The sequence below is a fragment of the Arachis ipaensis genome, chromosome B7 (assembly GCF_059453495.1).
Source record: "Arachis ipaensis isolate K30076 ecotype BB chromosome B7, ASM5945349v1, whole genome shotgun sequence".
Lineage (NCBI taxonomy): Eukaryota > Viridiplantae > Streptophyta > Magnoliopsida > Fabales > Fabaceae > Arachis > Arachis ipaensis.
The window spans coordinates 30,817,428-30,889,516 of NC_142442.1; the positions used below are offsets into that span (position 1 = coordinate 30,817,428).

The following is a 72,089-nucleotide window of genomic DNA, read 5'->3' on the forward strand; positions in this document are numbered from 1 at the left end:
AATGGACAATGATCTGAACTTATCACTGAGAGGGCTTCTAAAATAGCATGTTAAAACTTTTCCCTCTATTGCCAATTTGCTAGGGATCGATCAAGTCTTTTTCTAGTTATGAACCCATTTCTTGGGTTACTAAACCAAGTAAATTTTGTTTCCTTTAAGTTCCAAATCCATGAGCCTATTTTCATTTACAAACTTCCTGAACTCTTCATCTTGCTCTCTAGGCTTTGGGTGTAAACCAACCTTTTTCTCTTGTGTTAGAACATCATTAAAGTCTCCAATGTATATTTGTGCTTCTTCTTAATCCCAATTATTGGCTGTTAAATTTCTCCATAACTTCTTCCTGTTCCTGAAAATTGGATTACGATACACAAACACACATTTTCAATATTCACCATTGTTTATACTTATCCGAGTGTTTATAAAATTATCACACCACGACAAAATATTAATGTTCACATTTGATTTTCACAAAATACACAGACCTCCAGACAAGCCCCGAAGTTCTACACAAAAAGGATTTATCAAAACATAATTTTCTTCTAATAGAATTAATTTTACCTTCCTTAGCTCTAGTTTCTATAAAAAAAACTACTAACGGCTTGCTAAATTTGTAAATATTTTTTAATTCAGCCATTGTCGAGGATGCCACCACTCCTCGACAATTCCAATTTAAAAGATTCATGGCTGAATTTAAGGCATGCTTAGGCTCGCCTCCTCAGTCTTGTTGTTGTTACCTGCATTCCAGTCCACTGTTCCTTCTTCAGTTCCATCCCATTCTGCTACCCCTTCCTCATAATTCCTGATTCTCTTGCTGATCTGCATTGGATCTTTCTGATTATCGTCCTCTCAGGCTGCTCCAGCTATCTATAATATGCGTCTATTCTCTCTCTTCCTTTTAAGTTTCAAACTTTGTTGCATACAATTAGCTAGTTCAATTTCCCATCCTGATGACCCTATGTTATTCTCCAATATCTTCTCTCATTCCTCTTCGTCATCGCTTGCTAATTCAACATAATACATGTCTCCACTTTCTGCTTTATACTCTTATTTGTATATCTCTTTCTTGCTTTCTTTCTTGTTCTCACTCATCTTCTCCTTGTTGTTCCTATAACTCCAGCGTGAGTGTATCAGGTCAGAATTATTATATAATGCTGGAGTTGTATTTTGAGCCTGCACTTCTCTATTACTGTCATTTGTCTGGTTGTTGCGAAGCAGCACTTCATCTTCAGTTATCCTTGGGATGTGGGCTTCATAGGTTGATTCAAATCTGTGAAGTTTCTTTTGATCTAGACTCTTTCTTTCTCTTTGGGTTAACTCTTTCCTGATCAAATTAGTTGGACTTTTAATGTTGGGCTCCCTTCCAGCCTGCTTGCTTAGTTGAACATGAGTTATTTCTCTATTGGGCCTTTTGTCTATATTTAGCCGAAATCTTTCTTCAGCTTCTTCTTGTTGGCTTGGTCTTTCTTTTTCTATATTATTTTTCTTGATCTCTCTTGCTGAACTATCCATTACATAGACTGCCTTTAATTCCTCTAGGTCAGTATTCATTCCCTGAAAATCTGGGATATTCTGAGTTTTTTTTACCTACCCCTTTGCTCTTTCTCTCTCATTCTCTTCCACAAATTGATTTTTCAAGAAATCTTCTTCTTTTAATTCATGCTGCAAATTCTGCTCATTTCTGATCATACTTTCTTCAGTATCTTATCTGTCCTCACTCCCATTTCCCATGCTTTGTTATCCACGCGCTGTTTCTTTCACAACTTGCTCTTTCCATCTTTCTTGTCTTAAGCTACCACCACCCATGGATGTAGTAGATCGAACCTGGCTAACTCCTAAACCTGCTAAGTATCTAGGCTTTGTTGGATCCCAAACCGTCATTGCTGTTGGATTTTTGCAACTTTTCTTTTCATGTCCAATGATGCCACATTTGTAGCAGTACACTCCAGTAGCCTTTCATATTGAAAATATACCCAAAGGTTTGACGATTTTTCTCTTGCTAACCAAAATCCTGTTGGAAGAGCCTTCGTTATATTAATGCCTACTCTGATTCTCAAGAAGGATCTCCTAAGAACTCCATCCACCTTTAGATTTTCTACTTCAGCAACAACTCCTAACATGTTCCCAATATGAATGGCTATTTCCTTGCTCATGTAGTCAACAGGAATACCATAAACTTGAACCCAAAATTCCATAAAATCATGATTAACTTCAAACACAGATTCACCTTCTGTCAAAAGTTGAAGATTAATCAGATTGCTTCTCACATTTCACGGTCCATTCTGAAGTATTTGTAACCCTTTTTTCCTGTCTTTAAAGTTGAAAAGTATCTTCTTTAATCTTATCTCAGTGACTGCTACATCTGGTGGATTGCCCCACATTTCCAATAAAGCATTTCTGCATGCCTTGTAACTTATCACTTTATCAGAGATAATTTTTTCCACTATGTTGAGACACTTAACCATCTCTAATTTAATGATTACCTCCTAATTATTTAATCTCAACAAAGCAACAAAATAGAAGTAATGGAGTCACTTCACAAATTTCGTATTGACATCTATCTTCAGCTCCACGCGTCACCATCTAACCATGACACCACATATAAGCATGTAATGCTTACAACCACCATTAACACCATAAAATTCTCTTATTTTAAAAATATTTAAAATTTTTTCTATAATATGTTCCACTTTCTGATCCCACGTGAGCTTTCTTAGAGTATGTAGGCTCAATATGGTCTACTTTTATAATGCATGCCTCACATTGGTGTAATAGAAGTAAAATTGGGCCATGGTTTTAACTTTTAAAATTGTGGTCCACAATAGAATCCCCTTACAATTGGTGTGTTGCACTTCTTTACATGAATTTGTTGTGCATTAGACTGCATTTGATAAGGTTAAAACATGCCAACATTCTCATTTTGTAAGAGTTAAAATGAAATATTTGATAATAAAAACAAGGGTAAAAAACGCATATAAGCCAAGGACAGATTTTAATTGCGCAATTCAGCCAAACCAGATTCTCATTCATCAATCAACCAAAACACACTATAATGTAATTCGAAGCAACAAAATTCGAATTAGATTTCTTCATAATTCGAATCAACTTAGCTCGAATTATGACCAACCATTGCGCACAAATAGTTCGAATCAAGTTGTCACGAATTACACAACCATAATTCGAATTTAGTCAATTCGAATTACATGCATTTCGTGATCAGCTTCTCAATCCTTCATCTTCAACACTTTTAAGTCTCTCTCTCTCCTCCGCCAGTGGCACACATGCAAAAAAGAGTAATTCAAATTGATACCATTCGAACTTCTCCTATGTCACGAAATGCATGTAATTCGAATTGACTAAATTCGAATTATGGTTGTGTAATTCGTGGCAACTTGATTCGAACTATTTGTGCGCAATGGTTGGTCGTAATTCGAGCTAAGTTGATTCGAATTATGAAGAAATCTAATTCAAATTTTGTTGCTTCGAATTACATTATAGTGTGTTTTGGTTGATTGATGAATGAGAATCTGGTTTGGCTGAATTGCGTAATTAAAATCTGTCCTTGGCTTATATGCGTTTTTTACCCTAAAAAAATTAGTTAAAAAGAGATAAAATTTACTTTATTTAATATTTATTAATTGTTATAATAATTAATAAAAATTAAATAAGGTTAGTTCTGATTCTTTTGTTTTTTTTTGTCTTCCTCGTATTACCAGAGTTAAAAATACTTAAAATTGCCACAATTACAAATTTGATCATATTTATAACCGCAACTATAATTTAAACAATTCCGCTAGATGAACAATAAGAGATGCAAAAAACGTGAACAACGGGCCACATTTCAGGTCCACTAACCATTCAATTTCACTTTCATCCTAAACCCACCATTTTTACTAATTTCACTTTGACCTAATTATACCCCATTCTAACCCAAACCTCCTTTTCACCGCAGCCAGCCGTCCGTCACCTATCCCAACATGTAGTCTCCCTTGCCGGCAAGAAAGCTCCCAAGTACCGCCGTCTGCCGCCATCACCAACCCCAAGTGCAGGTGAGCCGTCCGTATTAAGAACAAACATCTCATTTGCATGAAAAACAAACATTTTATTTGCATTAAGAACACACATCCCATTTGCATGAAAAATAAACATCTGCATGCTCAATAGAGGACGAAGCTGGACTGCGTGCAGCGACACAATAGAGGTGAGGGGCAAAGACAGTTGCCACGGCGCGATGGAAGATGAAGCTGGACTGCCTGCAGCGGTGCGATAAAAGTGCGACGAAGTTGGGCTGCGTGCGGTGGTTGGGAAGGTGCGCCGAAGCACGGATGCATGCGGTGGTTTCGGAGGCATGAGGAACCCAAAACGTATGCGATGGTTCGCGAGAGACGCTGGGGATTGTTGGGAGTAGGGATGGGGCGCAGTGCGGATGTGAGAAGAAAGGTTTATAGTTATTGAAAGTCATATTCAAAATAAAAATTATATCTAATCAATTTATAATTTAATTTTTAAAATTAATTAACGTTTTTTTTTAATTTATTATTTACGTTGTTCATGATTTTTTTTTTAACTTGATCATAGGTTCCATTATTAAGAGTCAAATTGATGATTGCAATGAACATGTGACAGGGCAAATGGGTATGAGCCACTATCATTACTAACACGACTTATTACTAACACAACTTATTTTGCGGATAATTTGATATTAAGATTATATCATTAAGATTAATCTTAAAATTTATGAAGCTCATCATGCGATTGTGAACCGTGAAGAAATCGAAGAGATCATGTATTCATGTGAAGACAAAATGTTATTGCTATAATTTTGCACAAAAAAAAAATTGTTTGTGTCGACTTAATTTAAAAATTTGTTAATTCAGTAGCGGATTTTTTAACTAAGAGAGACGTGCGTAATTCGGCGAATTTATGGAAATTGATTATACTAGATAATGATTTATTGTAAGATTTCTTTTTGATACTCCTGTTTAGCTTTTGAAACAGATTTTCTTTATTTCTATTTTCTACAAAAATTTAGACACTAATTATATATTTAGTAAATCCAATTTAATCTGATTTATTTCAAATTAATTCCAAACTGGATTTGATCTTTTGAAGTATATCCGATAAAAAATTACAGTCGGATTCGTATTAAATTAAATCTAACTTGATTCTATTTATATATATTCTTAGGCTTGGTTTAGTAAATCTTTTATATTTTAAAAGTAATTTATAAAAATTAATTTTTAAAAGATAACTTAAACCTCATTTTGATTCTTGAGATTGGCAAGTTGAACTAATTTAGTCGTTGACCTTTTAATTATTACAATTTGGTTTCTAAATTTAAAAAAGTGCACCAATGGACTCAAATTTTGCCATGCTGAACATATTAAAACGATATCGTATGCGTTTTGACGCTAAAGAAGACATTAAACTACGACGCTTGAGATAAAATAAAAGTAATAAACTATTATGTGCCGTCAGAGGCTAACTATGCTCTGCTAGGATTTTTGACCTAAAAGAGCTTCGGTGCCGTCAGGTCAACGTGTTCTACCATAACCACTGTGAGTCATAGACTCTCACCACAGTCACATTGTCACATAGAAAATATGGATTACGTAGAGCCATGCAAAGCGTAGTACAAGGGAGCGATGAGGAGAACGAGGGGGTGATACAATTGGAAGAGGAAGACATCAGGGAAGGGATACAAGCATGCTTTAATAGTCTTATTGGAAGACTTTTTGAGGATAAATCTTTTTCAGCTGGAACTATGGAGAATGCTCTGCGGGTGATATGGGGACGCCCAGATGGGTTTCGCGTCAATGCGATTAGTCACAACCAATTTCAATTCTTCTTTGCAAAGGAGATATATGCTATGAGAATTGAAAAGGGAGCTCCTTGGTTATTTAAAGATTTTGCGCTTCATGTTCAACAATGGAAGGAGGAGGTAAAGATAGAAGATCAGGTGCTCACAAGTCTGCTGGTATGGATCCAATTCTGGGGCTTGCCAGAAAGCTACAAAACTAGGGAAGTGGCCCGAAAATTAGGTGAAGGGATAGGTAAGGTGAAGGAGGTAGGATTCTTTGATGTACGGGGAAGAGAATCAAGGATTATAAAAGCAAGAGTGGAGGTCGACACAACTCGAAGGGTGAAAGACATTTTGCAGGTGGCTGGTCCAGATAAAAAAATTCTGGAGGTGGTTATTCGATATGAAAGGCTGGGAGTTGTGTGCACCTATTGTGCAAAAATAGGGCATGATCATAAAACTTGCTTACAATTCATGGAGGATTCGAAGTTGAACATTATAAAGGAGGATAGGATTGGTGAATGGTTGAAAGCCGATCAAATTGGTGTAAGGGTGGAAGAGAAAGAGAGCGGTGGAAACTCGGGAGGGGAAGGAAGCCAGCAAGGCAGCAACTGCCGGAGGAAGAAACCTACACCTGATTGCTTAATCGAAAGCTTTATGAGACTTAAAGTGGAAGGAAAAGCTAAAGGAAGCGATCCTGGGAGGGGCTCTAAAATGAATGATGATTGGAGTGTAAAAGAAAATGTCCCGCTTGAAAAAAATTCTCTTGTCCTCTTTGACACCCAAAGGAGCCCAAGTTCCCAAAACCGAAATGATGGGAAGGCTGAAAGGATTACTGGTTTATTGTCAGAAACATGGTCGAACAACACCGTAATAGTAGAGTCGTCTGGACGGTTCAAAAAACTCAAAAGCATGGCTAGAAAAGGGTCTGATGGAGTCGGAACTATTAGTGGGGTTAAAAGAAGAGCGATAGAAGGAGTTGCGGATGAAGAGCATCAGAATTTGCATGAAAAGAAGACTAACCTGGACTTGAAGATGGTGGAGGGTGCCAGCCGAACATTGGCACCCAAATCACCATGAGAATTCTCACGTGGAACTGTCGGGGTTTGGGGAGACCCCCGACAGTTCACAACTTGAAAGGGATTTGTCAATCCCACTCCCCCGATGTAATTTTTCTATATGAAACGAAAAATCAGCCTCGATTGGTAGAAAGGAAGATCAGGTCATGTGGGTACAGCAATTAAAAAACGGTAGATCCATCTGGGCTAGCTGGAGGAATAGTTTTGGCATGGAAGGAACACATGGAGGTGAGAATTGAAGCACATAATGAATACTTTGTTGAGGCAGTTGTTAAGAATAACAGTCGCAACCTAGAATGGAGATTGTTTGGGGTGTATCTTAGCACAAACGAAGCAATAAGAGTGGGGCAGTTTCAGGAATTAACTTCACTTATTCAACACTGTGATGGAAGAGTGATAATTTTAGGAGATTTTAATGCTATTAGAAATCAGGGAAAAAAAGATGGTGGGAATCCTCGATCTGAGGTCTCAATGGAAAACTTCAACTCTTTTATTGATGATAATATGCTAATTGATTTAGGGATGTTAGGCAGTCCCACATGGACTAATAGAAGAGGAGGAAATGAACTGATTAGAGAGAGGTTGGATCGTGTGATGGTCGGTATGCAATGGAGGGAACAATACGGGTTGGCTGTAGTGCGAAGACTATATGAGAATGGTTCTGATCATTCTCCCCTTTTGTTGGATTCTAACCCACCCACATGGAAAAGTAAAAGGCGGTTTAAATTTCAGGAGCGTTGGTGTAGAAATGATGAGGTTAGACGGCTGATTTTGGAGGTTTAGGAGACAGAAATCCAGGGATCACCCATGTTTATATTGGCCCAAAAATTCAAATTATGCAGACACAAATTGGTAACTTGGCAGCAGCAACATAAGTCAAATTCTAAAAAGGAAATTGAGGAGCTAACTCTCAAACTAGAGGCGCAGAGAACTGAGGGTACCCATGGGGTTCTGAAATAATGTATTGGAAAATAGATTGGAAGAAGCTTACAAAGCAGAGGAAAGCTACTGGAGAGAGAAGTCGAGATGCACTTAGCTTAAGAGTGGGGATCGTAATACAAAATTCTTTCACCAAGAGTTCCAAACTAGAAACCGGAAGAATAAAATCTGGGGACTAGTTGGAGCGGATGGTACTCTTGCCACTACTCCGGAAAATATTGCCAAGGTAGCTGAGGACTATTTTAAACAGCTTTTTTCATCGGCACAAAGTACTAATCCGAGTATGAATTTTGAGGATTTCAATCCTTCGGTTACAGCTCACATGAACCGAAGGTTGCTGAGATCGGTTACTTTTGAAGAAATCAAGAGGGCAACATTCAGTGTTTATGCACAAAGCGCCCCAAGGAGCTATGGATTCATGGCAAAGTTCTTCCAATTCTATTGGGATATTGTGGGCAGAGATGTATTTAAGGCAGTTTGCAGTTTCTTTGGCGGAGGAAGAATCCTGAAATGTTTTAACCACACCCAAATTTGCCTAATCCCTAAGATTCCAGATGCCAGAGATATGACACAGGTTAGACCTATTAGTCTTTCATCAGTTTTTTATAAGATTATTTCTAAAATACTGGTGCATAGACTATAGCCATTCATGAATAATATAGTAAGTGTGAATCAAAGTGCATTTTTAAAGGGCAGGCTCATTTCTGATAATATACTAATAGCTCATGAATGCATGCATTACCTAAAAACTAAAAGGAGTGGTTTGGAGAATGAAATGGCAATTAAATTATATATGAGTAAAGCCTATGATCGATTTGAATGGAGTTTCTTATGGTTTATTATGACGAAGATGGGTTTTGATGAGAGATGGATTTCTTGGATTCGGGAGGTGGTCACAACTGTTTCTTACTCGGTTCTTGTGGAAGGTCAACCTTTTGGTTATTTTAAACCAACAAGGGGTATCTGCCAAGGAGACTCTTTATTACCCTACCTATTTCTTTTTTGCATAGAAGGACTCTCCTTCTTGCTACACAAGGCTGAGCAAAACAGGGTTATACAAGGCATTAGGATCCATAAAAGGTGTCCATCTATTAATCATCTTCTCTTTGCAGACGACTCTATTTTATTCAGTAAGGCATCTCTAGAATCATGCAATGCTATTTTAGGACTCCTAGAAACATATGAAAGAATAAGTGGGCAAAAAATCAATCTCAGCAAGTCAGCAATTTTTTCAGCCAAAACACAGCAGACTCTCTACGACTACAACTAGCTAACAGGCTTGGTATCCAGCATATAGGGATGCAAGATAAGTATCTAGGTCTCCCATCTATCGTTCAACGATCCAAAAAGGCTACCTTTGGAGCTATTAAAGATAAAGTTCAAAAGAAATTACAAGCCTGGAAGAGGAATTTATTGTCAGCAGGAGGAAGATATGTACTTATTAAGGCAGTGGGGAAGCAATTCCTGTGTATACCTTATCATGTTTCAAACTCCCAGAAATGCTTCTAGATGAAATACATAGGATGTTTACACAGTTTTGGTGGGGTCAACGAGGAACAGAGAAGAAGATGGCATGGATCAGCTGGGACAAAATGACTAGACAAAAGAGAAAGGGTGGTCTTGGCCTCAAAGATCTGAAAGCTCAGAATTTGGCACTGCTAGGTAAGCAGTTTTGGCGGATTAATACTAATCCTAATTTCTTACTGGCTCGCATCCTAAAGGCTGAGTATTTTTGGTATACATCGGCATTAACAGCAGAAAAATGCGTTAATTCTTCTTGGAGCTGGCAGAGTTTATTAGAAGGAAGGAAGGTAGTGGAGAAGGGGCTTAGATGGAGTATAGGAACTGGTGAATCAGTACGTATTTGGCAAGACCCTTGGCTGCCCCCTCCATACCCCTTTTATATTAATCCTACCAATAATCCAGCAGTAACAATTTACAGAGTTATAGATCTATTGAGAAATGCTAGAAGTTGGAACCTGGAGCTGATAAACACACTTTTTTCCCCTGACACAGCTGCTCGAATTTGCGCCGTAAGTTTGAATGAAGATGGAATTGACAAGATCACTTGGGCATGGAATAAGAATGGAAAATATGATGTGGCCTCTGGATATCAAATTACATATGCTTTCTCTCATGCCCCAATAGAGCAATTTCCACAGGCAGTGCAAAACCCAGCAATTTGGAGAAGACTATGGAGCCTGAAAATGCCACACAAGATTCAATTATTTATATGGAAGTCTATCCATGAAAAACTTCCTGTTCTTAAATTACTACATTAACGATTTCCAAGAGACCATTTGTCACTGTCTCCTACGTTGCAAGGCTGCGAAAGAAATTTGGGGTTTGTCTATATCAGCAGCGATAGCACTGAACCAACCCATGAGTACCTTTGAAGAGTGGTGGAAACAGTTGACGATTTCAATTGGAACCGGAAGAGAAGGTGACAGAAAACTGACCTTGTATGCTATTCTGTGCTGGAGTCTATGGAAATCAAGGAATCAAGAGATATTCGAGGGAACAAAGACAGCGCCTTGGGAGACCTTCAACCTTGCAATGAAACTGCAGCAAGAGCTTTGGCCAAACTAGAAGAACTATCGTTACCTTCCGCATCCTTATTAAATGATTTTGTGTTTTTTCTCTTAAGTAATTTCTTTCCTTTCAATAGTCCAGGGCTATATTTTTTGGGAGAACCCCACCTCTTAATTTTTGTCTCAATTTGGACCATGTATTTCCTATTCTTATATGAAGTACAATAACAATAACTTTGGTAAAAAAAAAAACTACGTCGCTTGAGGGTTATGACAAAAAACTTAGTTATGAGTTATGACAAAATTGTTCAAACACAAAATAAGGAAAAGCACAAACTATCATCTCAAAAAGTTTTACCACATCAAACTTAAATGTAGTGGTTGTTGCTGCTGGGATGGAAATAGGCCAGACAGTCTATCAGGAGCCTGCTGGCCTGATATAAAATAGGCATGGACTTAGACTCTTGTAAAAATTTTAATATAGGTCTAAGTTTACTAATTAGCTTTATTGATCTGTCAGGTCTGTTTGAAATTTTTTTTTTACCAAAGATAGGGAGACTCGAACCTGCGGATAATGCTAGGTAGTCAAAAAATAATTACAATATAGAAATATTACATAAAAATTCTCATTCTCTTGATAAGCAAGTGACATACACCTCCTTATCACTTATCCTCCTTATCACCAACTATTTTACTACATGTTTGGAGTCATTAATGTTCTTTCCAAAATCAATTTCAGTTTCTCCCAAATCAAATCCAACATCTCTCAATTACATTATTATCCATTAAAATGCATTAATTCTCTGCATAAATTATAAAAATTAAATTAAAATTTTTTAACAATTTCTACTATACAACTTATATTTTACATATAGACTATTAAAAAATAAAACATAAAATATAAACAAAAATTAAAAAATAAATTTTTAAAAATAATTATTAACTCGTTATATTAAAATCAATAAATAAGCATATATATAAATATTAAATAAAAATATTAAAATAATTAAAATCATGACCTATTAGTACACATATGAGATAATTTGAAAAATACAATAAGACGTATAGTTTAAAATTTGAAAATATTAATTATAAAAAATTATTAATTATAAACATCATATAGGTATGAAATTATGAATATTATGAGTACAAATTATGGATGTTGTTAACATGAAATAATGGATGTTATGTGTATGAATCTATAGATGTTATGAGTAAATTTATCAATTGAATAAATTAATTTAAGAATTTGATATTTTTTTAAATTCAATTATGATAAAATTTAAAAACATCTGTGTTAACTTTATAGTTACTTATGCAATAACTAAAAAATGATATATATATATATATATATATATATATATATATATATATATATATATATATAGGGACGTAATATCTAACAAACATGAATTTAATTTTTAGATGTTAGTTGTATATAATTATGGATGTTATGTATATGAACGTATGAATGTTATGCGTATGAATTTAGTTAGTACAATATAATTATAAATGCACATAAAAGCACAAAAAAAAAAATTAAATCAGTTTATTATCATACCTCATCAAAGTTAGTGTGTTTTTCATATTCTCGAAAATTGGTTGACTGACAACAACCTCGTCGGGTGAGTCCGTCTGTTGTTCAAATTCTTCATCAGCACCTTCTACCATAGGTACCGTATTAAGGTTGAATTCAAATGTCATACTATTTGTAATGATAAATGTGATTTCTTGTAAAATTTCTTGGCTTATACACTATTGTGCTTGCAATGGTATTAGAGTCATGATTTTTGAATGATCATAATTGAATTAATGGAAGTATATATTACAAAGAATCAAGTGCAATTAAAATACCTTAACGAAAATAAAGAATTAATAATTTTTTTGTATCTCCATTGATTGATATTAAATGCCTTAAGGAAAACAAAGAGCTTGTTTGAACGTCATTTTTAAAAAAGATATTTTTTCTAATGATTTTTTTTAAAGATCTTTTATAAAAGTAAAGGTGATTTTATGTTTGGATATCTCATGTAAAAATATCTTTTTATCTATCAATTATGTTTTGATAAAATAAGATAAAAGTACTTTTTTGTTCATTTATAATGTAAAAAATATCTTTTTTTAAAAGAAAAAAGATCTTTTAAAAAAGGATGTAAATTGTAGCTTCTCAAAAAAGATGTTTTTTTTTTATTTTTCTAATGCTTTTACTTTTACTATTAGAAATTTGCCAAACACACTAAAAAATAAAAAAAGATCTTTTTTCATTAAAAAAAGATTTTATTTTATTGATTTAATGGTGCCCAAACAAGCACAAAGAATCAAGTGCAATTAACTCAATTAATATATATTATCATTACCGTCCATTCTTATTATTATTAATATTTAATGTATTATTAAATATAAAAATTAAATTATAAAAAAGAATATTAAGTATTGATTACAAGAATACCTAATAGTAAGGGATATGATATTATAATTAATATGATTAATAAGTGGAGTTGATAAGAATATGATAAGTGGAATGATAAGAGAGTGGAATAAAAAATAAAACTGTTATTAAGTGATGTAAATGAAGTAAATTATGGAAAGTTTTGGCTAATTATGGCTGAAAATTTTTTGTTACCAAACTTTTTTCCGAACCTGCCACCTCTTAGGTGAGTATGAAAAAATTATGCCATTTGAACTATAATTCATTGACCTGTCTAAATCGGTCAAAACGTAATTAAATATATAAATAATTTTTTATTATTAATAAAATTATTATATATTTTAAATTTATTATATTTTATTATAAATATTAAATATGATATATTATACATAAATATTTTATTAAAAAATAGTTTTTTTAATAATATTTTTAAATATTTTTATTTTTATAAAAAATTTTATCAAATCTATTATATATCTCTAATTTTAGAGTTAAAATGTGCCACATGTCACTTTTTCATTATAATTGGAATCAAAATTTTTCCTCCAAAATTAAGGAATTCTCATCTCTTTCTTACTAATTCTATAACTAAAATGTGCCACATGTCACTCTTTTATTGTAATTGAAATTAAATCCTTCCCTCCAAAATTGAAGAATTTTTTCTTCCTCCTTACTAATTTTACAACTAAAATGTGCCACATGTCACACCTTCATTGCAATTGAAATCAAATCTTTCCTTCCAAAATTAAAGAGTTCTCCCGTCCTCCTTCTTTCTTTCTCTATTTTTCTCATTTCTTCAACCACTCTATCTGTTTTATATATCATTATCAATATCAATGATTAATTACTATTTTGACAATCAAAATGTGTAACATAACATTCTTTAATTGCATTAAATTAAAATTAAAATATTAAAATTGAAATTGAAATATACCTATATTATGTATCATATATTACTATCTAATTTAATAATCAAATGTGTCATATGACACTCTCTTATTAAAATTGAGAAAAAATATTTTGTTCAAATTAATAAACTCCCTTCCTAAATTTTCTCATCTACTTCTCTCCATTTTTCTATTGCTCTCTACTTTTTTTACTCTATATATAATTTATATTTTATATTAGTAATTTGACAAATCAAAATATGTCAATTGATATTTTTTTACAATTAAAATAAAAAAATTCTTTCAAAATTAACAAACTCTCACTCTCACTTTCACTTTCATTCTTCATCTTTATCTTTCTCTCTCTTTTCTCTCATTCTCTATTTTTCTATCTTTCTCTTCTACAGAAAACAAAATTAACAAAATAATATAATTTAAATAAAAATATTATTATTATTATTATTATTGTTATTATATACATACTTTTTTAGTTTTTTATTTAGTTTTAAATTTTTACTACTTATCTTTTTAATCTATATTTTTTTTTCAAATATTTATTACATATAATTTTGAGAGAATACTAATATTATAATTAAAAGTTAGAAGTAAGATTCAATTATTTTAAAAAATTAATTTTGAGTTAATTTTATAACCATCAGTATAATTTTTGTATGCTAATATCTAATTATATTTTTATATACATAGAGAGAAAAAATATTATTTTTAAATAACAAGTATAAAAATTAATTATTTTTATTTGTGAAACAGACTTAACAGTTAACACCTAATTAAATGTAAAAGTATACATGTTAAATTGTTTTAAATTTTAGATAACGAATGTTAAAATTAATTATTAATAAAAAATTAGACTTTTTCATATAAAAATAATAACTAAAAATTTTATTGTTTAACTTTTTATCTACAGATACCTTGATTTTTTTAGTTAGAGAATTTTATCAATCTATAATTTTTTTTTGTCAAAATACTTTAATTTTATAAATTTTTTATGTCATACATAATTTATACTCTCAGAATAAAGTAGACCATAATTTTATTAAATTTATATTCCCGTAATATTATTACGAATAAAAATACTAGTCTTTTAATAAATTTTAGGCCAAATCAAATATAATACTTGAAAAAAAATCTATAACAACATATTACAAATCATATTTAAACCAATTAACTACAGACCTGACATGTTAAAATTTAAACGCAAAGCCTGGGCCACCTTGGATGCTACAGGTACGTGTGCAAATGCAATACTCTCCTCTTATGTGGCTATCTTGTTTTTTGAGTCCTGGGTGTGGGTGTAATTGGCTAGGTCAACCCCACCAAAAATCTACCCGAAGCCCACCCACCCGGATCCATCACTTAGAGATTCGTGATCTATCGTCCAATAAAAAAGGAGATATGGTTTTCATATGGCTACCTTTTTTATTTTTTTTTTGGTCATATAAACACACTCACACATACTAACTGTTCATATCCTGGGTCGAAATGATCGAGCCGGGATGTTCATAGCAAAGCGACCGACCTCTTTAGGTCAAGCGGACCGACTTCTTTACGAAGAAGACGGCCAAAGCGACAGGAAAAGCCCAAAGAAGGGCCCAACTCAAAGAATACGACCCAAATCCAAAGGCAGCCCAAGCCGATGGAGACAAGGACGATTCCATGGAAGATAAGCTGACCTCAACAAAAGATAAGATAAGATAACTAACTTATCTTATCCAAAGAAGGTCACATCTCACTACTATAAATACACTCGACCTCCAGTTTCAGGTAACCCTCGGAACATTGGCGCTGTTGCCGGAAAACTTGGAAGTCATCCCAACACCATGGCAGACGACCATGACAACGACCACGATTCAGATCTAGAAGATAGAACGCCGCACAAAAACGCGGACACTACACTGAAAGATACCCCGGAATCCAACGGGGACAAAGACTCACCAAATCCGGGAGCAATAGAAGCGCTTCAAGATCGCTTAAAGCAACTCAAAAAAGAAACCCAACAACAACGAGAGATCAGAAAAGATCTACAAAGAGAGGTACGACGACGTCGGGAATTGGAAGAAAAACTACAGCAATTGGAAGCCGATCTCAAGTTGAAAGCTCCTCAGACCAATCCTGAAGAAAATTCGCGTAAAGAGCAAGACCCGTTCACCAGGAAAATCATGAAAACCAAAATTCCAAAAGACTTCAAACTCCTGGATATGACCTTGTATGATGGCACCACGGACCCCAACCACCATCTCAGCAATTTCAGAAGCAGAATGTACCTCACTAACGCCCCAGATGCTGTTCGTTGTAAAGCCTTTCCAACAACTCTCACGAAGACAGCAATCAGATGGTTCGACAACCTACCTCCCAAGTCCATCTCAAACTTTAACGACCTAGCCAAAAAATTCCTAGCCAGATTCTCCATCCAAAAAGATAAGGCCAAGCACGCCCCCAGTTTACTAGGGATCAAGCAAGGAGATCGGGAGAGCCTCCGCAACTACATGGAGAGATTCAACAAAACATGCATGGACATACAAAGTTTACCAACAGAGGCCGCCATCATGGGACTCATCAATGGCCTATGAGAGGGACCTTTTAGCCAGTCTATATCAAAAAAGTACCCGACCTCCTTAGACGAAGTACAGGAACGAGCAAAAAAATATATCAACATGGAAGAAAACGCTCGGTTAGGAGAAACCTCAAAATCTGGGGCCCCCTACCGAGATAAAGACAAGGAATCCAAAAGGAAAGAAGATCGACAAGGGGAGAAAATAAAAAAATACCATAATTACACTCCTCTCAGGGCATCCCTGGTCGACCTATACAAAGAAGTCTGCCACACAGAGAAAATTCCCCTAGCACGGCCACTCAAAGGCAAAAGGGGAGGAGGAAACCGAAAGGAATATTGTGAATACCATCGAGTCCGAGGGCACTCCACCAACGAGTGCTTCGACTTAAAAAATATCGTAGAAAAATTGGTGAGAGAAGGAAAATTAGATCGATTTCTGGCCACCCGAGACGATGATCAAAGAAAGAGATGAAGAGATGAAGATGCCGAATGAACTGAACGATCACCTCGGACATCAGAGAGACACGTCCACATGATACACGGCGGATTCGTAGGAGGTGGGATCTCCAAATCATCTCGCAAAAGATATCTCAAAGAAGTATACCATGTCGAAGGAAAGGAGGAAGCTTGAGTTAAACACCAAAGTGGTCCCTGAGATTCGCAAAATGCACCGATTTAGTCCCTGACTTCCCAATTGCACTAATTTAGTCCTCCAGATTCGAAAAAATGCATCAAAGTGGTCCCCCTCATATTTTCCAGTCAGATTCCTTACCGGCGGGAGTGACGTGGCGAACGAGTGCCACGCTGGAGTGTCCAACAGTTGGATGATGTGGCAAATGAAACTTTATGCACCAATTTTGTCCCTGATCCCTTTTTAAACCCTAACTCACAAATGGCGCAGCACATCATCGTCTTCTTCTCTTCTTCGTCTTCTTCTTCTTCTTCTTCTTCTTCTTCTTCTTCTTCTTCTTCTTCTTCTTCTTCTTCTTCTTCTTCTTCTTCTTCTTCTTCGTCTTCTTCCCTATTCATTCTCGTACCCATTGCTTTGCTGGTTGGAGGATGGTTGGACGTGCAGATGAAGGAGAGGAAAGTTCTATGCGATCAAGCACAAGGAGGCCAAGTCAGAGTAGAGGCACGCGAGTACCAGAGCGGTGTGGGTGTGGGAAACGTCCTATGCTCCGATGGTCTGGAACGGAAACCCACCCAAATAAGCCTTCTTTGGATGCCCGAATTACAACGTGAGTGTTTTCTGAAGATTTGTTGTTGACTATTTTGATGGTAACAGTTAAATTTGATGTTCACAGAGTAGTGGAAGAAAATGGTGTGGCTTCTTTCGATGGGCAGACACTGTAGAAGATGATAAAGAAAATTTGGAAGACACTGCTGCATACAACAATGAAGAAGTGAGCATCAGTCTTGCTTTGAGGATTGGCAATTTGGAGGCTGAGTTAAGGACCCAGAAATATATGATACAAATGTTTGCTGTTTTTTTCTATGTTAGTTGTTGTTTTAGTTGTGATGTTAAAAATGTAAGAACTTGTTTTAGCTGTGATAGGAAAAAGTGTAAGAACTGTGTTTGAAAGCATCTGTTAATGAATGTATGGGATTAGTTTAACTTATTGGTGTGTTATTTGTAGATAGATTTTACAAAAATAATAGAAACCAAAATGAATGAATAGAAGATGTAAATTGATAATAGTAGTTGTAGATTATAAACAAGACATTGTCAATGTAACATAGTTGCAGCTGACCACATAAGGATAAACATACTGAAACAGCTACCTTCGAGCATAAACTCTGTTAAATTATCTACTACCAAAAAATTAAAATAAACCATACAGTCTAGATAAGAGGCATTGCTTTAGAGAAATAACAAAAAATCCAAAATATCAACGAATGCCCAAATCCCATATATATTGTTAAATCAGCTGCTAGAACATCCCAATCAAGGGTTTTTCTTCCTTAGTGCCTTGAACTGTGGTGTTGGAACCATCTTCATGAACCTTGCCAACCTTGAAGATGTGGCTGCACTTGCTCCTTGCATGGGATCGACAGTAGTAGTTACTGGTTGTTGTGAGGTCTTCCGTTTGGTTGGTAATTTAGGTGGCCTTGTTGTTGGTGGTGGTGGTGCCTGCGTGAAGTGTAATAAGTTTTATGAGTTAGTGTGAAAAGGCAAGTTAAATATAGGATTATAAACAAGAAATCATTTGGGACCTTTTATACCTCATCTTGTGTTCCACCATAGCTTGGTTGGGATAATTCAACCTCTTCAGCTTGCGGTCCAGACACTGGTGGTGGAATGTCAACTGCCGGTGTTGCCGGATTGGTAGTGTTGCTTGCTTTAGGTGCAGGTGTACTCCCAGTAGGATTAGCTTTGGCCTTGGAAGCTGCCACAGCTGCTGCTACAGCCGCAAGAGCAGCAGCAAGCTCATCAGCTCTCTTCTGTTTGCATCCCCTCTTGGTATGGCCCTTTACACCACAATATGTGCATGTGAATGGCTTGAGCTGTCTCTTTAGAGTAACAGTCTGCTTAGCTTTCTTGTTTACACTAGGACCCTCATCAGCGTCCTTTCTTCTTTTGGTTGTGAGCTTTCCTGGTTTCCGTTTGATGTTAGGAGCCTGGGGCTTACTGTATGCTGATTTTTCCCACATGGATTGACCCGGGAGAGGATTGATGTAATGTTCATACGTCTTCCTGTATGAATCCATTGTGACCAAGGGGTGGCAGAAATCCTCTGGTCTCTTGTTCACCCGTGCAAGAGCAGCACAGGCATGGACACAGGGAATGCCTACAGCACACAAAACAGGATTCAATTCAAGTTCAGACCATGTCAGCATAATAGCTCAGGTAAAAATTACACTAAAATGAATCTAATGATAATTCAAATGAAAATAAATAGAATGAAATAGAATTAGATGTAAATGTAACAAAAATTACCTATTAACATCCAGAATTGGCAGGTGCAAAGTCTTTTGCCTAGATCGACAACCATGTTTGTTGGTTGTCCATGGAACTCAAACTTCTCATAGGCTTCATCCCCAGTCCATATAGGAACCCAGTTCTTTGACTCTTTCCTTACCTTTTCTAACCGACTCTGAATAACTGGAGGAAGTTTTCCGATGTGGTTGTTCAACTTTATCTTGTTCTTTGCAATGGACCTCATAACGAACATCCTTACCTCTTCAAGCAGTGTGATGATTGGCTTGCTCCTAGCCTCTTTGATCCTTGCATTGAAGACCTCACACGCGTTATTGCATATATTATCCAGCTTTGGCCTGTGGCTAAATTGAGACTTCGTCCATGAATGCCTAGGCCACTTGTTAAGGTATGTCCATGCTTCTTCACTGACTCTTTTGATCTTGTCCATGTTGCCAATAAAATCTTGAAAGGTGGTTGACCTTGCAGCATCCCAAAGGAGTCTCCGCAGCTCAAGATCCTTCCACTGTTTGTTAAAGTTTCGCCACAGGTGCCATACACAGAAACGATGGTGGACCTGTGGCATGACCTCTTCCACAGCCGAAAACAACCCCTGCAATTGATGGAAAGATATAGCAGACACCAAACACCCAATATAACCAATCATCAATAATCAATTAGCTTAAGTAATCAATAAACAATCACCCTAAATAATCATTAACCAATCAGCCTACATAAGGAAACCACCTAACAGTTCAAACTACTTAATTAACCAAATACCCTGAATATTCACACAAACTACAAGTGATTTCAGCAATTTGCAATTATCCATACCAAATAAAACATAGAATCAAATATTTTATACAATAAACTAATATACATTTTGCTTACAATATAAACTGTCTAACCTTCTGCATATCAGAAATGAAACACCACCCGTTAGCCTTATAGTCTCCTAAATCATCGTGGAGTAACTCCAAAAACTATTTCCAGTTCTCCTTATTTTCAATGTTGACTATAGCCCAAGCAACCACATAAATGTGGTGATTTGCATCTTGTGCGACAGCTGATAATATTTGTCCACCAATCTGCGTCTTCAGAAATGCACCGTCGAGGCCGATTAAAGGTCGACAACCAGCTTTAAACCCGTTCTTGCAACCACTCAGGCAGATATACATTTTATCAAACATTACTTGGCCGTCAGGCAGTAGAGTAACCCCAATCTTTACAGTGGATCCCGGATTGGTCTTTAGCAGCGTTTCAGCATAATCCCTTAACAAGGCATACTGTGCCTTTTCATCCCCGTAGACAATATTTCTTGCATCAGCCAAGGCTCGAGCTAATGAATTCTTATGAAGTATGAGATCACACTTAGACCTAAAGTATGTTGCAGCCTCACATTGCTTGAAGTTGGGGTACTTTCTAACCTTCTTGACCAACTTACTTGCCAGCCAAGCTCTGTTTGCAGCCGTATTAGAATTCTCTCTTGGACATGCATGATCGTCATAAAAGGTCTTGATTTGCCAACAAGAGTCCTCATGATCCCTTGAGGCATAAACAACCCATGAGCACTCTTCCACCTGGCACACTGCCCTACACCTCACATTGCCATTCTTTACAAACTTAATCCTTCTACCCTCCTGAATGGTAAACTCTCACACAGCATCCCTGAAGTCTTGTTTAGTATTAAACTTCATTCCCACTTGCAGTTGCAACTCACCAAATCTCTGTCCCTCTTGGAAGATTGAAAATTCATCTGATTCTCCATCAGATTCCAATTTATCTTCAGAATTAGGAGGAGTCTTCATCTCCTCTGAGTGCCAAGAGTTGGCACCATCAGATTCTGCACCCGGGTCAAGAGCATCATACATAAATGCGTCTCCTGGACTTCCTAAAAAACCAAGGTCCACCTCTACATCAGATAAGTCTGCCACAATTGCATCATTATCTTGCATAATAGTGTCCTTATACATCTTTTCCTTTCCTTTGGCCATGGCTGAGGCCTTCTAAACCTTCTTCACCTCTTTCCTAATTGGTTGTGTAACCAATTTATCATCACTACTAGAGCTGGCCTCCTGCACAGGGGCATAAGAGTCATCCTCTGAACTCCCTTCATCACTACTTGATCTGTTTCCAGTTAAATCCACATGAAAAGTTTGCTTCCCTTTGTTAGCACTCTACTGTCCCCTTCCCTGAGATCTTGTGATTCTTTTAGGTGGGTTAAATTTGGGCTTGGTTTTGGAAGTAAACTTGGGCTTGGGCTTTGGTTGAGTTTTCTTGGGCTTCTAGTTCTGCTTGGATTTTGGATTCTGCTTGACAATTGGGGTTGTATTGGGCTTTGTAGTGGGTTTTGGGTTGGGTATATGATGGAGTTTGGGGTTCTCATGATCAACCATGGACTTGGTGTCATCATGGATAGGTTTTGTGATGGGAGTGTTAGCAGGAACTGGGATTGCAGTTGGACTATTTGGAATGGGGATTGGGGTAGGAGGAACTGGGTCAGGATCATCTTTGTCATGTGGCATTTCATTTAAGGTATCCTCAGGGGTGTTCTTCTTGTTTAAGTCACCACCATGCTCCTCTTCTTGAATATAATCCAGACACAACACAGCTTCTTTCCCCTCCATCAATTCAGGTGTCGAAACTCCATGTTCGAAATAAACATCGACTACTCCATCATTCCTCTGTGCATGGAAGCACATCTCCCTTAATTCATCATCAGTGGTCAGAGCTCTCAATCTAACCTCCAAGCTCCTATCTGGAACCAGCCACCAACACTCAACTACCTTGTCATATCCCAACTCCTTGAAATAGTTCCTGATGAAGAAGACATCAAGTGTATCCTCATCTAAATCACCTAAGCAAGCTCTATTGTCAGGTGAGTAAACCAACTTTCCATCAGCATTCTTCTTAAATGTTCCACCATGATGGAACATTATATCCAGCAACTTCTCCATCTATATCGAAAAAAAATATACAACATTTTTACTAAAATATAGAATCAGCAAACAACAACAGATCATATTCCAAAATTCCTGACTAACAACTAATTCAGTCAATATGCCATTATAGAAATGCCCATATTTAAGCTTTGAAAACAGAGCATTCCGATTACCCCTACCCGCACCACCCAATGCAAAAACCCTATCTACTAACATAGCATCCATGGTTTCCCATCAATCTATACCAAATCCCCAAGTAAAATCCATAAAGAACGATACCTTACCACTACGTTGAACAGAAAAATACTATGTAATATTCTGCATGCCTACCTCTGTCACAGGGGATTCGACGCAGAATCTTTGCTCCTTCCTTCACCGATCTTCAGCCAACAATGAAGAGGTTCCTCTGAACTCCAGATTGTTTCACTTCGAAAAGCAATGCCAGGAGTGTAGAATGCCAGGGTTTGATGCTTTCAGTTTACAGGAGATGAAGAAGACGAAGTGATCTTTGAATATTGGGGTTTGAAAGTTTTGTTGATGCTGAGATGAAACGGTGTCGTCTATTAATGGGTTTAGCACCAAAACCCAATACGACGTCGTTTTCGATCCTCCAGCGTGGCACTCGTTCGCCACGTCACTCCCGCCGATAAGGAATCTGACCGAAAAATATGAGGGGGACCACTTTGATGCATTTTTTCGAATCTGGAGGACTAAATTAGTGCAATTGGGAAGTCAGGGACTAAATCGGTGCATTTTGCGAATCTCAAGGACCACTTTGGTGTTTAACTCGAGGAAGCACCCAACATCCCAGCCATAACGTTCACTAAAGAGGACGCATCCGGCATCATCTCGGGACACGACGATCCCATGGTCATCACTATCATACTGGCAAACGCCAATCTACACCGCACATTAATAGACCAAGGGAGTTCTGCCGACATCTTATTCAAAACAGCCTTCGACAAACTCGGCTTAGAAGAAAAAAGAACTTAAAGCATATCCGAACAGTCTGTTTGGACTAGGAGACACCCCGGTTCAGCCACTGGGATACGTATTACTACATACAACCTTTGGGAGAGGGAACCAATCCAGGACCCTCAGAATAGACTACATCGTGGTCAATGTAAGTTCAGCCTATAATGCTCTCATAGGTCGGACAACACTCAATCAACTCAGTGTAATAGTCTCGACTCCACATCTATGTATGAAATTCCCAACTACGGAGGGGATAGCCACAATAAAAGCAGATCAAAAGATGGCACGTCGCTGTTATAACGAAAGTCTAAACCTCATAGGCGGAGGAGAAGAGTTTCATACAATCGAGCTTGGCGGAGTTCAGCGACGAGAAAAACTCCGTCCGCAGCCAGAAGGCAAGATAGAGAAGATTCAGATTGGAGACACCTCGGACAAAATGACTAATGTCGGCACGATCCTAAGAGGAGACTCAAAAGAACTACTGATACAATTCTTACGAGATAATGTCGACCTTTTCGCATGGAAAGCTGCAGATATGCCAGGTATAGACCCCAAGCTAATGAGCCACAAGTTGGCGGTCTATCCAGGGTGCAGCAGAGACGAAGAAAACTTGGGCCAGAGCGATCCCAAGCTATGGAAGCACAAGTACAAGCACTACTGGAGGCATGATTCATAAGAGAAGTCAAGTATCCACTATGGCTAGCGAACGTCGTCTTGGTGAAAAAATCAAATGGGAAGTGGCGAATGTGTACTGATTACACTGATCTCAACAAAGCCTGCCCAAAAGATCCTTACCCACTCCCAAGTATCGACGCCCTGGTAGATGCTTCCTCCGGATATAGATACCTCTCGTTTATGGATGCATACTCGGGATACAACCAAATCCCCATGTATCCACCAGATCAAGAAAAGACCTCGTTTTTAACACCAAAAGCGAACTACTACTACATCGTGATGCCTTTCGGTCTCAAGAATGCGGGAGCTACTTATCAAAGGCTAATGAATAAAGTCTTCTCAGATCACATCGGGAAAATTATGGAAGTATATGTGGACAACATGTTGATAAAGACACAAAGTGAAGAAACATTATTATCCGACCTGGCTAAAGTGTTTGACACTATAAGGAAACTGATGAGCGGATAATTTATACGCTTTTTGACATTGTTTTTAGTATGTTTTTAGTAGGATCTAGTTACTTTTAGGGATGTTTTCATTAGTTTTTATGTTAAATTCACATTTCTGGACTTTACTATGAGTTTGTGTATTTTTCTGTGATTTCAGGTATTTTCTGGCTGAAATTGAGGGACTTGAGCAAAAATCAGATTCAGAGGTTGAAGAAGGATTGCTGATGCTGTTGGATTTTGACCTCCCTGCACTCAAAGTGGATTTTCTGGAGCTACAGAACTCGAAATGGCGCGCTTCCAATTGTGTTAGGAAAGTAGACATCCAGGGCTTTCCAGCAATGTATAATAGTCCATACTTTGCTCAAGTTTAGATGACACAAACTGGCGTTCAACGCCAGCTCTCTGCCCAATTCTGGCGTCCAGCGCCAGAAACAAGCTGCAAAGTGGAGTTCAACGCCCAAAATGGCACAAAAGCTGGCGTTCAACTCCAAGAATGATCTCTACACGTGCAACACTCAAGCTCAGCCCAAGCACACACCAAGTGGGCCCCGGAAGTGGATTTATGCATCAATTACTTACTTCTGTAAACCCTAGTAGCTAGTTTATTATAAATAGGACTTCTTACTATTGTATTAGACATCCTGGATTGTATTTTGATCCTGTGATCTCGTTTTGGGGGCTGGCCATCTCGGCCATGCCTGGACCTTTCACTTATGTATTTTTAACGGTAGAGTTTCTACACTCCATAGATTAAGGTGTGGAGCTCTGCTGTTCTTCAAAGATTAATGCAAAGTTCTACTGTTTTCTATTCAATTCATCTTATTTTGCTTCTAAGATATTCATTCGCACTTCAACCTGAATGTGATGAACGTGACAATCATCATCATTCCCTGCGAACGCGTGCCTGACAACTACTCCTGTTCTACCTTCGATTGAACGAGTATCTCTTAGATTACTAATACAGGGGACCGAGTCCGAGATATTGGGATCTTCGTGGTGTAAGCTAGAATGATGGCGGCATTCAAGAGAATCCGGAAAGTCTAAACCTTGTCTGTGGTATTCCGAGTAGGATTCAATAATTGAATGACTGTGACGAGCTTCAAACTCGCGATTGCTGGGCGTAGTGACAGACGCAAAAGGATAGTAAATCCTATTCCAGCATGATCGAGAACCGACAAATGAATAGCCGTGCCGTGACAGGGTGCGTTGACCATTTTCACTGAGAGGATAGGATGTAACCATTGACAAGGGTGATGCCTCCAGATGATTAGCCGTGCCGTGACAGGGCATTTGGATCATTTTCCCGAGAGAAGACCGAAAGTAGCCATTGACAATGGTGATGCATCACATAAAGCCAGTCATGGAAAGGAGTAAGACTGATTGGATGAAGATAGCAGGAAAGCAGAGGTTCAGAGGAACGAAAGCATCTCTATTCGCGTATCTGAAATTCTCACCAATGATTTACATAAGTATTTCTATCCCTATCTTATTAATTATTTTCGAAAACTCCATTACTATTTTATATCCGCCTGACTGAGATTTACAAGGTGACCATAGCTTGCTTCATACCAACAATCTCCGTGGGATTCGACCCTTACTCACATAAGGTATTACTTGGACGACCCAGTGCACTTGCTGGTTAGTTGTGCGAAGTTGTGAACCATGGTATTGGCATCATGTTTTTGGCGCCATTACCAGGGAAAGAAAGAGCGATGAATTTTACATAATCAAAGTGTAATCACAATTTCTGCGCACCAAGTTTTTGGCGCCGTTGCCGGGGATTGTTCGAGTTTGGACAACTGGCGGTTCATCTTGTTGCTCAGATTAGGTAATTTTCTTTTTGTTTTATTTTCAAAAATTTTTCAAAAACCTTTCAAAAATTTCTCATCTGTTTTCGAAAAAAAAAATAAAAAAATAAATAATGTTTTCAAAAATAAATTATTCTATGGCTTCAAAACTTTCAAGAATGAATTCTAGAGTTTCATGGTAACATGTTGAATCCTATCTGGCTGAAAAGCCATAACCAAACTCCTTTGGGATTGGTCTTCAACTAATCACCTCAATGGATGTAAATCCATTCTAAAGCTTGACTAGCTATTAAGCCATGTCTAACCCTCAGATTGGAGCTTTAGAGTATAAGATTCCTGGAATTCATATTAAAAATTTTGAATCCTTATTTTTCTTTTTTTTCCAAATATTTTCGAAAAAAAAATTAAAAGAAAATACAAAAAAATCATAAAATCAAAAAAATCAAAAAAATTTTGTGTTTCTTGTTTGAGTCTTGAGTCATGTTATAAGTTTGGTGTCAATTGCATGTGCATCTTGCATTTTTCGAAAATTCTCATGCATTCATAGTGTTCTTCATGATCTTCAAGTTGTTCTTGGTAAGTCTTCTTGTTTGATCTTTGCATTTGCATATTTTGTGTCTTTTCTTGTTTTTCATATGCATTCTTGAATTCTTAGTGTCTAAGCATTAAAGAATTCTAAGTTTGGTGTCTTGCATGTTTTCTTTGCATTAAAAATTTTTCAAAAATGTGTTCTTGATGTTCATCATGATCTTCATAGTGTTCTTGGTGTTCATCTTGACATTCATAGCATTCTTGCATGCATTCATTGTTTTGATCCATAACTTTCATGCATTGCATCATTTTTCTTGTTTTTCTCTCTCTTCATTAAAAATTCAAAAATCAAAAAAATATCTTTCCCTTTTTCTCTCTCAAAATTTCGAAAATTAGATTTGACTTTTTCAAAAATTTTTAAAATCTAGTTGTTTTTATGAGTCAAATCAAATTTTCAATTTAAAAATCTCATCTTTTTCAAAATCTTTTTCAAAAATCAAATCTTTTTCAAATTTCTTAGTTATTTTCGAAAATTCCAAAAATATTTTTCAAAAATCTTTTTCTTATTTTTATATCAAATTTTCGAAAATAACATAATCAATTAATGTTTTGATTCAAAAATTTCAAGTTTGTTACTTACTTGTTAAGAAAGATTCAAACTTTAAGTTCTAGAATCATATCTTGTGATTTCTTGTGAATCAAGTCATTAATTGTGACTTTTAAAAATCAAATCTTTTTCAAAACTAATTTTAATCATATCTTTTCAAAAATATCTTCTTATCTTACCTTTTTCAAAAATTTGATTTCAAAATATCTTCTCTAACTTCCTAACTTCTTATCTTTTCAAAATTTGTTTCAACTAACTAACTAACTTTTTGTTTGTTTCTTATCTTTTTCAAAACCACCTAACTAACTCTCTCTCTCTAATTTTCGAAAATATCCCCCTCTTTTTCAAAATTTCTTTTTAATTAACTAATTATTTTAATTTTTTATTTTTATTTTCAAAAATTACTAACCTTTTTCAAAAACTATTTTCAAAAATCACTAACTCTTTTTCAAAAATCAATTTCGAAATTTTCCCTCTCTCATCTTATTCTATTTATTTATTCATCTACTAACATCTCTCCCTCACCCACCAAAAATCTGAACCCTCTCTCTCTCTCTTTCTGAGTTCAGATTTTTCTCTTCTTCTTTTCTTCTACTAACAATAAGGAACCTCTTTACTGTGACATAGAGGATTCCTCTTCTTTTATTTTTCTCTTCTCTTTCTTATGAGCAGGGACAGAGAAAAAGACATTCTTGTTGAAGCTGATCCAGAACCTGAAAGGACTCTGAAGAGAAAACTAAGAGAAGCTAAATTACAACAATCCAGAGACAACCTTATTGAAAATTTCGAACAAGTAAAGGAGATGGCAGCCGAACCCAACAACAATGCAAGGAGAATGCTTGGTGACTTTACTGCACCTAATTCCAATTTACATAGAAGAAGCATCTCCATTCCTGCCATTGGAGCAAACAACTTTGAGCTGAAACCTTAGCTAGTTTCTCTGATGCAGCAGAACTGCAAGTTTCATGGACTTCCATCTGAAGATCCTTTTCAGTTCTTAACTGAATTCTTGCAAATCTGTGATATTGTTAAGACTAATGGAGTATATCCTGAAGTCTACAGGCTCATGCTTTTCCCTTTTGCTGTAAGAGACAGAGCTAGAGTGTGGTTGGACTCTCAACCCAGAGATAGCCTGAACTCTTGGGATAAGCTGGTTACGGATTTCTTAGCCAAGTTCTTTCCTCCTCAAAAGCTGAGCAAACTTAGAGTGGATGTTCAGACCTTCAGACAGAAGGAAGGTGAATCCCTCTATGAAGCTTGGGAAAGATACAAGCAGCTGACCAAAAAGTGTCCTTCTGACATGCTTTCATAATGGACCATCCTGGATATATTCTATGATTGTTTATCTGAGCTATCAAAGATGTCATTGGATACTTCTGCAGGTGGATCCATTCACTTAAAGAAAATGCCTGCAGAAGCTCAAGAACTCATTGACATGGTTGCTAATAACCAGTTCATGTACACTTCTGAGAGGAATCCTGTGAGTAATGGAACGCCTCAGAAGAAGGGAGTTCTTGAAGTTGATAATCTGAATGCCATATTGGCTCAGAACAAAATATTGACTCAGCAAGTCAATATGATTTCTCAGAGTCTGAATGGAATGCAAGCTGCATCCAACAGTACTCAAGAGGCTTCTTATGCAGAAGAAGCTTATGATCCTGAAAACCCTGCAATAGCAGAGGTGAATTACTTAGGTGAACCTTATGGAAACACCTATAATCCATCATGGAGAAATCATCCAAATCTCTCATGGAAGGATCAAAGGCCTCAACAAGGCTTTAATAATGGTGGAAGAAACAGGTTTAGCAATAGCAAGCCTTTTCCATCATCCACTCAGCAAAAGACAGAGAATTCTGAACAAAATACCTCTAATTTGGCAAACTTAGTCTCTGATCTGTCCAAGGCCACTGTAAGTTTCATGAATGAAACAAGGTCTTCCATTAGAAATTTGGAAGCACAAGTGGGCCAGCTGAGTAAGAGGATCACTGAAATCCCTCCTAGTACTCTCCCAAGCAATACAGAGGAGAACCCAAAAGGAGAGTGCAAGGCCATTGACATAAGCACCATGGCCGAACCTGTAAGGGAAGGAGAGGACGTGAATCCCAAGGAGGAAGACCTCCTGGGACGTCCAGTGATCAATAAGGAGCTTCCCTCTGAGGAACCAAAGGACTCTGAGGCTCATCTAGAGACCATAGAGATTCCATTGAACCTCCTTATGCCCTTCATGAGCTCTGATGAGTATTCCTCTTCTGAAGAGAATGAGGATGTTACTGAAGAGCAAACTGCTAAGTTTCTTGGTGCAATCATGAAGCTGAATTCCAAATTATTTGGTATTGAAACTTGGGAAGATGAACCTCCCTTGTTCACCAATGAACTAAGTGATCTGGATCAACTGACATTGCCTCAGAAGAGACAGGATCCTGGAAAGTTCATAATACCTTGTACCATAGGAACCATGATCTTTAAGGCTCTGTGTGACCTTGGTTCAGGGATAAACCTCATGCCCCTCTCTGTAATAGAGAAACTGGGAATCTATGGGGTGCAAGCTGCTAAAATCTCATTAGAGATGGCAGACAATTCAAGAAAACAGGCTTATGGACAAGTAGAGGACGTGTTAGTAAAGGTTGAAGGCCTTTACATCCCTGCTGATTTCATAGTCCTGGATACTGGAAAGGAAGAGGATGAATCCATCATCCTAGGAAGACCTTTCCTAGCCACAACAAGAGCTGTGATTGATGTGGACAGAGGAGAATTGATCCTTCAATTAAATAAGGACAACCTTGTGTTTACAACTCAAGGATCTCTCTCTGCATCCATGGAGAGGAAGCAGAAAAAGCTTCTCTCAAAGCAGAGTCAAACAAAGCCCCCACAGTCAAACTCTAAGTTTGGTGTTGGGAGGCCACAACTAAACTCTAAGTTTGGTGTTGGAGAGTCTCAACAATGCTCTGAACATCTGTGAGGCTCCATGAGAGCCCACTGTCAAGCTATTGACATTAAAGAAGCGCTTATTGGGAGGCAACCCAATTTTTATTTATCTAACAATATTTTTCTTAGTTATATGTCTTTATAGGTTCATGATCATGTGGAGTCACAAAATAAATATAAAAATTAAAAACGGAATCAAAAACAGTAGAGGAAAAATCACACCCTGGAGGAAGCATCTGTCTGGCGTTCAACGCCAGAACAGAGCATGGTTCTGGCGCTGAACGCCCAAAATGGGCAGTATCTGGGCGCTGAACGCCCAAAATGGGCATCATCTGGGCGCTGAACGCCAGAATTGCACCCTGGAGAGGAGCTGGCGCTGAATGCCCAGAACAAGCATGGTTCTGGCGTTCAACGCCAGAAATGGGCAACAAATGGGCGTTGAACGCCCAAAATGGGCACCAACCTAGCGCTGAACACCCTGAGTTGTGTGCAAGGGCATTTTACATGCCTAATTTGGTGCAAGGTTGTAAATCCTTGAACACCTCAGGATCTGTGGACCCCACAGGATCACCTCAGGATCTGTGGACCCCACAGGATCCCCACCTACCTCCACTCACTTCTTCTCACCCCTCTTTCACACAATCCCATAAATATTCTTCCCCAAAACCCTTCACCAATCACCTCAATCCCTCTTCCCCATCACCTCTTCACCACTCACATCCATCCACTCTTCCCCATACACCTACCTCATAAACTCCACCTACCTTCAAAATTCAAAATCAATTTCCCACCCAAACCCACCCTACATGGCCGAAACTTAAACCCCCTCCCTCTCCTATATAAAGCCTTCCATTCTTCCTCATTTTCACACAACACAACCCTCTCTTCTCTTCTTGGCCGAAACACAACCCCTTCTCCCTCTCCTCCATTTTTTTTTCTTCTTCATCTATTCTTTCTTCTCTTGCTCGAGGGCGAGCAAAATTCTAAGTTTGGTGTGGTAAAAGCATAAGCTTTTTGTTTTTCTATTACCATTGATGGCACCTAAGACTGAAGAATCCTCTAGAAAGGGGAAAGGGAAGACAAAAGCTTCCACATCCGAGTCATGGGAGATGGAAAGGTTCATCTCCAAGGCCCATCAAGACCACTTCTATGATGTTGTGGCCAAGAAGAAGGTGATCCCTGAGGTCCCTTTCAAACTCAAAAGAAATGAGTATCCGGAGATCCGACATGAAATTCAAAGAAGAGGTTAGGAAGTTCTAACAAATCCCATCCAACAAGTCGGCATCCTAATGGTTCAAGAGTTCTATGCCAATGCATGGATCACCAAGAACCATGATCAAAGTAAGAACCCGGATCCAAAGAACTATGTTAAAATGGTTCGGGGAAAATACTTAGATTTTAGTCTGGAAAATGTGAGATTGGCGTTCAACTTGCCAAACATGGAAGAGAACGCACGCCCCTACACAAGGAGAGTCAACTTTGATCAAAGGTTGGACCAAGTCCTTATGGACATATGTGTAGAAGGAGCTCAATGGAAGATTGACTCCAAAGGCAAGCCGGTTCAACTAAGAAGATTGGACCTCAAGCCTGTAGCTAGAGGATGGTTGGAGTTCATTCAATGCTCAATCATTCCCACTAGCAACCAGTCTGAAGTTACTATAGACCGGGCCATCATGATCCATAGCATCATGATTGGAGAAGAGGTGGAAGTTCATGAGATTATACCTCAAGAACTCTATAAGGTGGCTGACAAGTCCTCCAATATGGCAAGGTTAGCCTTTCCTCACCTCATTTGCCACCTATGCAATTCGGCTGGGATTGACATAGAGGGAGATATCCTCATTAAAGAGGACAAGCCCATCACTAAGAAAAAGATGGAACAAGCAAGAGAGCCCATTCATGGAGCTCAAGAGGCGTATGAAGCTCATCACCATGAGATCCCGGAGATGCCTCAAATGCACTTTCCTCCACAAAACTATTGGGAGCAAATCAACACCTCCCTAGGAGAATTGAGTTCCAATATGGGACAACTAAGGGTGGAACATCAAGAGCACTCCATCATCCTTCATGAAATAAGAGAGGATCAAAAAACAATGAGGGAGGAGCAACAAAGACAAGGAAGAGACATAGAAGAGCTCAAGGACATCATTGGTTCCTCAAGAAGAAAACGCCACCATCACTAAGGTGGACTCATTCCTTGTTCTTACATTCTCTATTTTTTCGTTTTCTATGTTAAGTGCTTATCTATGTTTGTGTCTTCATTACATGATCATTAGTAGTTAGTAACTTTGTCTTAAAGTTATGAATGTCCTATAAATCCATCACCTCTCTTAAATAAAAAATGTTTTAATTCAAAAGAACAAGAAGTACATGAGTTTTGAATTTATCCTTGAACTTAGTTTAATTATATTGATGTGGTGACAATGCTTCTTGTTTTCTGAATGAATGCTTGAACAGTGCATATGTCTTTTGAAGTTGTTGTTTAAGAATGTTAAATAGTTGGCTCTTGAAAGAATGATGACAAGGAGACATGTTATTTGATAATCTGAAAAATCATAAAAATGATTCTTGAAGCAAGAAAAAGCAGTAAAGAACAAAGCTTGCAAAAAAAAATATATATCGGCAAAAAAAAATAGAAAGAAAAAGAAAAAAGCAAGCAGAAAAAGTCAAAAGCTCTTAAAACCAAGAGGCAAGAGCAAAAAGCCAATAACCCTTAAAACCAAAAGGCAAGGGTAAATAAAAAGGATCCCAAGGCTTTGAGCATCAGTGGATAGGAGGGCCTAAAGGAATAAAATCCTGGCCTAAGCAACTAAATCAAGCTGTCCCTAACCATGTGCTTGTGGCGTGTAGGTGTCAAGTGAAAACTTGAGACTGAGCGGTTAAAGTCAAGGTCCAAAGCAAAAGAAGAGTGTGCTTAAGAACCCTGGACACCTCTAATTGGGGACTTTAGCAAAGCTGAGTCATAATTTGAAAAGGTTCACCCAATTATGTGTCTGTAGCATTTATGTATCTGGTGGTAATACTGGAAAACAAAGTGCTTAGGGCCATGGCCAAGACTCATAAAGAAGTTGTGTTCAAGAATCATCATACTGAACTAGGAGAATCAATAACACTATCTGAACTTTGAGTTCCTATAGATGCCAATCATTCTGAACCTCAATGGATAAAGTGAGATGCCAAAACTATTCAAGAGGCAAAAAGCTCTAAGTCCCGCTCATATGATTGAAGCTATGTTTCATTGATAGTTTGGAATTTATAGTATATTCTCTTCTTTTTATCCTATTTGATTTTCAGTTGCTTGGGGACAAGCAACAATTTAAGTTTGGTGTTGTGATGAGCGGATAATTTATACGCTTTTTGACATTGTTTTTAGTATGTTTTTAGTAGGATCTAGTTACTTTTAGGGATGTTTTCATTAGTTTTTATGTTAAATTCACATTTCTGGACTTTACTATGAGTTTGTGTGTTTTTCTGTGATTTTAGGTATTTTCTGGCTGAAATTGAGGGACTTGAGCAAAAATCAGATTCAGAGGTTGAAGAAGGACTGCTGATGCTGTTGGATTCTGACCTCCCTGCACTCAAAGTGGATTTTCTGGAGCTACAGAACTCAAAATGGCGCGCTTCCAATTGCGTTGGAAAGTAGACATCCAGAGCTTTCCAGCAATGTATAATAGTGCATACTTTTCTCAAGTTTAGACGATGCAAACTGGCGTTCAACGCCAGCTCTCTGCCAATTCTGGCGTCCAGCGCCAGAAACAAGCTGCAAAGTGGAGTTCAACGCCCAAAATGGCACAAAAGCTGGCGTTCAACTCTAAGAATGACCTCTACACGTGCAACACTCAAGATCAGCCCAAGCACACACCAAGTGGGCCCCGGAAGTGGATTTATGCATCAATTACTTACTTCTGTAAATCCTAGTAGCTAGTTTATTATAAATAGGACTTCTTACTATTGTATTAGACATCCTGGATTGTATTTTGATCCTGTGATCTCGTTTTGGGGGCTGGCCATCTCGGCCATGCCTGGACCTTTCACTTATGTATTTTTAACGGTAGAGTTTCTACACTCCATAGATTAAGGTGTGTAGCTCTGCTGTTCCTCAAAGATTAATGCAAAGTACTACTGTTTTCTATTCAATTCATCTTATTTTGCTTCTAAGATATTCATTCGCACTTCAACCTGAATGTGATGAACGTGACAATCATCATCATTCCCTACGAATGCGTGCCTGACAACCACTCCCGTTCTACCTTCGATTGAACGAGTATCTCTTAGATTACTAATACAGGGGACCGAGTCCGAGATATTGGGATCTTCGTGGTGTAAGCTAGAATGATGGCGGCATTCAAGAGAATCCAGAAAGTCTAAACCTTGTCTGTGGTATTCCGAGTAGGATTCAATGATTGAATGACTGTGACGAGCTTCAAACTCGCGATTGTTGGGCGTAGTGACAGACGCAAAAGGATAGTAAATCCTATTCCAGCATGATCGAGAACCGACAAATGAATAGCTGTGCCGTGACAGGGTGCGTTGACCATTTTCACTAAGAGGATAGGATGTAACCATTGACGAGGGTGATGCCTCCAGATGATTAGCCGTGCCGTGACAGGGCATTTGGATCATTTTCCCGAGAGAAGACCAAAAGTAGCCATTGACAATGGTGATGCATCACATAAAGCCAGCCATGGAAAGGAGTAAGACTGATTGGATGAAGATAGCAGGAAAGCAGAGGTTCAGAGGAACGAAAGCATCTCTATTCGCGTATCTGAAATTCTCACCAATGATTTACATAAGTATTTCTATCCCTATCTTATTAATTATTTTCGAAAACTCCATTACTATTTTATATCCGCCTGACTGAGATTTACAAGGTGACCATAGCTTGCTTCATACCAACAATCTCCGTGGGATTCGATCCTTACTCACATAAGGTATTACTTGGACGACCCAGTGCACTTGCTGGTTAGTTGTGCGAAGTTGTGAACCATGGTATTGGCATCATGTTTTTGGCGCCATTACCAGGGAAAGAAAGAGCGATGAATTTTACATAATCAAAGTGTAATCACAATTTCTGCGCACCAGAAACATGACATACGACTCAATCCCGCAAAATGCACTTTTGCCATAGAAGCGGGCAAATTTTTAGGTTTCATGCTAACACAAAGAGGAATTGAAGCAAATCCAGATAAATGTCAAGCCATACTCAACATGAAAAGCCCAACCTGTGTCAAAGAAGTACAGCAACTCAACGGAAGATTGGCCGCCCTATCTAGGTTCTTAGCAGGATCAGCGATAAGATCTCTCCCCTTCTATGCTACTTTAAGGAAGGGAAAGCAGTTCGAATGGACAACATAATGTGAACAAGCCTTCCAAGACTTCAAAGAATTCTTAGGACGACCACCTATCCTATCTCGGCCACGAAAAGGAGAACCGCTTATATTATATCTCGCAGTAGGAAGCCGAGCAATAGCCTCAGCACTTGTCAGAGAAGACGAAAGTGGGCAACAACCCGTCTACTTCATTAGTAAAGCGCTACAAGGATCCGAGTTGAACTACCAGAAATAGAAAAGTTTGCCTATACTCTCGTTCTAACATCTCGACGACTTCGCCCGTACTTCCAGGCTCACACAATTAAGGTTCGAACTAACCAGCCCATAAAAGAAATATTGCAGAAAATAGATTTAGCAGGAAGAATTTTACAATAGGCAGTCGAGTTATCCGAGTTCGACCTCCAATATGAAGCCCGGACAGCCATCAAATCACAGTATCTGGCCGACTTCATCGCAGAATTCACAGATGCCCCGGAAATCCCCACAGAATGGAATCTCTATGTGGACGGTTCTTCAAATAAGACTGGAAGCGGCGCAGGTGTGATAATAGAAAGCGACCAAGGAACCCAGGTTGAGCTCTCCCTCAAGTTCAGGTTCCCAGCCTCAAATAACCAGGCGGAATATGAAGCATTATTAGCGGGTTTGAAGCTGGCTAAAGAGGTTGGAGCTCAAAAACTCAACATCTACAGCGATTCACAAGTGGTCACATCACAAATAACAGGGGGCTATCAAGCCAAAGATCTCACCATGAAAAAGTATTTGGATAAAACCCAGAAACAACTCGGACAACTCGGGGAATATAAGATCTGCCACATACCCCACGAACAAAATGCCCGAGCTGACGCACTCTCGAAACTAGCCAGCACCAAACCAGGGGGCAACAATAGAAGCCTCATCCAGGAAATGCTACTGAACCCGTCAATCTCGGAAGAGAAAAAAGTCCTGGCCATAACAAGTCAGGACCAAGGATGGATGACCTCCATAATCAACTACCTCAAAGCAGGAACACTCCCCCACAGAAGAAAAAGAGGCAAAGAGGTTAAAAAGGGAGGCACAGTACTACACCATCATAAACAACATCCTGTACAAAAGAGGGATCTCAATACCATTACTAAAATGCGTACCGACCCCCAACACAAGGGAAGTGCTGGAAGAATTACACGGCGGCATATGTGGCAATCATCTCAGAGCATGGGCTCTCGCCAAAAAAGTACTCCGGGCGGGATTTTATTGGCCAACTCTACAGAAAGAAGCCACAGAATTTGTAAAGACATGTCCACCATGTCAGAAACATGCCAACTTTCACATCGCTCCACCAGAAGAACTTATCAGCGTGACCTTGCCTTGGCCGTTTGCAAAATGGGGACTCGATCTTCTCGGCCCCTTCCCCCAGGGGTCAGGACAAGTTAAATTTTCCATAGTAAGGGTAGACTATTTCACAAAGTGGATTGAGGCAGAACTCCTAGCCAATGCTACCGCTCAAAGAAGTCGGAAATTTCTATATAGAAACATTGTCACAAGGTTTGGGGTTCCATATTCAATAACCACAGACAATGGCACTCAATTCACAGATGCAGGCTTCAGAAAACTAGTAGCCGACTTGAATATAAAGCACCAGTGCACCTCCGTTGAACACCCACAAGCCAATGGACAGGCCGAAGCTGCCAACAAAGTCATATTGGCCGGGTTAAAACGGAGATTACAAGATGCAAAGGGAGCTTGGGCAGAGGAGCTTCCACAGGTCCTATGGGCATATCGAACGATGCCACATTCCACCACGAATGAATCCCCCTTCCGGTTAGCATATGGAATAGAAGCAATGATCCCAGTAGAGATTAAGGAAGGATCGCCTAGAGTGGTCCATTACAATGAGGGAGCAAACTCCCAACTTCAGAAGGAAGAGCTTGACCTACTACCTGAAATCCAAGAAAGAGCTCGGATCAGGGAAGAAGCACTAAAGCGTCGAATGGCTTCCAGATATAATCAAAGGGTAGTACCGAGAAGTTTCACGGAGAATGATCTCATCCTAATTCGAAATGATGTCGGAACAACTCAACCAGGAGAAGGAAAGCTGGCAGCAAACTGGAAAGGACCCTACCGAGTCATAAAAGTACTTGGGAAGGGCTACTACAGACTGTCCGAACTCGATGGACGAGAGCTTCCCAGATCATGGCACGCCTGCAACCTAAGAATGTACTACAGGTAGAAAAGGTAAAAGATCTCATTATTGGATACACTCTTTTTCCTGAAAAGGTTTTTTAACGAAGCACCAAGTTGAGACTCAGACACTATCCGACTTAAAGGGATGAAAAATTCCCACATGTATATATTTGCACTTTCCTTTGAATAAAATATATTTTTTAGATATTCTACAAGATCTCAAGATGCATTAATCTGAAGCATTCATCGTCTGATTATAAAGCAACAGATCAGCGGAAAGTGAAAAACAATTTCACTGCACGATCACGATAAAGATAAAACGTCCGATAAAGGTGAAAACGCGATTCACCCAAAAGACGATCTAGAAATGACAACCACTTTCTACAAATCGGCAAAGATGAACACAGAATAATGTAAGAAGTTATCGAAAGTGATCTAAAAAAGAACCTGACGAGGTCTTACGGATTGCTAAAATAATAACTTAAAGACTGGCCGACGTTAAGAAGTCGGACTAAGTCAACCCAAGTTATAAGTAAACCCTGGAAAGAGGTCTGGCCAACCCGATTAAAGAGGATTACTTTAATTTAGAAGGGTCCGACATGACAAAGTCAGCCCAAAATGAAAAAGTTATACAAGTAGTCCCTGAAAGAGACCTGACATAGGTCCAAAAAAGAGGAGTACAAAATAACTTAGAAGAGATTGACCTAACGAAGTCGATCTCCTACAAAAGAAAGTTATAAAAGTAATCCCTGAAAGAGATCTGACAAAGATCCAAGAAAGAGGATTACAAAAATAACTTAGAAGAGACCGACATAACGAAGTCGGACTCCTACTACTAAAAAGTTATAAAAGTAATCCCTAAAAGAGATCTGACAAAGATCCAAGAAAGAGGATTACAAAAATAACTTAGAAGAGACCGACATAACGAAGTCGGACTCCTACTACTAAAAAGTTATAAAAGTAATCCCTGAAAGAGATCTAACAAAGATCCAAGAAAGAGGGTTACAAAAATAACTTAGAAAAGGACGACGTAAAGAAGTCAGCCTACTACAAAGCAAGTTACAAAGGTAACCCCTGAGAGAGACCGGACAAAGGACTACCAAAATAACTTGGAGGACCAACTTGAAGAAATCGGTTATAGATCGTCAGAAATACAAGCAAGAGCGAGAAAATCGAAAAACAAGTTGGACCCACATAACCATAACCTCAAAGGATCCAAGCTACAAACAATAAAGCAAATCCGAAGAGGACGAACGGCAGGGTTCCAACATCCTCAGAAAACAAAAAAGATACCAAGTTAAGCACGAAAGCATGATATAATCTACAAAGTTATAAAGCTTCAGAGGCCACCAAAATCTACCTCAAAAGCTAGAAAGTTACTTTTGTTTGTCAAAACAAAAAGTTGCTAGGCAAGCAACGAGAAAGTATCAGCAGTTAACAAAACATAAAGAGTTTAAAAAGCACACAAGCCGGGCCAACTACATAAATATCCAGAATAAATGGGCTAAGGGTCAGAAGACTTTTTAGCAGCATCAGTCCGAGGAGACGGAGGGCGAGTCTGGAGAAGAACAGCATCCACAGTACCGTCATCCCGGTTTAAGATCTGGCAGTTAGGATCAGAAGCGGGAGGGCCGACCTCGGCAGGAACAGCAGGAGTTGACACCTTGGCAGAGGACACAGGGGGAGGTTCAACATCATCATCATCCTCGTCATCAGGGACAATCTTGCCATCCCTGACAACGTTATCTAGGCTGAAGAGGTTCAGGTCGGCCTCGGGAGCAATAACCCGAACTTGTTCCTTCAGGTTCTCATAGGCAGCAGTTTTACTACCAACAAGATGACCTTGGAGCTCGGAGTAATCAGCTCGGGCATTCTCCAACTCCTCCCTCAGGCGTAACACCTCCCGGTAAGATATCACATAACTATCCTTATGTCTCATAGTCGTGTCCTCGGCCAGCCTCACAGAAGCCACCAGAGAGATGGAACTCGCCTTCTCATTCTCCAAATCTTTTTCCAACTTGGCCACCTTCACTTCAAGCTCCTCCTTCAAGCCTTTCATCCGATCAAACTCCTGTTTGGCCTCCTCCATAAAATCTTTAGTGGCATGGATAGGAAGACTTTGAGCAGTTCGATATAGGGCCGCTCCCATGTGTGTCATCTTGATACTACTCTGAGTTATATAATCAAAATGATGAAGAAGCGACACGTCATCCATAGGGAGGACACCATAAGGGCTGATTTGTTGATCTACAAACTCGACCGCATCAAAGTTAGGAGCATCAAGGTTGAAAGGCTCAATCGTTTTTTGCTTTTTACTAGGAGGAGCACTAGAAGCTGCAGCAGAAGACTGGGGGGGGGGAGGGGGCTCCACCGGACGAACCCGAGGAGTGGGGATCACCTTCCTCAGACCAGGAGAACTCGACACGGGCGGCTTCATTGAAACTTGCGAAGATCCCTCCCCAGCCGCCTTGGCCGAGATGTTTCGAGCAGCAGTTTCCTTTTTTGCCCTTTTGAAGGCCTTTATGGAATCATTATTTTTTGACATCTCTGCAAAACCAGCCACAGCAAAGGATCACAATTACAAGAAGAGGAAGTGAAGCCAATAAAACAAGTATATAAACAAGTCTGACAAATACCCAAAACAGTCCGAACCAGAGGCGGATCGTTTAAAAATCTTTTTGTATCAAGATGAGGAGGCGCCCCCCATAAATCCTCAAGAACAACAACAAAAGCACGTTCAACATCATCAAGCATCTCCCAAGTATAGCGAGACACTCTCATATCCTTCTGCCACCATAGAGGGAAAGAGGGCTCATCGTTTTCAACAAGAAAAAAAGGGCGAGCCCCCTCGACGGCACGAACTTTAAAGAAGTAATTCTTGAAGTCCTTAAAGGACTCATCATACATAGCAAAAACTTTATGGCCCTGGGCAGACCTGAAGGAAACCCAGGAAGCTTTCTTTTTCGAAGAACCACCAGGCTTGGCGGATACAAACAAGTACAGGAAGAGAGTCAGAGAAGGTGTTACACCTAATTCTCGGCAGAGCAACTGAAAAATCTTAATAAAACTCCAGGAATTTGGGTGAAGCTGGGAGGGGGCAATATTACACAACCACAACAAGTCGGTCTCGAAGGCAGTGAAAGGAAAAGTAACGTTCAACTGACTGAAGAAGTATTCATAGGCGTAAAAAAAGGGACGCTCCCCCTCGATGGAAGTCGGAAAACAAACTCTCTCATCAGAATCAGGAGCAACAAGCTCATAATCTCCCTCCCGGGTACTATTACCACAAATCCTATGGCACTTCCTCAGCTCTATGCAAAATTCAGCATCCACAACAGAAACACACAGCAAGACAAGGGAGTCCAGCCAATCGGACATCCCCTCAGAAACTCGGGAAGACATCTCTACAATGTTATTGCGAAAAGACATGAGGCCAACTAACCCTAATTAAGAAAAGAAGATGGGGTTACCAAAAACATCTCGGACAAGGGAGAAAACGACTCGATTAATACGATACAGGTAAAGAAACAGCAAAGGAAAACCCCAAGACTCAAACCAAAGTCCTGGGGCATCCCTTAGAGGCAGTAACAAAGCAAGGTTTCCAGGAAAATCTACAGCTCCCACCCAAGCATTTCTCAAAACAAGAAAAAGAAAAAGTCATCACAGTCTACCATCAAAAGCATTCCTAAAAATCAAGTGCGCTAAGAAGAAACTATCAAAGATGCGAACTTTCTCAGAATCGGGCAAAGTAACCTTCAAATAAAGCACGGAACAGATGCGGATAGTGGTATCAGAACAGAAACAACAAGGAACATGCAAAGCCTTAAAAGCATCAAGCAAAAACAAAAAGGATCATGCAGAAGATGGAGAAACTCCCAAAACGCACATTTCAACAACAATAAGACACGATGAAAACAGAAAGATCCAAACTTTCTCAACCTCATCACAAAAACAAAGAGAAAAACACGAAATGGGACTAACCTGGAGACGAAAGAAGCTTCGAGGAAGAAAAATGGAGGCGCAGAAATAAAAGCTGCCCAGAAAATTGCCAAACAAACGCCGCAACACAAGAAAGCAGAAGTGCAAACGAAAAACAGAGAGCGAAGAGAGCGGAGAAAAGAAGTTACAAAAAGAGCGAAGGAGAGAAACCGTTTCTGGGTTTTTCAAAATTAAAATAAAGAGCCAAAGGGATACGGGGCAATTAATGTTAAAATTAATGAAAACATTAAACCCTCGCACGTTCCCAAAACGCCAATATAAAAGCGCGCGCCTTTAGAGGAAAAACGTTCTACATTCAAAAGCTTCTACAAAGGAATCAACAAAATGCTTGAGTTTGGCTTCACTAGAGAAGGACCGAAGTCAAGAACTCGACCTCAAAAAGAAGACCGAGCTCAAGCAGGGCACTGTTCATACCCTGGGTCGAGATGACCGAGCCGGGATGTTCAGTAGCAAAGCGACCGACCTCTTTAGGTCAAGCGGACCGACTTCTTTACGAAGAAGACGGCCAAAGCGACAGGAAAAGCCCAAAGAAGGGCCCAACTCAAGGAATACGACCCAGATCCAAAGGCAGCCCAAGCCGATGGAGACAAGGGCGGTTCCATGGAAGATAAGCTGACCTCAACAAAAGATAAGATAAGATAACTAACTTATCTTATCCAAAGAAGGTCACATCTCACTACTATAAATACACTGGAGCACCCAGGTATAACTCATACTCTGATTCTACAATAAACCTGCTTAATACCCATGCTAACTTAAGCATCGGAGTCTCTTGCAGGTACCCCCACCCTCCGGTGACCAAGGATCAGCAGTGTAGCAAGTCCAACAAGTCGGACACAACAGCTCCGGTCGCCACCAGCCAGCCGAACATACCATCTCCGACCAATACAAAAGATCTCATCCGAGATCGATCTCCAGTTTCAGGTAACCCTCGGAACACTAACCTAGCCACCAACCACTGCTAGAATTCGAATTGTGTGGCTTTAATTTGAGGCAAATACTTTTGCCACTGCATCACATGCCTCAGCCACCATAGGGCTACCTTGATCTTCAAGTCAGATCAGTGTGCTAGTGGTATGAGAACATGCCCAATGTTTTGGGTTTTGGTCAGAGTACATGCCCAATGTTTATTACCAAGATCCATGTTGTAAGTGGAGCATGAGATATTGGGCCAGTAACTTTGAGTCACAATCATAACAACTTACGAAAAAATTTATTAACACGAACCAAAAATTAATAATAATAATATACAAAAACATATCAATCTGGGTTTGGGATGGGCACGCGTCTTCGGTCTGAATCTGGTTCAGGTTGGGCTGTCCGGCCCGAACACTTTCCCAAAAACAATCATCACAATATTACCAGAAAAATATAATAAGTGGAAATTCTTATTAAAAAAAATACTATCTATAGTATATCAAAAAATTAATCCCATATATATATAATATCATTTTTAATATTTATTTTATATTCTAATATATATTTTATATTATTAATTAATTTGATATTAATTTTAATTTGGTGTAAAAAATCGAATCCATAATTCGAGGCTTAAAATACCAACTTAAATGTCTATTGTTATGAGTCTCTTTTAGTTAAGATATAAAAATTATGATACATTAAAAAGATACATATTATTGGCAACCAAAATAACTAAATTAAAGCAGCTAGTTAAACTTTCAACTTAAATATATTGATATAAACTTTTTTTTTTTTTATATTCAATCATACTATACACAGCTCAGCTAGTTAAACTTTTAACTTAAATATATTGATATAAACCTTTTTTTTTTCTATCAATATTCAATCATACTATAAGCAGCTAGTTGATTAATTGTCATGGAAATATGTGTAATAGTAATAAATGTGAGATTACTCAAAATAACGACTACTTTACAAACATAATTGTGTAACTTGTTGGGTTATATGAATTAGAAAAATGATAATTTTATTCCATTTTCAATAATGTCATTTTATACAATTTTTTTTTATATTTTATATATACATGAATTTGTTGGAAAAAAAGTGATATTAAACAAAAAAAAAGAGTTATACATTTTTTTGTCTTAGAAATTAAAATTATTAAGTTCTTTTAAAAAATTGACTTAAAAAAGTTTTGAATTTTAAACAAAAAGTTTTGTCTTAGTTCCTATAGGATCTTTCTTTTGGTTTTGGTGCAATAAAGTTTAGGATATAGTATTGTTTTAGTATTTAATATTTGAGTTAAGTTTTAATTTTGTTTTTAATATTTAAAGTGTTATATTTTTTTCTAAATGTTCTATTTTATCCTATAGTCAAAATTATTTTTTTTTTAAAATATTATTTTTTCTATTATATTTTTTCTTAAATAGTGACAAAAATTATAATTACAGTAGTTATAGTGGTGATTATAGTAATTTGAGAATAAAAGTTGCAAAAGAATAAAAAAAACAAGAAAACAATAATAAAGAAAAATAGTATTTTTAGAACAAAATGTTTAATTTTGATCAAAGCATAAAAATAGAATAAAATATAATATCTAGAGACAAAAATAGAATATTTTAAATGTTAAGAATAAAATTATTATTTAAACAAAACGTAAGAAAGTAAAATAATACTTTATTTTAAAATTTATTAAATAATTTTGTTTAGTCTAAATTGTTAATTTGCTCCCTAAAATATTAACATAATAGGTTAAATGATAATCTGACAACCTAAAATATTAATGTCACATAACACGTTACATCAACATTTAATCTACTATATCAACACTTACTGAAATAAACTGATAATATAAACTAAAACAAAAGCTTTTTAAATTTTACTTCACCAAAGTTAAAAGAAAATTTTTACAAGAACCATAACCAAGAGAGGGTATTGTTTAGAGGCAAAAATCTTATCTTATGGTACATTTATCTTCAATTAATACATATTAATTAAATGTAAGAAATACATATTAATTAAATGTATGAAAAAAAATTGCATTCCATTTCCATTTAAATTCCAATTCGAACTCATCTAACTTAACCCTTGATATCTCCTACCTCGGCGTGTCAAAAAAATAATTATTATGAATTTGAGTTTTATTTAATAGTTTACCGAAAAATAAATTATTACATGTATTAGGTGTTATTTGAACTTTTAACACTTATTTAAAGTTTAAATGAATAAATGAGTTCGACCAACCTAATTTGATATATTTTTTTATTATTTACTGTATTTTTCAGTCCCACAGACTAAAAAATAATTTATGAAAAATCTAAACTCCATGGAACGCTCACACTTACTTAGTGGGATAAGTGGACTAATCACTCTACTAACTCAATAATTCTTTTTTGTTTTTTGTGGTTTCCTATTAAACAACATCTGTATCTTTTGTTTTTGGACGAGCTCTAATTTAATTGGATGGGGCTCTTTCATTCGAACCCAAAAACAAAAAATAGGACAGACATTGAGGAGGAGAAGTGATTGGGCCCAATAAAGACGATGTTGTGGGCCATTGAAATGTGACAACATACGCAGAACGTGGGTTTGGAAAAAACCATAAACCATGTTTCTTTTGGTTTCTAGGTTGTTGGTTTTGCTAAGTGTCGTGATTCCAACGGCAGTCCACAGAGACGAAACCGTGAAGAGAAAAAACCGACGTAGTCCATGTTTTCGAGATTTGCGTGCGCCCCTCTTCTTTTCTACTACTTTCTTAGTCATTAGTCATCACTTTTTTGACCCAACAACATCATATCTCATTTCATTATAAAAACCCTAAAACCCTCGCCTTTTTCTCTCTACTTCTCTTTTATTCCTTCTTAGTCTGTTATCATCGTTCACTATCTAACCCTCTCTCTATCGCTCTTTCCGTTCTCCGATCTAATCAACCATGTCGAACTTCAAGAGCAAGTACCATGGTATCTCCTTTCCCGCATGCCCTTCGACTACTTCCCTTAGAGTTTTTTTCTTTCTTTTTTAAGGTTAATTTTGATGGGATGGATTTTTGTTTTCGTGTCTAGTTTGATTCGATCTGGTGTTATATGTGTTGTATGGATCTTTTTGTTGTCTATGAATCTGATTTTTCCTTTTATTTTTTATTTTGTAATTTGATGATGCTTTGGTGGTTCCACTTTTTGCGTTCGGTACTTTTGTTTATTTTCTTGTTTTGTTTTGTTTCTCCGTGCAATTCGCGTACTTTTCTGTGCAAATCGGTCGGTTTTGGTCTCTGATTGTGTGAAAAAATTCAGATCTGACTACGTGTGAAACAAAAAGGGACTAATAGTCCCTTTGATTTAAATTAGATGCTTTCACTTTCAAGGTTTTTTGGTTAACCAAACTAGCATGATTTGAATAAGAAGTGCAACTCTCCCTTTGTTGTAGACTGAATGAGAACTTTGCATCTAACATAACAAAAACATGTAATTGTTCTGATCTATGTGATCTGTCACTCATACTTAAGGATTGGGAAGAAGGGTTTTTTATTTGTGTGGTAATAAATTGATTTGATTAATTTAATTAATTAATGAGTGAGGAGTTTGCAGATGAGCTGATTGCCAATGCTGCATACATTGGCACCCCCGGAAAGGGAATTCTTGCTGCTGATGAGTCAACTGGAACAATTGGCAAGCGTCTATCCAGCATCAATGTCGAGAACGTCGAAACTAACAGGCGGTCTCTCAGGGAGCTCCTCTTTACCACTCCTGGAGCTCTTCAGTATCTCAGTGGAGTTATCCTTTTTGAGGAAACCCTCTACCAGAGCACTGCTGCAGGTACTTACGCACTCTCAACAATCTTTGTCTTGCTATGAGCATTCTATCAGTGGTGTTAAGCATTCATTGTTTTCCTTTTCATCTGATTGTTCTGTCTTACCTGCATTTTTGTTATGTAAGGTTTTTCTTATTGATTTTTGCTTTGACAAGATGTGTTGTGTTTGAAATTTTCAGTGAGTTACGTAAGTGATTTTCATTTTGGTGGAGTTCTTCTACTTTTCATCTACTTGTGCTCTCCTACATTATCATAAATTCTTTCTTTTTTTAAAAAAAGAATTTGGTTAACGAAATATTCTCTATCAAATTTAATTGCCTTGGTTAACGAAATATTTTGTTCTCCGTTGCATCTGTTTGTGTTGTCTTATTTGAATGAGCATTGCTATAACAATTTTTTTTCTCTCTCGAGAGAGAGAGACTGACATGACGAATGGGCTTCTTTCAGGCAAACCTTTTGTTGAGGTCTTGAAGGAAGGTGGTGTACTTCCAGGTATCAAGGTTGATAAGGGTACCGTCGAGCTTGCCGGAACCAATGGAGAAACCACCACTCAGGGTCTTGATGGCCTTGGTCAGCGTTGCGCCAAGTACTATGAAGCTGGTGCGCGTTTTGCCAAATGGCGTGCTGTGCTCAAGATCGGTCCCACCGAGCCATCCGAACTTGCCATCCACGAGAATGCATATGGATTGGCCAGATATGCCGCCATTTGCCAGGAGAATGGTCTTGTTCCCATTGTTGAGCCTGAGATCCTTGTTGATGGACCCCATGACATCCACAAGTGTGCAGCAGTAACAGAGCGAGTGCTTGCAGCATGCTATAAGGCACTGAATGACCACCATGTCTTGCTTGAGGGAACACTCTTGAAACCAAACATGGTTACCCCCGGATCTGACTCTGCAAAGGTTGCCCCTGAGGTTGTTGCCGAGCACACTGTGAGAGCTCTTCAGCGAACTGTCCCGTCTGCTGTCCCGGCCGTGGTTTTCCTCTCTGGTGGACAGAGTGAGGAGGAGGCAACCCTCAACCTCAATGCCATAAACCAAGTCAAGGGTAAGAAGCCATGGTCCCTTTCCTTCTCTTTCGGAAGGGCACTTCAACAGAGCACTCTTAAGGCTTGGAGTGGAAAAGAGGAGAATGTGAAGAAGGCTCAAGAAGCATTCCTCACAAGGGCAAAGGCCAATTCTGAAGCAACACTCGGAACATACAAGGGTAGTGCAAACCTTGGTGAGGGTGCCTCAGAGAGCCTTCATGTTAAGGACTACAAGTACTGAGCAAGGTTTCTGTGCGTTACTATTTACATCCCTGGAGGGTAGGAATTGGGGTATTTGGGGGTACAAGTCAAGTGTTCTGTTGAGGGTTTTGAGCGAGTGTTTTTATGGTTGGACTTGTGACAAAAAAAATAATTGCCTTTGAGCTTTTTCGCTATTTTGGTTTTGCAAGTGTTCCTATGCTCATTTCAGTGTATGTAAAACTGTACTGAGACTGAGAATTTGGTTTTCAAGACACTTATGTGTGCGCTTATGAATTTTAATGTGGGTAGTTAAATGCCATTTGCTGTCACAATTCTTTAGATGTCTGCGATGAGTACATAACTTTCAGATTGACCTTGAGGGGTGACGCACAGTTTGAGGATGGTTTGATTTTATCTCCATATTCTATATTCTGTTTTGTTTCAATTTTATTTTAGTTTTATCCTTTAATATTTTATTTGATTCCATTTTTAAGTAGTAAAAAGTTATTTTTGTTTTGATCCCTTTTATCTTTTTCACCATCTCTTCCAACCTTTACCACCAAATTAAACCCCTTTTTCTCTCCACCACAAACAACTACCATTGCTTCTGCCATCCCACCGCTTAGGTTTCTCTTCCTCCTCTCTTATGACAACCGACCACTTAGGTTTCTCTTCCTCCTCTTTTATGACAACCCACCGCAACCATCAATCCGTCATTATTGCGCAATAACTACGGCCACCAGTATCCAATGACGACAACAACAAACACAGCAGCCGCCAAAACAACGATTTATGTTGTACCGTATATTACGGTTGATTTTTTTTTTTGGTTGGAAATAGAATTTTTTGATATAATTATAGATAGGTGAATTTTGCAGGTGAGGGGCGTGTTAAATACGTGGCGGGTGCAACATGTGGGGACGTGTTGAAACATCGATAATAGAATAAATGACCATTTGTATCCATAAAAGATAAAAACACTGACAAATGTACTCACATTAGATCAAAACTAAATTTATACCCACGCAAGATATTTTTTGTGTGACAAGTACCTACGTTACGTGGCGCTCCAACCCTCTAAAAACAGGGTACTTTTGTCACACGGAGAATATTTTGTGTGGGTACAAATTTAGTTTAGATTTAGTGTGGGTATATACGTCAGCATTTTCATCTTTCATGGATACAAATGATCATTTATTCTTCTATAATACACTTCAAATATCAATATTCAACCAAAATACCATTTCAATTTGCATATTAAAAATAATTTTTGATATATTACTTTATGCATAGAATTTTTTATATAAAATACCAAAGAATTTTTTAAAGAGTATTTCAATTTTAATTTTTGAAATTCAATTTTTTTTTGTAATGATGGCAAATTTACCGCTCTCTTCATCGGATCTTGTCGTTTTCATAAGGTTTGCTCTCTTTGGCGAACTTCACATATTATATGAAGTTCGTCGCCTCTTTTAGCGAACTTTAAGGAGGATTGCTCAAATAAAAAAGCAAACTGTTCCTTCTATTTTTCTTTTTCACCATTTTCGCTTTTCACTCTTTCACTCTCATCGTCCTTCTTTTATAGAAGTTTTTAATTTTGGCTATTTTAACAATTTTAAGTAATTCTGTTCTTTTATTTTTTTTCAATTTAATTTATTGTCGTATTATTTTATAACACGTTTATCTAGTTAGATTAGATTTTGTTAATTTTTAATTTTAGTTAGTTTGATAATTATTTGATTTGATAATTAGATGATACAATTAGTTTAGAGTACCATTTATTGTTAGTTTAGATAATGTCAAACAATCATGTGATTATAGTAGGAGATTAATAGATAGTTAATGAAAAAATTTATTTTAATTATTGTTTCATTTATGTTTACAGTAAAATTATAGTTTATTATATAAGTATTTAGAATTTTTAGATTTATTGTCAATGTGTTTGATAATAAGTTAGTTAATTTTAAATTATTTTTTATTTTGATTACTGTTTCGCTTGAACTGATTATGATTTAGAATTAAGTTATATTTTATAGTTTAGCTAGTTAGATTAAGTTTGAATACATTTGATAAAAAGAGAGTTAGTTTAAATTATTTTATTATAACTTATTTTACCATATTGTAGTTTTACGAAGCAAAACTTGTTAGGGTACAAAGATATCCTTTATAGATGAGATCAGATTGACCATATTACTGACAGACTAGGTCGAGTGGTATACTTTATAATTTGTCTCTTTTATATGTTTGAAATTTGTCTTATTAGTTGTGGACTTCGTTTTGTTTGACTAATTTATTTTTTTAGTAGGCGCCTCGCATTTTGTGTAGAAGAAAGAATTTACTACCATGGCCACTCGAATAGATTAGTTCACACCTTAGACGAGCAACATTTGATTATGCACATATATATTAGAGTGGGACCATGACTGGCATTGGTCTTTACTTTGATAAAGAGATGAAAACCTGAGTCCCACATTTTTCACTTGCCATATGGAGAGATTACTATCACCCTACATGACGTGGAGTATTAGTTGGGATTCAACATTGATGAAGGTTCAATCAGCGATTATATCGGTGGGTAGGAGCAATTTTGTGATGAACAATCTATTGAGGACCTCTGTTCGAAGCTGCTAGGTGTTGTTCTGGGTCTATGATAGACAATGACAAAACAAGTGGACTGTCAATTTATAATTTACGATCTAAGTATTTAGAATTTTTAGATTTATTGTCAATGTGTTTGATAATAAGTTAGTTAATTTTAAATTATTTTTTATTTAGATTACTGTTTCGGTTGAACTAATTAGTTTAGAATTAAGTTATATTTTATGGTTTAGATGGTTAGATTAAGTTTGAATACATTTGATAAAAAGAGAGTTAGTTTAAATAATTTTATTATAATTTATTCTATCATATTGTAGTTTTACGAAGCAAAACATGTTAGGGTACAAAGATGTCCTTTATAGATGAGATCAGATCGACCATATTGCTGGCAGACTAGGTCGAGTGGTATACTTTATAACCTGTCTCTTTTATACGTTTGAAATTTGTCTTATTACTTGTGGACTTCGTTTTGTTTGACTAATTTATTTTTTTTAGTAGGCGCCTCGAGTTTTGTGTACAAGAAGAATTTACAACAATGGCCACCCGAACAGATTAGGTCACACCTTAGACGAGCAACATTTGAGTATGCACATATATGCTAGAGTGGGACCATGACTGGGCATTGCTCTCTACTTTGATAAAGAGATGAAGACCTGAGTCCCACATTTTCACTTGCCATATAGAGAGATGACTATCACCCTACATGACATAGAGTATTAGTTGGGACTCAACATTGATGAAGGTTCAGTCAGCAGTTACATCGGTGGGTAGGAGCAGTTTTGTGATGGACGATCTATTGAGGACCTTTGTCTGAAGCTGCTAGATGCTGTTCCGGGTCCATGATAGACAGTCATAAAACAAGTGGACTGTCAATCTTACTTGGTTTTAGAATACTATTTGCAGGCAGTTGGAGGAGCACCCAACGGAGGACATCATGCATATCATCGAGGGCATTCTGTTTTCGTATACGTCTAACTTTCAGGTGTACATGAGGCGGTTGCCTTTATTAGATGACCTTGATCAATGTAGGACGATGTCATGGCGGTTAGTTGTGTTGGTGTGGCTTTACTGCTAGATGTGTCGTTCCATAGATTACCCTTAGCAGAACCTGGTGGATACAGCGGTTTATTTATCTCTTGGAAATATCATTATATACTTTTGTGTCGACCGAATGGATTTGACCAACATCGATTTTCCCTGATTAAGAAGTATTTTTATTGTTTTTTATATTATTTCTTAAGTTAACGAAATAGTTATGTGGTTTATAAATATTCATTGATGTTATAGGTGGGTGGGGTCAGAGCCACCTAATGACAGAGTTGACACCAGGCTTCGACAATGGTGGTATATCTTCAATGAGATCGGTATCTATAACATAAGTCGTACACATTTAAGACTTGCAATTGAATCACAGTAAAATGGTGGCGGATGCACGGTGAAACAGAGAAGGAAGCTTGGTAAAATAGAGGCAGAAGCACGATCAACAAGGGCTGAACAAATGCTTTGTGGCGATGCCGGAGCGGTGTGGACGCAGCGTACCAGAAATGATGGCGGCGGTAGTTAGACTGGTTGAAGAACGACAACAAGATGGAGGTTGCAACTTTCTCAAGTTTTTCTTCGATAAGTGCAATTCTGGAGTTGATTGGTTGAGAGAGAGGCCAGAGAGCTAAGGGAACTAGGGAAGTTAGGTTTTTTTTTCTTTTAATTGGTGAAATGACATCATATGGGGTCTTTTTTTTATTAAAAACAGACTAGTTCTCAACCAGATTAACGGTTTTGGTCTAGTTTTCAAGAGAGATAGTTATACCTATTATCCGATTTGCTTTAATCACCAATTCTCCATTTGACCAATCCAACCAATCGGTTCGAACCGATTTTCAAAACCTTGGATTTTAGTGTAGAAAAAGAAGTTGGTTATTTACCTTGTTTTGATGATGGCAACGACACTACGAGGTTGAGTGACGGCGATTCTGGTGAAATTGGCGTAGCCGCGGCTGTAGAGCATCTGAGAGAGCTGGGTGCTCTTTCCAAAATCGGTTTTTTCGATGACAACAACAACAGGATGGGAAGCTGACTGCGTAACTGACAGGCTAGAGAAGGAGCACCCGTTGCCACTGCCGGTGAAAGAGCAGCTGTTATGCTGTTCTACGGTGGATGCCAGTGGCAGTAGCCTCCACTAGTGAGAGCTAGGTGAAACATCTTTATGAAGTAATAATACTGATTTGATTTTAAAAAAGCAAAAAATTGAGTTGAGAGAGAAATTAGAATCTGATTTTCAATTTCAATCTCCTGTCCAATTAGTTTATTGGTGTTTTCATAGGATGCATTCAAGATTAACACTTGTCAAATACTAAAACTAACACATGTCATCAAAACTATTATCTACTGTTTTCTTATAATAAGGGTATTTTAGGTATTTTCTATATATGAGTATTATATGGTTATCCACAAGGTGGAGATCTTTATCCCCACCCCCGTCCCGTTTATTTCACGAGTCTCTGTCCTCCATTTCATCAGATAGAAAATCCTCGCTATGTCCATCTCCTGACGGGCAAATCCCCATGGGTACCCGCCCCATCAAGGGAAATTGCTACGCCCATGAGGTAACAGAAACATAAGGCGGGAAAGGAAGTTTCCTAGACAACCTCCTAACGAATGGCTAAAAGTAAGCACAGATGTAGCTTTCAGAAGCTCAAATAGCAATGTAGCAATAACTTATGTTTTTAGAGACTGGAAAGGATCAATATTAATAGGAGCTGCGATAAAATTGAAAGCAAATTCAAGGCTGTCAGCAAAGCACATGTAGTCAGGGAAGAACAATGGAGGAGGAACATGAATTGGTTTACCAGGTCTTAGACCAGCAAAACAAAGGACATGGAATCAAATTTGGAACCTAAAACCTGCGACGGCGAGAAGATGACCAGCGATGGTAGGTACGTCTAGGAGCTCTGAAGGACCATGGAAGGAAATCGACGGAAGAGGAATTCGTGCAGGTTCACCAGGGTTTGCAGCAGTATAGCGGCAAACCAGGAGCCACACGCACCTCTGTATTTTCTATCTTGAGTTAGATACAAAAAAAAAATTGAACTTGAAAAAACATCACCTATGGTGATTACCTTATCACAAGGTAATGGTCAACCAAAGAATGGCTGAGTAAAATTCTAACGCTCCATCTGAATGAGGGCTTAAATATAAATACGTAATATGATAAAGTCTCAAAAACTTCCTTGGTGGTTAGCTTTATAATATAGATAAAATATCAAATTTTCATGTTTAGTCCATTAGAATATTAGCAAAACTTGTGGTTCATAAGAAAAAAAAAACAAAGCACATAGTAGATTGTCAATAGACCAACACAATTCATATGCCATGGCAGCCATTAAAAGCATTAGAGGAAGAAATTAAAAAGCTACAAATATTAAACAAAAAAATCTAACCTTTTAACTACCCTGGATTCACTTTAAGCAACTAAATTTTAGTTTCAAATTTTCTGTTGCATTGCCTCTAAACTCCTTCCTGCTTGGCTTCAAGTTTATCTTCAAACTCTGGCAATTTCTTTTCCTCTTCCAAAAATTTATGCCCAAATAGAAGTATAGAAGTATCCAACAAGATATTGTAGGCAAGGGTTGAAATCTTTTCTACATTACCTCACACTACAACCAATTGTTGTTCTGTGAAACCCTTAAAAAAATCTTGTTATTCTGCCTCCTCATCAAGCATGAAAACAACTTCTGGAACATATCCATTCCAGTTCATCTCATCCACAAGTAGATGATTTTACTCATATATCTCTTCAAATCTTGGATGTGCCTTGTCTCCCACAAGAAAAGCACTTCAATCCAGCTACAAACAGGCTCCTTCTTTAGCTTATAATTCTTTATTGTACTTCTTATTTTGCGACCTCGCCCCACATCCCCACATTAGCATAGAAATTAGATAAAAGGACATACGCAAAAGAATCTTGAGGGTCCAGCATCAATAAAGAACAGGTTGCTGCTTCGGCAACTTCTATATTCCCTTACATCTTGCAATTGCTAAGCAAAGTTCTTCAAATTACATCATCAACTTCAAAAGGCATGCTTTAAATAAGTTTCAATGCTTCTTTTACTTGTCTGGACCTCCCCAGAAAGTTTACCATATATGAATAATGCTACACATATAGATATAAACACTACAACAAAACAACATTTTGACGACGGTTTTTTTAATGCTTGGTGACGGTTTTAACTGTCACTAAATGGTTTTGCGACGGCTAAAAAAAGCGTCACAGATTTGAGCGTCGCCAACTGACATAGTGACGGTTTTGGACCACCGTTGGTAAGGAGTGTCGCTAAATTGTTTGTGACGGTTTTTTAAAATATAAAACCGTCACTAATTTATAACACTTGTAAAGGTGTTTTTTATACTATATTTCGCGACGTTTTGAAACCGTCGTTAAATTACTAAATCATGTGACAATTTTTAAGCATATTTAGTGACTATTTAAACCGTCACTAAGTTACTAGTTCTTATGATAATTTTTAGGCATATTTAGTGACTATTTAAACCGTCCAATATTTTTAGTGACATTTTTTTGCTTTGAAACCGTTACTAAGTTACTTATTCATGTGACAGTTTTTTCTGTATTTAGTGACTATTTTAAACTGTCATAATCTCTCTAACATCAAAATTTCTATTATCAAAAATTGAATTCTCCATAAATGACATTGTTTTTCAACAAATCCAAATTCAATCCCACAAATTTTACAAAAATAGTAACAATGTATTTCAAAAGTTGAATTCTACAAATTTTACTTACATAGTAATAATCCATATGTAAATTCAAAAAATTCCAACTTAATCCAAACTTGTAAACCTAACAATTCAATCATAAAACTCCTTTAAACGTTGGATGGCCTATGTTGTTGAGGTTCATGACTGGCAGAAGAATATGGTCTTGTATGTGTCGGTGATTCAAAATCTGCAACCTACAATTGAAAATAAAAAAATATATATTTTAGAAAATATTTTAGAAGGATACTTATCAACAAGTGTTATACAAGAGGCTATGATTACAAACTATAATCATTTTAGAAAAAGTTGATGACAAAAATTAAGTACGCAAGTCTATAAAATTAAGTATAACATATATCCTTATCTTACCTCAGTAGAAAAACCGGGTGGCAATTGACCCTTTTGATGATTCACAAGAAAATTTACTTGCTCCTGTAGCAATTGTACTTGTAACTTCAAGTTTTGATATTCAGCTCTTGATGGTCTACTAGTTGTAGTAGATTGCATAGACTCTCTTGAGCGGGATAAGGATCCAATCATTTGAGATGGACGAACACCAAATCCCATACCTCTAACATAGCTTGAATTCTCTTTGCCAAATATTTTAACATATGCTTCATTTTCAGAAGCACCCTCACCAATTTCCTTCTGTAAGTCTTCCTGGAGTGATTCATAGACAAATAATAATGTTACATATGCAATATTAGTCCAATAGAATTTATCAATCATTTTGCAAAGAAGTACTACAATTTTATTAAGCAACAGGAGTACTACTATTTTAAAGAACAAAATCAAGCATTCAAGCCTGAAGATAGAGCGCTTTACTTTAATTTAATTACTGCTTCATATTACTGTTGTTAGGAATGAAATGATGTAATATATACAAAGGAAAATGAGAAGAGAAATTCAAAACTTAAAATGCTCTTAGTCTTAGCAAACCTAAAAAGGATACATAATAATGAAATGAAAAGGGCACTATGTTAATATCATTGTGGGAATAAATATAGATTAGAATCTTATCTTACATTTTTTTGTTGTGCTTCCTCATTGACAAATGTTCCATCTTTTTTCTTGTGAGTGATAGAAAACATTTCTCCTCTACTAAACTGTCGCCCAGTTTCAACTCCCTAACATTATTAAAAGATTGGTCAAATTAAAATATAACTAACACAAAAAATTAAGAAAACAAAAATACTAAGAAAGTAAACAAATGTACAAGTTCATGGCGTTTCCTAGCAAGTGTTTTTGAGCTAAGAGTGTGAGGAATTTTTAATTGTTGCCGATTTGTAGCATTCTTTTCACACAATTCCTGCATATTAACAAGCATAAAAGTTAATGGATCTTAAACACAAATAAAAACTAATAAAGAACAAATGTGTTTACCTGAGTTTTTGGACTCAATCTATATTCCAAAAATGCAGCCCAATGATCTTTGGAAATTCCAATTGGATTCGAATTAACATTTGCATCCCAACTAAGTTCCAATTTATAATGCTCATTGAATAGCTTGCATCTATTATTCTTCCACTTATTTCCAAGATTTGACAAGATATACCTTTTGTGTTCATCATCATTAACAACAAATATTTTCTTCAAAAAAAATATAAATATGTAGTTAGTATACAAAACTTAAGGTAAACACAACAAATAATATTTTTCAAAATAAAAATATAATAAAAAATAGCATACCTTAATAGTATTCTCAAAAACAGCATCTTTGTATTGCATTGGAACCTTATGCCAAGTTTTGTACATTATAGGAAAATTATTAAAATTACTTGCAATGAGCCCCAAAACACCTCCCAAGAGTCCACCGGATTCTCCAATTGGCTGACCACTTCCATTCCATTCTATAAGAACTCGTTTCCTACTATGATGAAGGGAAAATGCATCTTTTACCTTAAGATGCATACTCTTTTCAACCCCTTGTTCATCTAAAAAGAAAATAAAAGAGCTATTATTTAAGACAGTTAGTAATTGAAAACAGATTATTTGAACTAGTAAATTAATAAGAAAAAATAACATACCTACAACAATAACAAATCATGTGGTGTTCCACTTCTTTCTAGAAATAGCAACTCCATTTACCTCTTCATTATTAAGAAAATCAGCATCTGATAGGCTATGACTATAAACTTCATTTTGAATGGATGAACTTTGAGGTATATGCTCTTGTTGACTCGTGCCTTTAGAAGATGTTGACTTAGAATGACTTGGAAGATGTCTTTTTTCTCGTGCCAAGATAACTTCAAAGTAAAAGAATTAGAAACCTAATTAAAGGAATTAGAAACTTCACAATATTTTTATCATAGTATGCTAAAAGAGGAGATAGTTACCATTTTCATCATTTGAGAGATGAACATTTTCTTTAGCATATACAACATTCGGTTCAATATGTTCATCTTCTTCCTCTTCAAATTGTACAAGCCTTCTCCTTTTAATACCTGCAATAATATAAAAAAAAGGAAAAATAATATTAGGGGATGACACTTTAAGAATTGGATAAAATTAAAAATTGAGATATGAGCATTTTCTCTTGCATTAGGGGATGACACTAGTCTAGCATTTTCAACATCTTTGAAGGATTTTTTAGGACTTTGATACTTCTTTATTAGCCTTCTTCTCTTCATACTTGTAAAAACATAAAAGAAATAAGAGAAAACTATATTACTTAAATAAAAAAATAACAATCATGTATAAATTCACACTTTAAGAATTTGGTAAAATTGAAAATTGAGATATGATCATTTCCTCTTGTATTAGGAGATGACACTATTTTAGCATCTTCAACATCTTTGAGGAATTTTTTAGGATTTTGATACTTCTTTATTAGCCTTTTTCTCTTCATACCTGTAAAAACATAGTAAAAAATATAATTAAAGAGTTCCATGTTAATTACATTTAAGAAATACTCTTAAAAACTAATAAGAAATTACATTTAAGAAATTAATTTTCAAGTAATATCACCAAAAAGTAGGAATATTAAGCCTTTTAATTTGGCCATGACCCTTCTTAACAAGATCGATCTCACACTTTCTAGCTAACTTCAATTTCAACATGCAGGACTCTTGGACAATCTGCAGAATATTCAAGAAAACAAATGCTACAGCTCAAAGAGCACTCTCTCACTCTTGGGTTTATACCTTACTTGAAACACCAACCATCACTACCAATGATACAGATCACATATTCCAGTTTTGCTCATCCAACATGCCAACAATGATGGCAAAGAAAACTAGCTTCATGACCCAGTTTTGCATTAGTAAAAATAGCAGCAGCAGTAGTCTCGCGATGTGAAATATATTAGCAATCTCATATATATATTAGCAATTCCATTTCTGTCTCATGACACATATGCTACATTAATTTATTTCCTATAATATAGAAGTTAGACACCTAAGTCAATATGAACACAAGAAAGTTAGTAAGAGATGGTTTTTTTATACTAGTAGTGATGGTGGTTTTTTGCTTTTAGCTTTTGCTATAAATTAGTCATCAAGCTCACATCAAGTTTATAGGTGCACAAAAACAAAACTACCAGGTTTTACAAGGATGGACATAAGATAGAGAGATGAAATCTAAGACTAAAGTTCAGCTAATTAGCTTTTCCATTTCTAGTATAGCAATTTGCATAATTCAAGAAGATGACTAACTGATTCATGATGTCATCAAGGCACAAAAACATCAAAGAAATCAAGAGAAGAAATAATAAAGGGAGAATTCAAAGAAATCTAGTTGAAGCATTTCATCGAACATGTTAAGTGCAGAAAAAAGAAAGTGAATTCTATACTCTTAATACTGTTACATGCACACAAACAAAGTAAAACAAAGCACAATTGCACGATATATAAGTAAAATGGAGAAGAATTATGACCAGAACAATTCCGAGATTGTAGAAAGCACAAAGCACAAAGAAAATAAGTTAGAACTCCAATACAGAAAAAATATAATTCATATATCAAGATTGATAGCAATATCTTGTTTTGTTTAATTAAGTTCATTTTATCAAAGAAATAAAATGAGGAAAGCCTGGGTGATTATTTACTATAGAATAATAAATTTTAGCAACATAGTTACACAATCAGTGATATAATGTAAGGACTATTACTTAACAAAATAAAGAAATAGTAGAATAAGCTAATTATGAAATAAGACTCTGGTTTAATATATCTGGAGTGTGCTACATGTATGTACGGAAGAGACACAATTAGAAATGCAGCTAACGCACCCAGTACTTTTCCTTAATTAAAAATGCTCTTAATTAGTTTATATTGTGGAGCAAGCTGCTTGCCATCTTCGAAATCCATCTTCACAATATGCTTAATTAGTTTTTGAATGAACCACTTTACTGTATCCATGCATATCCTCTTTTGGTTTCTCTTAGTATTGGTTTGACTAATGCATCATGCATCATTGCCATGTAATTTGTCTTAGTTTTTTTCTTCATTTGCTATGTAATTTCCATTATGCCTTATATTATTTTGTTTTCTAATTAAAAATCAAATGAAATTAGAGCAAGCAATCACATTGCAGCCAATAAACACAATTCACAATAAAGAGTAACTCACCTCTCACCACAATGAGGACACTCAAAAGCCGACAACAAAATCTGCACAAAAGTTAAAGGCAACAATGCATTATGCTTACATATCATAATCACAAATTCATGCTTCAAAAATTAATCATATAATTAAAGCACACAATAAATTCCTATTTAAAAAGGCAAAGAAAGAAATTATTGAAGTATTACCATAACTCAATAAGGATAAAGCACACATACCTTTCTGAAGTGAGGAATTAAAGTGAGTAAGAATCTTGTAATCCACTACGAAACACAATAGAAATGAAATTAAAATCACTCTAAAAGGGGATATTATTATAGTGGAGGAGTACTACTTGTCGAAGAGAGAGCTTGAAGCCTTGAAACAGAGAGATGACGAGGAGAGGTCTACCATATTAGTGCATCAATTTTATATTATCTATCCTTCTAATTAGAAATGTATCAAGTCAGCCATAATTTTAGTTGAAACATTTCATCGAACAGGTTGTGTGCAAGTAAAATCAAAATGAATTTTAAAACAAACAAAATTTAAAGCTTCCAACAAAACAATCCTCCATATAATAAGATACAAAGCATGATCTCTCAGACGAAGAATAAATGAAAAATTTAAAATCACAAGTAACAGTACCAAAGAATAACAATCATGTATAAGTTATTTGATTTACATTAATCCATTCACAATTTCACATTAAAAAATTAGCAAACAAAGCATAAAAAGAAGAGAAGAACCGAAGAAGTGAAAGTAGTGCGACTAACCTTCGATGGAGACACGAACGGAGACCGGCGGCGACACGGCGGTGAGCTACTCCAACCTCGAACAGAGAAGACAGGGAGGACGCGGACAGCGGGAAGGAGGACGCCGAGCTACAAGAGAGGGCCTGGGCTACAAGAGAGGACGCGGAGGCGCCGACAGTACGGACGGTGGCGACACTGTCTCAAAATCATTGCAGGGAGAACCTAGTGTTTTGGCGGGGTGATTTTGAACTTTGCTTGAGTTCAGAGATAGTGATTCATGAACAGGGGGTGTTGGGGGGAAGGGGATGAGTGAGGGCTGAACATTGGGGAAAAAACCAAAACAGTGCCGTTTAACAAGCACCGATCCAATTTCATTTTAAAATATAGAAATGGTTATCAGAAATAGAAAATAAAAAAAGAAAAAAGAGAGAAAGGAATAAATTGCTAGTGACACTGAAAAAATTATATAAATAAGTGTCACTATTTTATTTAATAACGACTGTTTAAATAAGGGTCATAAAATAAGTGTAGCTATTCATCAAATTTGGTGTAGTGAAACCATAGTGATTTTGCATTTTTCATTAAATAATTTTGTTTGTAATAACTATTTGTATTAAAAAGTATTTTATGTCATAAATATTATAACAAATGAATTTTCTAATTCAATGGATGCTAATTAATATTTGAAAATTATCATGAGTAGTAGAACAATTGTTTAAAAGCATAGGAATTAATTTTGATATGTTAAAATATGTATTTTTTTACATAGTTATTTAATTATATTTTTTTTAGATAACTATTTATGTGATGAATGTAAAAAGTTATTTTTTAATTACAATACATAATTAAATAGATGCATAAAATTTTTAATCTGACAATGTATCAAAATTAAATTAAAAAATATATAAAAAATTTAATTACTTTAAAAAAAAGAGATAAAAATAATTATAAATTAAATTTATATTATTTTATATAAACATACTTTTTATATACAGGTTTAGTTTTTTTTGTATTTATATATAATTCTCGTTTCAAATTAAAAATATTACTGTATCAATAAGCGCTAACGTGCTAATTAATTCACTCTTTTTATTATTAAATGTGTATAAAAGTAAATAAAAGTAAAATTAATTAGGATCACAAGTTATTTATAATTTAATTAAGATGTTTTAAGTTCAGGTTTTAAAAATAAAAAAAATTATAAATTATATATAATAAATAGTATTTTAAGAATGAAAATATTTATTAACACTTTAATTTTTATATCTCTATTATATTTTTAATATAACTAATAATGCTCAATAACATTTATTTCAGTATAGATATTTTTGCCTCCACTATTAAAATTTTTTGGGTCCGTCACTGGCTGCAATGATTGCATTCCAAGAAATAACATCCATTTTTTCCACCTCATCAAATATTAAACAAGCTTCCATCAGACCTCCACATTTACCATACATGTCTAAAATATCATTTGCAATACAAATATCAAACGTTAAATTATATTTGACCGTTAATCCATGTAGTTGAATTATGTCCAACTGCCCTTTGATTGCTGCACAAGCAATCAAAGCACTAGACAAACTAATTTCATCAAAGCCAAGATGTGATCTCTGTAAAAGTATGACCATGAAATTATGTACCTAGGCTGAATGTAGCTAATCCAGCACAACACCTAAATGCACTAGCATAGGTTGATTGACTCACCCCTATACCAGCCTTTAATGTATCCTGAAACAGCTTTAAACCCTCAATAAACTAATCATTTTGAACACAGGCTGCAATTATACCACTCCATTAAACAAATTTTTTTTCAGGCATTTTATAGAAAATATGAAGGGTAATTTCTAACTTCTTACACTTTGAATACATATCTACTAGAGCACTAGTCGTTACAACATTAGTGAAACCCAAAGGACTTGCAAGGCAATGCACTTGAAGACTTAAGCAATAGTCTCTAATACCTGAACATGCTTTTAGAACAATAGCAAATGTAGCATAGTTATGTAAAATTCTTAGTTATCTCATTCTGATAAAAATATCAATTGTCTTTCGATTAGTGCAATTTTGTAAATAGCACGAGAGTATAGAGTTCCAAAAAACCACATCTCTCTCTGGAATTGAATCAAACAAGTACTGTGCAAACTTAGTGTTTCCAATCACAGCATAGCCAAATAATGTGGTGTTCCATGAGATTGTATCCCTTTGTGGCATTCTATCAAACACCTTGAATACATAGATCATTTGGAACATTTATAGTTGAATCAAAGCAAATAATTGGTAATATAGATGCTGGGCACAAAAGCAGTTACTATCATTTGGACATGGAATTGCTCTCCAAGATTGAGGCCTTTGAGAGAGGATCATCTTTGAAAAATATGAAAAATATTAATTTCTGGATGGCGTTTGTTGGAATCATGAGGAAAAAATGGAAAATGCGCCACCACTAGTGGAATCAAGACTTCACCATTTGCGAAGTGCCGTTGGGCCAAATCTCTCCGGAAGTCCACCTTGATTTTTGGGGGAGAGGGGGAGGGGGAGGGGACGGTCGTCATGGATTTCTTTTATGCGTTGCTTCTAGCGGCGTACAAGGGCATTTACACCGGATTTACCTTGGTTAACATCTGGTAAAAAATTAACTATGATATATGCACACAAAAATAATCAATAAATTTGTTATTTTTGTATAAAATTTATGTAACATGCTAAAGTCTCAAAACTTTCTTGGGACTAGCTTTATAAAATAGAGAAAATATAAAATTTTCATATTTAGTCCTTTAGAACATCAACAAAATATGTAGTTCATAACAAAAAAAAAAAACAAACAAACAAAACACACAGTAGCTTGTCAACAGACCAACACAATTCATATGCCATAGCAGCAATTAGAAGCATTAGAGACAGAAATTAAAAAGCTACAAATATTAAACAAAAAAATCTAACCTTTTAACTATCCTGGATTTACTTCAAGCAACTAAATTTTGTTTCGAATTTTCTATTGCATTGCCTCTAAACTCCTTCCAGGTTGGCTTCAAGGTTTATCTTCAAACTCTGGCAATTTATTTTCCTTTCCAAAAATTTATACCCACAAAGAAGTGTAGAAGTATCCATCAAGTTATCGTAGGCAAGGATTTAAATTTTTTCTACATTACCTCACACTACAATAAATTGTTGTTTTGTGAAATTCTTTATAGAATCTTGTTCTTCTACCTCCTCATCAAGCATGAAATCAAATTATGGTACATATCTATCCCACTTTATCTCATCCACATGTAGACGATTTTGCTCATATATCTCTTCAGATCATGCCTTGTCTCCCACAAGAAATGCATGCACCTTATTTCTTACTTCAATCCAGCTACAACCAGCTCCTTCTTTAGCTTACAATTCTTTATTATACTTCTTCTATTTGTGACCTCGCCCCACATTCTCGCATTAGCATACACATTAAATAAAAGGACATACGCAAAAGAATCTTAAGGGTCCAGCTTCAATAAAGAACTGGTTGCTGCTTCTGCGACTTCTATATTCCCTTACATCTTGCAATTGCTAAGCAAGGTTCTCCAAATTACATCATCAGCTTCAAAAGGCATGCTTTGAATAAGCTTCAATGCTTCCTTTACTTGTCTGGACCTCCCCAGAAAGTCTACCATACATGAATAATGCTACACATATAGATCTAAACGATAGTGGTTTTTTATTTTCCGGAAGTAATGGAGTCTTCTGTCCACATAACCCATATGCACACAAGCTCTGATGACTGAAATAAAAGTTGTATGATTCGGTTTCATATTCAAAAGTTGCATATCCTCAAATAATTTAATTGCATCTCCTCCAAGACCATTGTATGTATATGCACAAATCATAGCACTCCAAGTCACATACTCCTTCTTAGGTGCCTTCTCAAACATTAGTCTGGAATCCTGCATATTTCCACACTTTGAATACATATCTACAAGAGTGCTGGCTATATACACATCCAAATGCAACTGTAGCTTTAAGATTTGAGCATGAATTTGCTTTCCAAGTTCAACAGTAACCAAATTAGCACAAATATCCAGAACTGTGTCATAGGTGAAATTGTCAAGTATGACTCCCATTTTCTAGCATCTTTGAAAAATGTTTTTGGGCATTTTTACTTTACTTTTGCAATGAGAATCTTGAAATCATTGAATTCCACAAAACCATTGTTTGCCCGTCTAATCTGTAATGAATCTTTTCAACCTCCTCTAGCATTCCACACTTGCAATACATATCAACAATGAAATTACCAAGAAAACTTTCTGACTCCAACCCTGAGTTAACAATTTGTCCATGAATATCCATACCATACTTTAAAGCTTGCAAACCAGCACATGCTTTTACAACACTACCATAAGTAGAATCATCTGGTTCCACTATTTGTCGCAGCATTGAAACGAAGAATGAAAGTATTTTCTCTATTTCCTCGTTTTGTTCATGAGCTACAATGATTGCATTCCAAGAAATAACATCCCTTTTTTCCATCTCATCAAATATTAAACAAGCTTCTACCAGACCTCCACATTTACCATACATGTCTAAAATAGCATTTGCAATACAAATATCAAACGTTGAATTACATATGACCGTTAATCCATGAAGTTGAATTATATCCAACTGCCCTTTGATTGATGCACAAGCAATCAAAGCACTAGACAAACTAATTTCATCAAAGCCAAGATGTGATCTCTGTAAAAATATGACCATGCAATTATGTACCTAGGCTAAATGCAGCTAATCCTGCACAAGACCTAAATGCACTAGCATAGGTTAATTGACTCACCCCTATACCAGCCTTCAATGTATCCTTAAACAGTTTTAAACCCTCAATAAACTAATCATTTTGAACACAGGCTGCAATTATAGTACTCCAGTAAAAGAAAATTTTTTCAGGCATTTTATAGAAAACCTGAAGAGTAATTTCTAGTTTCTTACACTTTGAATACATATCTACCAGAGCACTAGTCGTTACAACATTATTGAAACCCAAAGGACTTGCAAGGCAATGCACTTGAAGACCAAAGCAATAGTCTCTAATACTTGAACATGCTTTTAGAAGAATAGAAAGGTAGCATAGTCATGTGAAATTCTTAGTTATCTCATCCTGATAAAAATATCAATTGTCTTTCGATTAGTGCCATTTTGTAAATAACATGAGAGCATAGAGTTCCAAGAAACCACATCTCTCTCTGGCATTGAATCAACCAAGTACTGTGCAAACTTGGTGTTCCTAATTCCAGCAAAGCCAAACAATATGGTGTTCCATGAGATTATATCCCTTTGTGGCATTCTATCAAACACCTTGAATACATAGGTCATATTGGAATATTTATAGTAGAATTGAAGCAAATAATTGGTAATATAGATACTAGGCACAAAAGTAGTTACTATCATTTTGGCATGGGCTTGCTTTCCAAGATTGAGGCTTTTGAGAGAGGATCATCTTTGAAAAATATGGTAAATGTTAATTTCTTGGTGGCGTTTATTAGAATCGTGAGAAAAAAAATGGAAAATGGGCCACCATTAGGGGAATCAAGACTTCACCATTTGCGAAGTGCCGTTGGGCCAAATCTCTCCGGAAGTCCACCCTGATTTGGGGGGGGGTCGTCATGGGTTTTTTTATGCGTTGCTTCTAACGGCGTACAAGGGCATTTAGACCGGGTTTACCTTGGTTAAAATCTGGTAAAAAATTAACTATGATATATACACACAAAAATAATAAATAAATTAGTTATCCGCTAAACCAAAAAAAAATTAGTTATCCGTATAGAATTTATCTAACATGCTAAAGTCTCAAAACTTCCTTGGGACCAGCTTTATAATATAGAGAAAATAGCAAATTTTTGTTTAGAACATCAGCCAAATATGTGGTTCATAAAAAAAAACAAACAAACAAAGTACACAGTAGCTTGTCAATAGACCAACATAATTCATATGGCATAGCAGCAATTAGAAGCATTACAGAAAAAAATTAAAAAGCTACAAATATTAAACAAAAAATCTAACCTTTTAACTATCCTGGATTCACTTCAAGCAACTAAATTTTAGTTTCGAATTTTCTATTGCATTGCCTCACATACACTACAACCAATTGTTGTTTTGTGAAATTGTTAATAGAATCTTGAGGGTCCAGCTTCAATAAAGAACTAGTTGCTACTTCTGCGACTTCTATATTCCCTTATATCTTGCAATTGCTAAGCAAAGTTCTCCAAATTACATCATCAGCTTTAAAAGGCATGCTTTGAATAAGCTTCAATGCTTCCTTTACTTGTCTAGACCTCCCCAGAAAGTCTACCATACATGAATAATGCTACACATATAGATCTAAACCATAGTGGTTTTGCATTTTCCGAAAGTAATGGAGTCTTCTGTCCACATAACCCATATGCGCACAAGCTCTGATGACTGAACTAAAAGTTGTATGATTCGATTTCATATTCCAAAGTTGCATATCCTTAAATAATTTAATTGCATCTCCTCCAAGACCATTGTATGTATATGCACAAATCATAGCACTCCAAGTCACATACTCCTTCTTAGGTGCCTTCTCAAACATTAGTCTGGAATCCTGTATATTTCCACACTTTGAATACATATCTACAAGAGTGCTGGCTATATACACATCCAAATACAAATGTAGCTTTAAGATTTGAACATGAATTTGCTTTCCAAGTTCAACATAACTAAATTAGCACAAATATCCAGAACTGTGGCATAGGTGAAATTGTCAAGTATGACTCCCATTTTCTAGCATCTTTGGAAAATATTTTTGGGCATTTTTACTTTGCTTTTGCAATGAGAATCTTGAAATTATTGAATTCCACAAAACCATTGTTTGCCTCCTTCAATCTGTAATGAATCTTTTCAACCTCCTCTAGCATTCCACATTTGCAATACATATCAACGATGAAACTACCAAGAAAACTTTCTAACCCCAACCCTGAATTAACAATTTGTCCATGAATATTCGTACCATAGTCTGTAATAGCATAACATGCTTTTAGAATAATGGCAAAGGTAGCATAGTCATGTGAAATTTATTGTTATCTCATCCTTATAAAAATATCAATTGTCTTTCGATTAGTGCCATTTTGTAAATAGCACGAGAGTATAGAGTTCCAAGAAACCACATCTCTCTCTGGCATTGAATCAAACAAGTACTGTGCAAACTTGGTTCCAGCAAAGCCAGTCAACATGGTGTTTGGTGCACGAAATTGTGATCTCAGGCAACGGCGCTAGAAACTCTGTACGCACGTCTTAATAAATCGTTTTTCATTCACAACTTCGATACAACTAACCAGCAAGTGCACTGGGTCATCCAAGTAATAAACCTTATGTGAGTAAGGGTCGATCCCACGGAGATTGTTGGTATGAAGCAAGCTATGGTCACCTTGTAGATCTCAGTCAGGCGAATATAAAATAGTTATGGAGTTTTCGAAAATAAATAATAAAATAAGGATAGAAATACTTATGTAAATCATTGGTGAGAATTTCAGATAAGCGCATAGAGATGCTTTCGTTCCTCTGAACCTCTGCTTTCCTGCTGTCTTCATCCAATTAATCCTACTCCTTTTCATGGCTGGCTTTATGTAAGGACATCACCGTTGTCAATGGCTACTTTTTATCCTCTCTGGAAAATGGTCCGATGCGCTGTCACTGCATGGCTAATCGTCTGGAGGCATCACCCTTGTCAATGGCTGCATCCCATCCTCTTGTGAAAATGGTCCAAATGCTCTGTCACGGCACAGCTAATCATCTGAGGTTCTCGATCATACTGGAATAGGATTCACCCTCCTTTTGTGTTTGTCACTACGCCCAGCACTCGCGAGTTTGAAGTTCGTCACAGTCATTCAATCCCAGAGTCCTACTCGGAATACCACAGACAAGGTTTAGACTTTCCGGACTCTCATGAATGCCGCCATCTATCTAGCTTATACCACGAAGATTCTGATTAAGAGATCCAAGAGATAATCATTCAATCGAAGGTAGAACGGAAGTGGTTGTCAGGAACGCGTTCATAGGGAATGATGATGATTGTCACGTTCATCACATTCATGTTGAAGTGCGAATGAATATCTTAGAAGTGGAATAAGTTGAATTGAATAGAAAAATAGTAGTACTTTGCATTAATTCATGAGGAACAGCAGAGCTCCACACCTTAATCTATGGAGTGCAGAAACTCTACCGTTGAAAAATACATAAGTGAATATAGGGTAAGCATGGCCGAGTGGCCAGCCTCCCATGGAGGTCTAGAGATCTCAAAATGATCCAAAGATGTTCAAAGATGTCAAATACAATAGTAAAAAGTTCTATTTATACTAAACTAGTTACTAGGGTTTACAGAAGTAAGTAATTGATGCATAAAACCACTTCCGGGGCCCACTTGGTGTGTGCTTGGGCTGAGCTTGAATGTTACACGTGCAGAGACTCTTTCTGGAGTTGAACGCCAGGTTGTAACGTATTTCTGGCGTTCAACTCTGGATTGTGACGTGTTTCTGGCGTTTAACTCCAGACAGCAGCATAGAACTGGCATTCAATGCCCTTTTACGTCGTCTAAACTCGGTCAAAGTATGGACTATTATACATTGCTGGAAAGTCCTGGATGTCTACTTTCCAAAGCAATTGGAAGCGCTCCATTTTGAGTTCTGTAGCTCCAGAAAATCCACTTTGAGTGCAGGGAGGTCATAATCCAACAGCATCAGCAGTCCTTCTTCAACCTCTGAATCTGATTTTTGCTCAAGTCCCTCAATTTCAGCCAAAAAATACCTGAAATCACAGAAAAACACACAAACTCATAGTAAAGTCCAGAAATATGAATTTAACATAAAAACTAATGAAAACATCCCTAAAAGTAACCAGATTCTACTAAAAACATACTAAAAACAATGCCAAAAAGCGTATAAATTATCCGCTCATCAGTGTTCCATAAGATTATATCCCTTTGTGGCATTCTATCAAACACCTTGAATACATAGGTCATATTGGAACATTTATAATAGAATTGAAGCAAACAATTGGTAATATAGATGCTGAGCACAAAAGAAGTTACTATCATTTGGGCGTGGGCTCGCTCTCCAAGATTGAGGCCTTTGAGAGAGGATCATCTTTGAAAAATATGGAAAATGCTAATTTTTTGATGGCGTTTATTGGAATTGTGAGAAAAAATAGAAAATGGGCCACCACTAGGAGAATCAAGACTTCACCATTTGAAAAGTGCCTCTAGGCCAAATCTCTCCGGACTACCCAAATTTTTTAGGGGGGTGGGGGAGGTCGTCATGGGTATCTTTTATGCGTTGCTTCTATCGGCGTACAAGGGCATTTAGACCGGGTTTACCTTGGTTAACATCTGGTCAAAAATTAACTATGATATATGCACACAAAAATAATAAATAAATTAGTTATCCGTAAAGAATTTATGTAACATGCTAATGTCTCAAAACTTTCTTGGGACCAGCTTTATAATATAGAGAAAATAGAAAATTTTCATATTTAGTTCTTTAGAACATCAGAAAAATATGTGGTTCATAAAAAAAACAAATAAACAAAGCACACAGTAGCGTGTTAATAGACCAACATAATTCATATGCCATAGGAGCAATTAGAAGCATTACAGAAAGAAAATTTAAAAGCTACAAATACTTAACAAAAAAATCTAACCTTTTAACTAACCTGGATTCACTTCAAGCAACTAAATTTTAGTTTCGAATTTTGTATTAAATTGCCTCTAACATCCAAGAGTACTGGCTATATACATATCTACAAGAGTACTGGCTATATAGACATCCAAATGCAACTGTAGCTTTAAGATTTGAGCATGAATTTTCTTTCCAAGTTCAACACTAACCTAATTAGCACAAATATCCAGAACTGTGGCATAGGTGAAATTGTCAAGTATGAATCCCATTTTCTAGCATCTTTGGAAAATGATTTTGGGCATTTTCACTTTGCTTTTGCAATAAGAATCTTGAAATCATTGAATTCCACGAAACCGTTGTTTGCCCTTCCAATTTATAATGAATCTTTTCAACCTCCTCTAGCATTCCACACTTGCAATACATATCAATAATGGAACTACCAAGAAAACTTTCTACCCCAACCCTGACTTAACAATTTGTCCATGAATATTCGTACTATAGTTTAAAGCTTGCAAACCAGCACATTATTTTCCAACACTACCATAAGTAAAATCATTTGGTTCCACTGTTGGTCGCAGCATTGAAACGAAGAATGAAAGTGTTTTCTCTACTTCCTCATTTTGTTCATGAACTGCAATGATTGCATTCCAAGAAATAACATCCCTTTTTTCCACCTAATCAAATATTAAACAAGTTTTTGTCAGACCTCCACATTTACCACACATGTCTAAAATAGCATTTGCAATACAAATATCCAATGTTAAGTTACATTTGACCATTAATCCATGTAGGTTAATTCTGTCCAACTGCCCTTTGATTGCTGCACAAGTAATCAAATCACTATACAAACTAATTTCATCAAAGTCAAGATGTGACCTCTGTAAAAGTATGACCATGCAGTTGTGTACCTAAGCTTAATGCAGCTAATCTTGCATAAGACCTAAATGCACTAGCATAGGTTGATTGACTCACCCCTATATCAGCCTTCAATGTATCCTTAAACAGTTTTAAACTCTCAATAAACTGATCATTTTGAACACAAGCTGCAATTATAGCACTCTAATAAACCAAATTTCTTTCTGGCATTTTATAGAAAACCTGAAGAGTATTGTCTAGTTTCTTACACTTTGAATACATATCTACTAGAGCACTAGTCATTACAACATTATTGAAACCTAAAGGACTTGCAAGGCAGTGCACTTGAAGACCTAAGCAATAGTCTCCAATACCTGAACATGATTTTAGAACAATAGCAAAGGTAGCATAGCCATGTGAAATTCTTAGTTATATCATCCTGATAAAAATATCAATTGTCTTTCGATTAGTGCCATTTTGTAAATAGCACGAGAGCATAGAGTTCCAAGAAATCACATCTCTCTCTGGCATTGAATCAAACAAGTACTGTGCAAACTCGGTGTTCCCAATTTCAGCATAGCCAAACAACATGGTGTTCCCTAAGATTATATCCCTTTGTGACATTCTATCAAACTTCTTGAATACATAGGTCATATTGGAACATTTTTAGTAGAATTAAAGCAAACAATTGGTAACATAGATATTGGGCACAAAAGCAGTTACTATCATTTAGACATGGGCTTTCTCACCAAGATTGATGCCTCTAAGAGAGGATCATCTTTGAAAAAGATGGGAAAATGTTAATTTCTTGGTGGGTTTATTGGAATCGCAAAAGAAAAAAAATTGGAAAAGGGGTCTCTGTTAAGGGAATCAAGACTTAATCATTTGCGAATGCTGCGCCAAATCAAGACTTCAAAAAGCATGCTTTGAATAAGCTTTAATGCTTCATTTACATGTTCGGATCTCCCAAGAAGGTCTACCATACATAAATAACGCTCCACATGTAGATCTAAACCATAGTGGTTTTGTATTTTCCGGAAGTAATAGAGCCTTCTGTCCACAAAACCCATATGTGCACAAGCTCTGAGGATTGAAATAAAAATTGTATGATTCAATTTCACATTCAAAAGCTTCATATCCTCAAATAACTTAACTGCATCTCCTCCAAGACCATGGTATGCATATGCACAAATCATAGCACTCCAAGCCACAAACTTCTTCTTAGGTGCCTTCTTAAATATTAATCTGGAATCTTACATATTTTCACACTTTGAATACACATTTACAAGAGTTCTAGCTATATACACATCTGAATGCAACTGTAGCTTTAAGATTTGAGTATGAATTTGCTTTTCAAGTTTAATAGTAACTAAGTTAGCACAAATATCCATCACTGTGGCATAG

The 72,089-nt window shown here is 36.6% G+C and overlaps 4 protein-coding genes, 1 long non-coding RNA gene, 1 other non-coding gene and 4 pseudogenes across 6 annotated transcripts; 2 read left to right on the forward strand and 8 right to left on the reverse strand.

Annotated features, from left to right (window-relative positions):
• Window positions 1-3,925: 3,925 nt before the first annotated feature.
• On the forward strand, window positions 3,926-4,770 carry LOC110264543 (uncharacterized). The gene is made up of 3 exons (XR_002350720.2): window positions 3,926-4,046; window positions 4,162-4,437; window positions 4,576-4,770. It is a non-coding gene; the product is annotated as an uncharacterized LOC110264543 (long non-coding RNA).
• Window positions 4,771-18,294: 13,524 nt separating this feature from the next.
• LOC148550725 (uncharacterized) lies at window positions 18,295-22,107 on the reverse strand. Its single transcript, XM_088492882.1, has 3 exons — window positions 21,870-22,107; window positions 18,457-18,595; window positions 18,295-18,364 (listed from the first exon to the last, which is right to left on the reverse strand). Exons 1-3 carry the CDS (start codon window positions 22,105-22,107, stop codon window positions 18,295-18,297), a joined length of 447 nt encoding a protein of 148 aa, XP_088349008.1.
• Window positions 18,604-19,736, reverse strand: LOC148550726 (uncharacterized; the record flags this gene model as incomplete). The annotated part of the gene is made up of 2 exons (XM_088493355.1): window positions 19,172-19,736; window positions 18,604-19,022 (listed from the first exon to the last, which is right to left on the reverse strand). Coding segments are annotated over exons 1-2 (984 nt in total), but the record flags the coding sequence as incomplete, so codon positions are not given.
• A 6,228-nt stretch (window positions 22,108-28,335) lies between the features above and the next one.
• Window positions 28,336-28,443, reverse strand: LOC148550727 (small nucleolar RNA R71). Its single transcript, XR_015893931.1, has one exon. It is a non-coding gene; the product is annotated as a small nucleolar RNA R71 (small nucleolar RNA).
• Window positions 28,444-44,913: 16,470 nt separating this feature from the next.
• Window positions 44,914-47,826, forward strand: LOC107608810 (fructose-bisphosphate aldolase, cytoplasmic isozyme). The gene is made up of 3 exons (XM_016310543.2): window positions 44,914-45,432; window positions 46,057-46,284; window positions 46,727-47,826. The coding sequence occupies exons 1-3, from the start codon at window positions 45,405-45,407 to the stop codon at window positions 47,545-47,547; spliced, it is 1,077 nt and encodes a 358-aa protein (XP_016166029.1). The 5' UTR covers window positions 44,914-45,404; the 3' UTR covers window positions 47,548-47,826.
• A 4,197-nt stretch (window positions 47,827-52,023) lies between these two features.
• LOC148550728 (pentatricopeptide repeat-containing protein At3g02330, mitochondrial-like) lies at window positions 52,024-54,918 on the reverse strand (annotated as a pseudogene).
• Window positions 54,919-54,985: 67 nt separating this feature from the next.
• LOC107609982 (uncharacterized) lies at window positions 54,986-57,555 on the reverse strand. The gene is made up of 8 exons (XM_021107556.2): window positions 57,419-57,555; window positions 56,906-57,322; window positions 56,568-56,812; window positions 56,262-56,468; window positions 56,095-56,187; window positions 55,904-56,005; window positions 55,248-55,538; window positions 54,986-55,072 (listed from the first exon to the last, which is right to left on the reverse strand). The coding sequence occupies exons 3-8, from the start codon at window positions 56,787-56,789 to the stop codon at window positions 54,986-54,988; spliced, it is 1,002 nt and encodes a 333-aa protein (XP_020963215.1). The 5' UTR covers window positions 56,790-56,812; window positions 56,906-57,322; window positions 57,419-57,555.
• LOC148550729 (pentatricopeptide repeat-containing protein At3g02330, mitochondrial-like) lies at window positions 56,922-62,729 on the reverse strand (annotated as a pseudogene).
• A 593-nt stretch (window positions 62,730-63,322) lies between these two features.
• On the reverse strand, window positions 63,323-71,501 carry LOC107606936 (pentatricopeptide repeat-containing protein At3g02330, mitochondrial pseudogene; annotated as a pseudogene).
• Window positions 71,502-71,566: 65 nt separating this feature from the next.
• Window positions 71,567-72,089, reverse strand: part of LOC107606935 (pentatricopeptide repeat-containing protein At3g02330, mitochondrial pseudogene) — a 7,402-nt pseudogene continuing 6,879 nt past the window's right edge.

Excerpts from the sequence above, each read along its gene's own strand:
- LOC148550725 (XM_088492882.1), bottom strand. The coding sequence starts at position 22,107 with ATGGAGAAGTTGCTGGATATAATGTTCCATCATGGTGGAACATTTAAG. Across the intron at positions 18,596-21,869 it reads ATTGAGAGCTCTGACCACTG|TGGGAGTACACCTGCACCTA; the intron begins ATGATGAATTAA and ends AGCTAATCCTAC. Across the intron at positions 18,365-18,456 it reads ATGGTGGAACACAAGATGAG|GCACCACCACCACCAACAAC; the intron begins GTATAAAAGGTC and ends CACTTCACGCAG.
- LOC107608810 (XM_016310543.2), top strand. The coding sequence starts at position 45,405 with ATGTCGAACTTCAAGAGCAAGTACCATG. Across the intron at positions 45,433-46,056 it reads CTTCAAGAGCAAGTACCATG|ATGAGCTGATTGCCAATGCT; the intron begins GTATCTCCTTTC and ends AGGAGTTTGCAG. Across the intron at positions 46,285-46,726 it reads CTACCAGAGCACTGCTGCAG|GCAAACCTTTTGTTGAGGTC; the intron begins GTACTTACGCAC and ends GGCTTCTTTCAG.
- LOC107609982 (XM_021107556.2), bottom strand. The coding sequence starts at position 56,789 with ATGCATCTTAAGGTAAAAGATGCATTTTCCCTTCATCATAGTAGGAAA. Across the intron at positions 56,188-56,261 it reads GATTGAGTCCAAAAACTCAG|GAATTGTGTGAAAAGAATGC; the intron begins GTAAACACATTT and ends GTTAATATGCAG. Across the intron at positions 55,073-55,247 it reads CACCCGGTTTTTCTACTGAG|GTTGCAGATTTTGAATCACC; the intron begins GTAAGATAAGGA and ends TTTCAATTGTAG.